Raw genomic sequence first — 72,089 nt, 5'->3', positions numbered from 1 at the left:
CTTTTGCGGAACATAATGCCCTTTCTGATAAATCTCCTAGCAAAGTAATCCATATGAAAACAAACATATGACCATCAGCAGCAGGTTTATCGTGGCCAATGCGTATAACGCATCACTGAGTCCCAGTAAGGCAATTAATAAGATGAGTGTCAGTATCGGTTCGGGCTTCCTGATGTAATGCGTTTTGGCAAACGTAAATCCTGCTATGGTATATGCAAGCCTACCATCGTCAAACACAAAATCCGAAATACATCGTCATGTAAATTAAGATATATCAGTATTTTATCCGATTCGTATGTATCACTCGTACAACATCTGACTTATCTTTGTTCATTTACTGTCGGAGCGTCCCATTAGCTGTATCAGACAGAAAAAGCTCCATCGAGTTACTGATTATGCTTAATATGTATTGGGTTGATCGGGTTGTCAAAAGTGTCTTAAGCGTTTTAATGGCGAGACTGAAGCAAGCATTTTTCGTATTATAAATTAATTATTAGTCGATGACCGTTCGCTATTTTTTTAGTAACAGCATAATTTCATCACAGTAGAACTTCTGTGATGCTTGAGCGGCAAATCTGTGACAACTGATTTCTGTATCCTTCTTTTAAGATTTAATTAAAAGCATTAGGGCAGTTTTACAGAGACCGAAATTGATATCTGCTGATGCAAGATCCATGCTATATGACAGATGTATTCAAGTTGCCTATCCAGGTAGGTGAAACGAGTTGATTTCATTGCGTTTTCCTATAGTTTGGCAGATAAAAATACAAATTTGCGTCAATCCGTGTAGCACCCAGACATTGAGCTTTTTTTGTAGCCAGCGTTTCCCATTTGGTTTAGAACGGTTTGGCGGTGTATGTTTAGTGTCTTGATGATATCAACTTTCGCAATAAGTTTACTAACTTTTTCCCTAGTTGGTCGGTCACTACGAGGAGCATCCTTTATATCGCAATTTCAGGAACGAAGGCGATAACCATCTCTGGACCGTTTCCTCTGATAACGCATCTTGACCGTAAACAGCACGCTTTTTGCATTGGCCTTGGCAGCATCTGTGCCCTTATCGACTTAAGATTGTAAAGTATAGTAAATTCTTGCAGAAACTTCATTCATATTCAGGGTGCCTTATCTATGAGTCGGAATAAAGAAATTCTAACAACTCCAGCACATGTACTACCGTCGAATCTCAGCTTTCAAATGATGCCAACGCCAACTCGATCCAATCCAATTCATATTATTATATCATATATAGCCTTAAAGCCATCTAGCTAGAAAAACGATCAATCCTTCTTCGATAACTAAATATTCATATTATGGAAAGATTTCTACACAGTTGTCTATAACGCTTAATGATTTGAGTACAAGCGGGCCAATCTGGCCTGACGCTACGCAGCAACCAAATTGAAGTTGTTAGAAATCGATGACCTTTAGTTAAGTGAAGAAGGAAAAAAAAAGAACACGTTGTTTCTTTTATGCTTTCCAAGCACTTTCCCATACCACATGAAGATAGCACGCATAATATTTCTCACCAGTTAAAGCCGTTCAACCTACTTGGTCCAATAGATGAACCGATCGATTTCTCAGTAGTTTCTTCTATTTCCAACAACTTTTCCCTACCCATACCATAAAATACATATCACCACGTCAATACCAGACATTGGTGAGAACAAACGCTAAATTCCAGTCGTGTTCACAGTTACTCAGATAAGGCAAAAAACAGAAGATGTTTCGTACCGTCCAACTCTTTAACCTTTGCTTCTGTCCTAGATATCTTTGGCCTTAGTCAATATACAAACTGTTTTTTCGACGTTTGATTATTTTCATTTTGGTCAGAGAGGTCGGCATATAGTTCGTCCCTGCGGAGGCAATGGCACAGAGGCCAGGTTGTAGGTGCAGATGTGATCTTCTTTGTTGTTGACTTTCACGAGCGTTTTGAGTAGAGCTGATTATTCAGTAAAGCGTACCTTTTGGCTAGATATTTCGCTTTCGTTGTAGTTCAAAGGTTCCATCAAGAATTGCTCGTTCTGACTAGAAAGAGGAGAAACGAAAGCTCTGTTCATTTTTTGCATTGTCTTCAAACTCACATGTTTATTCAGCAGCTTCTTGTTCTCAGCTCCTGCGTAGACAGCTGACATTTGTGGTACATCAGTTGACGCACGACGCCGCTACGGAAACGGTAAAAATACATGCCAAGCCCCCTACCTCAGGAACGCTTTTTGCATAGGAGAGTTGGCGAAGGCGCTGATCGAACGCTACTGTCGCTCAGCTAAGAATGACTGAAATCGCTGTTCGATGGCAGGCCCTTCAGTCCTTCATACTGTCCCTTGAGAACCCTGTGTTCTTCGCTGACAAGTACCTGTTTAGAATAGAAGCTGATAGAATTTCTTACACCGCTGCCCCGGTTGCACCAACGTATACTGGATATGGGCTGGGCTTGTGTGTGTATCAGCCTAAAGCTACTTTCACTTTGAAAAAAATATAGACAGGTGGAAGCGCGCGTTTATTGACTTCTTCGGAGACCTATTCATTGGCAAAGATATATTTCAATTCAAAATTAACTTGCATAAATCACGCTGGTTTACATTTACGTTTAAAATAAGATCCACGCGCCTACTTAGAAACGTATTTCTCTTTCTACATTTAAGCGGCTTTCCCGGGTCTACTAAAGTGGTGCAAACAGTTTGAATTTCTGAGGTAAACGTTCGTAAAGAACACAGCGACAACATCTGTAGCGCGGCGTATATTTGTCGTATAGTCAAATAAGGGCTTATTTAAGTGATAAAATTGTAATTTTCTCAGCGTTAAATAGCGTACGTGCCACAACGTTTCTGGGTTTTCGTCTTTGTGTTTAGTGTATGAGGCTTGTCTGCAAAGATTTATAAATGAGCTGGCGGCTTGTTGAAGCGAGTGCATTTGTTTGCAAGGCTCCTGAATAATCTCCTTGTGCTTTTCCAGCAATCCAACTTAGCTCGAACGTGAGCTGAATACATAGGTAATTCGAGGCGATTGCCAGACAACACAGCCTCAGACGCGCCCCACCTTAAGCCTGGCAGTCTCTTTAAAAAGTGGAGAACGCAGCGCCGAGACCCAGTTGGAGAGTAAAAACCTCGATGGACAAATCGGGTAGTAATGCATGGACATCGTGCACTATTGCTCCTTAGACTTAAGGCTCTTCGGGAAAATGCGAATGAATTCTGATTATTGAGCACTTGGTTAGGACTCGTAGATCAAATGTTCGGCAATGAAACTACGCTTTGCTGGTTGTGTTAAGAGATGAAGGAACATAACCTTGTCATTGTACGGTCCTTCTAGGATGTAATCGATTAAAAATAATTACTGAATCTAGACAGACCTAACTTAAGATGCTATTGAAGGTACGTAAACGTAGCGGGGATATCACACGGATACACCTACGTGGCTCACAATCACTATAAGCAAACATAAACTTGACAAAAGCCGGACTAACTGCTCAGGATGTATAACCTCTTGATCCACAAGGTTATAGCGAAACATTATAAAAATCTGTAACATAATCAGGTCGTAAGTCTGGCATCGGCAAATCAAGCGTGCATCGCGTTTTAAGGTAATGTAGATTAAAAAAATTACATTCCGACGGTGGTACATGCTATCAACGAAGGTGATCCGGACCAAAGAAAGCCGTGCAATTGAAAGAAAATTGCTCAGTTTTAGTTGGAAGCTGACAACAGTTGAAACTCGAGAAGGTCGATTATGTAACCATTCCATTGGGCCTACTTGTTAGGAATAAGGATCACGCTAGGAACGTTTGATTCTGCTACCGGACCAATTACGTCATACGATTAACATTCTCCAATGTATGTCTAATTTACACTCTCACACAACAATAACGAGCCAATACGATATCGTTTTCGATTAATTTAACCCATACCTATCTTCATTCAGAGTGTGGTATCATTTTAATGCAGTCCAGTGTCATACGGATAGAGCTCTTCAGGGTGTTTTTTCAGCGACGAAACATCGTAAAATCTGTAAGGCAGTTATGTCGTCCATCGAACTAAGCATTACTTTACTGCAAGAATCTCTTTTTCCATGCGTTCAGAAGGACTCTAGTGAAAGTGGCGCCATTTATTTTCAACAGAACTGCGCACCCGCGAGATACGGTCGTGTGGGGTGACAGTGTATCCTTGTGAAAATGCTTTGAAAATTCGACTGGGACGAAGATGTCGCATAAGATACCCCGCCTGTTAGACTTCCTCTTATAAGCATACCTTAACGATAAAGTCTACACCGGAAAATTAGGTAAGAATTTTTGGGGATCAATAGCCCACAATTATCAGCGCTGTATTGTATGAACATCTGCGGTATGAGGAAAAGCTGCATGTTTTATGTAGATCCATTTGAATCTTAAATAAATATATGTAAAAAAATTAATGTTATAATAATTCACTTGATCATATAATAATACATTTTTCAGAATATTCATATATATGCGAGTAGGAACACACATATATATATACAGCTTAAAAATAAATATCAGGCATAGTACAAATACTTAATATCTGCGATTGCTAGTATATAATTTGTCTGTATATGCTACTATGGCATGAAATGCGGAAATATGCGTGATTTATTTGAATCATGTTTTCCCGTCACCCAACTTTTTTTTGCGCCATTGTTATAGGACACCTTATATAACTATAAACTACAGCTGCAAATCTCGTTTCTTATTTATGGGAAAGGTCGGAGCAGTATAGAAACAGTGGTTCGATCGTAGGCACGCTTGTTGTTTTAAAAAGGGAAGTATGCTTCCGTTCGTGGCAACCTAGTGCTGTCAAGCAGTTTCGCAATTATTTAAGGGGAACAAAGCGTAAAACGCATTTGTATCTGGCCGTTTCTACGAAGCTTTGCAGCGTATGGACTCCGACCTGAATTGGGCCACACCCACTGGACACTATGTTCTGTAAGGATAGCAAGCGTAAAGCAGAGAAATCAACGTGGAAAGACAGCTTGATGATAAATATCAGGCATACCCCCTTAGCGATGGTAAATACATAATACCTGCAATGATAATCCTTTAGACACTGGGGACTCGTAAATGCGTATGATATTTTATTAAAATATGATAATAATAGTAGAAAGGGTTATTTGGGTCAACGGTTAGCTTCTTGCGTTATGGCAGCGAGTGGACAGATAAGTGACTAGCACTTTCAAGCTTTCAACGTGTTAAGCGTTTAGCTCAACTATTTATCATCGCCCTAAACAAATGAAGAATAGACAGCTTGGAAGCTGTCAGAAAGATGCCTGGCGCATGAGCGCAACAAAGGAAATACTAAATATAAAAGCCGCTTGGGTCCCGTGGTTAGTCTTAAGTAACACTGTCATAGTATTCTAGATGGAGAAGGGCTCTGCGGCAAAACAGAGCGCCAAACACAGCCGCTGGGGAACCACAAAGAGATGGCGCGGAAATGAAGCTGAAAGAAAGTGTTTCGTCGGACATTTTACCTATCAATAGCAGCATGCCACAGATGTATCGATGCGTATGGGCGTGCTCGCAGGTAAAGATGCTTCTGTGTGTTTACGTTCTTATGTTGGCGTTATTCTGTGTACCCAACGAATCGTAACAAACTAGCGTCAGTGTCGAGAAGAAACGTTTCTCGCGATGTTCCGACGCGTAATAATGCCCGTGATACAAAACTGAACAAACGTCAGCTTGGAATATCGGTAAATGACTCGTTATCTTCATGGCTTGGTTACATGTTTTTTCCACCCTATCGACAGACGTCTCTTACCCAACAAACCTGATCTAAAAACCGGCTGTAAATGTGCACATTTTGATTTGTTTACAAACGCAGTAAATCGTCTGTATTTGTGTTGCTTTGAATTAGTGTAAAAGGGTGTGTATTATGCCGTTTGATGCAACTTACACCCTTGGCAGACGTATTTAGTAATTAGGAAGCTATCGGACAGAACGAAATAGAGCAGGTCACAATTAAATAGTCGGCTAGCTAGGCCAACGCCGTTTGACGAAATTATGACTTTAACGTGTCAAGCACTCACATTATGTCCATTTCTGAGATTAAGATCAAGATGTTTGGAAGCTCACTGTAAAGAAACCTCTAGGTAATAAATACATATCCACAAAATGACAAGAGGGGCACGTTCTAGGCAGACGCGGAAGGTATTTTAGCCTCTCTAACATGTCATTAGAAGAAGAGAGTCGGGAAGACATTTCGAATCACCAGCTTATTATAAATAAGCTTAAATGGGTATATTATGAGTACGCGTTTGATTTCAGCAGGTATTATTAACAGAAACACAGGTTGCCGCCATTATTATTGCTATGATCGAGTTGCCAAGTGACACCTTGATCCATTAAGAGCGTTGCCTTTTTTTCACCTAAGGAGTTCGCCGTTGTTGACTAGTGCGTCTTCAGAATTCGTTCTAAAACTAGCGGGAATATTTCAGACTCAGGGTTATCGAACGAGCGGCAGCGCTGAGATTTCGGTATGTTAGATCCCGCGAGACTCAGCAATTTGCATAGTGTCTCTCTATGAAAGGTTGGCACGAGGCGCTTTTATGGACGCGTCTGTCCCTTGCTATCTTCGTTTTAGCATGCCAGACGACCGGTTAGATGATTTGCCTGCTAAGCTTAGAAAGACGTTGTGGTCTAGGTTTGAACCGAGGCATAGATCGACTTCGTCTCGTGATGGAAACCAGCCGTTTGATGGAATGCCTAACGACAGTACTGGACGTCCAACTCGAAGCATAGAGGCCTGACACCTCGGTAAGCTATAACTGAAACATTTGAGAGCTTAGCGGGATTTGGCGGTTCATGAATATTTACACACCCATGGGATCGTGCCAATGCACGACAAATATTTAGCATGTCAATGCATGATAATTAATTTTGAGAGATCCGTATTTTACAGACGCACATTTTGAGTTATTTCAACGTAAAAAACTTCCAGTTCAATGTGTAATATATTGAGTATATTGAATATGTATGTAAGGACAAAACACTAAAGCATTGCGCACCTTAACTTATCTTTCTCTGTGAAGAATCAACGAAAAAGTATAGAAAGACTGATGGAAGCCTTCGCAGGAGCCTTCGTGTGGCTTGTTGGCGTAGCCTTTCGCAAAGGCTGCCCTATGGAGCACAAGGCTGTTGACAATTGCAATAGAAAAGGCGTTACGATGAGATTACAAGAATTATATCAAGGGAGCCACGCCATAATGAATTTCCTTGAAAGGAAACGCGTGTCCGTTCAGCTTTCCGTCTATGTTCGGTTTATCGGCTACATCTCCACTGGGAAGCACATGTCTAAAAGGACTGGCAGTAGGACTGCGTTTTTCTCCTTCTTCGCAATTCACCATATGGCAGCACTCCTTTAAATATCACCTGTCACAGGCTAGACCTCTTCGTTAGTGGGACAATGATCTCGTTTAATAGTTAACAACGTAGAGAATATGGCACATTCATGGAGTAGGCCATTTTGATCATAAATGAGAGACAATGACCAGCGAAAGAGCTCAATGGCAAGAAAAGTTAACTCCGGATCGATAACAGCAAATATAACATTTAATTGTATTCGATTAATTAATTGTGCATGTAGATACCTGCAAACACTGCCTGACAGAAAAGCTTCTCTGCAGACCAGCAACAGCAGTACCAGCGGCGGTGGCTGCGTTTCGTCCACTATGAGGCGAAGTGAAAATGTTTGCAGTCAGTGAACAGGGTGGTGGTGCCTTATTAAATGAGAGCCCGCCTGTTTAGCAAGCCTTCGACTAGCGTTGTCCATTAACAAATTTATCGTCAGATCATACTGTCACCGTTACCACAAACAGAAGCGACCAGCTAGTCCCCGACCGCACGCAGTAACAACATATTTGGAAGGCTGGTGCGTGCCAGAATATCCTGGCAGGCCAATGGGCTAGCTGCGCATCACCCGATCAGTTATCGACCCCAATGGTAGCAGAAGCGGAACGATTCGTGCATGTTTATTGTAAATTCGAAGAAGTTACAACTACTGCTGCCGTTACTTCTAACCTATTATTACTGACCGATCGCTTGTCAGCTATGAGGTAACCTTGTGAAACAAACAAGTTCATCGTGACAGAAGCCCATTGCACTAGAAGACCTCGGGGACTAGTATCATCGCAATTGCCACGCAGCAGTGGCACTGTAGAGCATATACACTTAAAGATGCCTACCCGTCTCGCATTGACCGCAGAGACGATGGGAAAGGAAGAGGCACTATTTTCCACTAACCGTTTCACTTGGTTAAATGCGTGAAAAAGTAAACGCTCCGAGACAGCCGATGGTTGACTAGGACAGAGGAAGCCGAACTGCAAGACCCTCCTAAGGAGAACAGGAAAAAACTTCTTTTCCAGAAGGAGGAAGTGATGCGGAATGCTGCTGGACGAAAACAGAGGGACTGACCGCTACATAGCTGTAGGAACAGTCAAAATGAAACTGAATGGGGCTCAGTGAAAGTTACTTGAATAGTTTACGAGTCCGCCCTCCCCCCCCCCTTTTGCTTGCGGCTATTAATCACTACTGATGTTGGGAAATGGGCAGCAACTGAGAGTAACCGAACGACCGTTAAACACGCATTGGGTAATTTATATCAGTAAAGCACTGGGCGGCTGCGGGCTATCAAAAACAGAGCGATAGAGGTAATGCTTTTTTTCCCCTGCGCAATTGCAGTCGTGGCACGCGCTGATAATCAACCTGGCGATTATACAGTTTAGAGATCAAATCAGATCATGGGTAAGACTCGGCAGCGCAAGATGTTTATGGAGTCGATTACATCGTTTCCATCAGCTCTGGGGTGATCGCCACTACCGGCAAGGACGACAGCCGGTGCGCCAAGGCCTGATGAGGGCCTAACGCGAAGCCGGTGCTTCGGTTAGAAGCTAACGGGTAGTGGATTGGATAGAACATGAAAGTAAATACTGGCTGCTGGGGATGGTATTAGCGGCAATTGGAACGGCACCAGCGATCCAACGCAACAGATGTGCCAAAGTCTCTACGCGTGTTCGCGGAAGTGATGGACAGCGCCATTCCGTATCACCGGTCTTGCAGCTTCTATCCCTTGCTCTTAGTAGCCCATTACAATGTCCAACGTTCCATGAAATATACACCGGATGCCACGATAAAGCTTTGATACCCTCCAATCAGCCCAAAGCTCGCATAGAATGAGACTCAACATAGAAGATAACTGCTGCAGTTCAGTGAATTTTGGGACCGTCAGCGGTCTCCATTCACGCGTTAGTCCGCCCCCGGCGATAAGCGAAAACAAAGTAGAAAGATGATCACACACAAAGATCGAAAGAAGCGAGAAGAAGGGAAAGGCGACAATACGATGCATGCACGCACCATTTCCCATTGTTCCGTGCAGCCTTTTTGTGGTAAGAAAAAGCTGGACTGAGTTAAGAAAATTCGTTTGACTTCGATGCGATTAGAGGGCTCGGCCACGTCATAGAACACGCGTGTGCAATATAGCATAATGAAAGAATGATTTAATTTATTTTTCACCTAACTAATCCTACAGCTGTCTAGACCTGATGATGTGTAAATACTAAATTTTTTTCGGGCGAGGTTTTTTTTCCATCCAGTTAGAAATAGATTTTCACGATGTAATGATTTGTTAAGCGAAATCTTAGGATACGCAAGGAATCTTCGTTCGATAAAAAAAAAAAAAACCTTTGTTGGGTTGTACAAGGCATTTACTATGAACAAATGACTGGGGCTTACTAAGTCAGATATTTACCCTACATCAACGCACGATGAACTGGGCCACGACTGACGGAGAAATGACAGAAGGGCAACCGTGTGAATAATGGCATGTACTAATTTTATGAAGCTTTAGACTAGCTGTTATTTTTGACTGAGGACCTCAGTCTCTGTCAATGGCACACCCGAAGGTCAACAAAAACGCTTGCAGAAAGTCGAGAACGCAGATATAAAGTCGGTGGATGTTCAGTATAGATGAGCGGATAGTACAGAGCTTTCCGCAGCCAACACTGTCTATTGCCCAAGTGATTTAATCGGCTTTTTTCAAGTCCTATGCGTAAGTAACAACAAGTAGCTCAACTGTACGAACGACTGATTATTTCTTTATCTAGCTTAGCTTAATAAAAAACGTCTACTAAGTCGATTTACTAACAAGTTTTAAGGTCCATAGCCAATCTTCTTTTCAGTATCGGATTAATTGTGCCACATATAATAAAGTGAATGATTACATTACACTTAGGCACTATTTAGGCATTACTATAGCAATTGTTATACTCTAGTGAAAGAAAGACGAAAGTTTATCGCAGTAAAGCGAGATAACTTCATTTGCAGAAGCGTACCAGTAGTCGTGGAACTTTACGAATGGCTTTCGATAAAAGCTAAGTGCGACTATTACCGGTTTCTTTTTAACACTCGAATGTTTGGCATAAGGTTTCAAGCCTAACCCCTGTACATAGAACTTCCGAATTTCTCTTTAGTATTGCTTCAAAAACAATCAGGAGGCATTAAGCCGGCAAGGTAACTCTATGAAAAGCCCTAATGGCAATCGCTGATATTTGCATTAATGGTGGCAGAAAGACTTGCTGTTCATGGTTGTTGAGACGCATTAGCTACCCAGATCATACCAGCACCCAGAATTTTGTCGTAGTGATTTAACCAGCTTTGGCCAACTTCTTTTGAATGTGCGATAAGTAGCTTTCTCTTCATCATAAACTTCCTTATGGAAGGCACTATTTGTCTTTGGTTCTACGTTGTACCTACGTTACGCACATACAATGAGCTCCAATACTGGCGCACGTTTCATGGATTCCCATTACTCCTCTTCTGTCGCCTGCGGAGGTGTTCCACAGCGGCTGAACAGATAACTTAAGCGACGCGGTCGATTTTTGGTCGACCTGTCGCAATAAAAATAATCAAGTGGATTTAGTCAGTCGACAGTGAAACGAAATTAACTGTGTTCTTATAAACGTTTTTTCTGAAATTTTACCACTTACGCGTAAGCCACCAATAAGCGGAACTGTGGTGTTCTTTTTCAAGTCGATGTGAATAGTGAGAGCCTTCAATAAAAGCAACCCTATGCTGAAAGGGTTTTAATGAAAGAGAGTAAAGTACTCAATACGAACCAGTATTTTGACAAGAAAACTGATTCAAATAGCCAAGCCAATCCCTCTATTTTTCTTGTCGTCTCGCACACTATGAATCGTTGGTAAAAATCTGAGCTCAACTTAAGAGGATTAACTATAATTTTAGGAGTATGCCCCTATGCTTCGAGGGATCGTCCTTCCAAGAAGCACTGAACGTAGCATGAACTCGCCTCTGTCCTTGTCGCTGCCATTTAAAGTCGCTGCTATTGAATTGCTCTAGGGCTGTCCAGTCGAGGCAAGCAAATGTCTGTATCGACGCGACCATTCAGGCATTATGTGCAGCGGCTGCACGCTATTATGTCGTTCATTTCACAGTATTTTACTGTTATCTTGCGGTGACAGACGGCAAAACAAAATTTCTGTTATTTGGACCATGCTTTTTTGGCAGGCTTTTTTTAGACTATTGATGTCTGACGAACCGTGTTGAGAACGGACTCGTTTAAGAGACAGCCAGAAGGCAGATTGATATACGCATGTAACGACAGCAAAGATTAACTTCTGACAGAGTAAAGGGGCTTATTGATTGCGCTGAGATCTGTAAGTCACCAAATATATAAACAGGGTATAGCAAGCCTTGCATCAAAACCTTAGCTCTCGTATTAATTGTAGCTGACGTTGGGATAGGTACCGCAAAAGGCTACTGCGACGAGTCACCATTTTGCTAACCGAATATTACTGTTACCTAATAGCTACTTGAAATCAAGTGTCATTATATAGTTTGCGACGGGCGACGCACAGCTGCTCATTCTCTATGACCTTTCAGGACGTGATAAGAGCTGCGATCGAGGCAAAGGTTTAAGGCTTAAATGGATGCTTTCGCTTACGGTCACAATCCAGCTGGTAGCTGGGCAAAACGCAATGACGTTATATGGCGACGGTAGCTGAGTCCTACCACAGTGGCCACCGATCCTACTACGTATATGAAGCCGTCTTCGTGCCTCTGCTGTTGCACCTTCGTGAAGGACGATTCTTCGCTTAAAGCAGGTTATGTAGGAACGCACGTTTTCGGAAGGAGTCAAAAACAATACGGGTCCTATGGACTCTATTGGCGAATGCAAACAGCCAACTAATCAGAGGTAAGCTCCGTTACCACAAAACAAGTTCCACTTCAGTGCTCGCCGAAATGGCCTGTTCAAGTTGAAATCTAGCTTAATTATTCTCTTGCGAAGATCTCAAGTCGGTTCTGGGCAGTGCGCCATCCTGTTTACCTACACACTAAGCAGTGGCTGCCTGAAGCTGCACTGGCACAGTCGTATGCTGTGCACTATTTGACATAGGGAAGCTGTGCGGCGTAAATATATAATGAACCCAGACGTCTACAAGTGCCAATAAGATTCGTCGCGAAGTTGTCATCTGCACGAAAGATATTTCATACTGCATGTGGATGGTTCTAAACATCTTTAACACGGTTGGATCTCACTTTGCGTTGTGTGGCATAAACTGGATAAATGGTAATATATATAAATGACAGTAAGTGAAAGGTGTTCGTTATAAAGCACGAACGCGCAGTTGGAGCTTTTCTCTATTCAGCCTCGATATATATGTAGCCGTATGATGTATCTTTGTCGAATCTTTTTCTTGCCGAAAGTATAAGCTTATGCAGGCCTGAAGCCTTATGTGCTTGTTGCGTATCTGTCAGTCAGGCGGCGCTTAGAAATGGCATTCTTGTGATGAGAATTTCGGTGGCTATAACGTCAAACATATGGCGCATCTGTTTTTACAGCAGACGCACGTAAGCTGCATGCGAAAGGCTCTGCTACAGATAGAGCTGTTTCGGTATCATCATACATTTCTAACAAAATACTCAAATCGGCATAGATACACCACCAGTCTACACCATTGTATGTTTCCAGGCGTGTGTGCATGTGTTGGAGATGCCTATGTGCATATAATTGAATAACATTGCGCGTTGCTAGACAATTACACTAGATAATGGTAAATGAAAACCAAACAAATAACATGGTGATTTTTACTATGGTGCACATAGTTTGCCGCGTTTCATCAACGGCGAACGTGTTGACTGTGGAAACATATCGCAGTCATAAGATAACTGAAAATGGCGAGTGGGAGAAGCTGAAATTCTGTTATTCTATCTAAGGTAATAAAGATCTAAGAAACTATGTTAGACCACAATGATTATTTTGTGTTAATTTGTCATTGCGTTGTACCATATTGGTCGTAGCTTTGTCGAGGCCGAATTTGTTTGTGGAATACACTGGCTAAATCTATTCCAGTTGCTGCTATCAGGCCCTGCTCAGGTCCCATAGCCTGTAACAACTCGTCAACGTGGTGAAGCCTTAGAACTAGTTCCTAGAGCATGTCACGACAGAGTTGTGCTGTAGAAGGATCTCCAAATTATTAGTGAGCATCTGTGGGGACGCTGCGTTGCGAGGCTTTAACAAGAATATCCGAATGCACCATACATACGATGCCGATAGCGGCTAAACAGACTGATAAACATTCACAAATCTCTTCGAAAATCATTGTAACTTCCCTGGGCGACTGAACGCGGATACCGATATTCAGTTACGCTTCGTATAATCTAGCATTGGCCACTCATTGTCTTGTTCAACTGTGGATCAGCAGGCCATTTACAGCCGAGAAATTTGTCCATGTTAAACCAGCCCGAATGGCAATATATATTAGATGCATAAGAAAAATATATATATAGAAGAAATCTATAGATTAGATATGGGCTAGTGTTATATGGTATGACACAGAACTGTATTATGTCGCGAACGTGTTTCCTGAAAGGTACCCAAGTAAATGCAGATCGCGAAAGCGATTGCATCGTGACATGCTCCGAGAGTTTCAATTAGAAGTACATGAACGTGCGCCCCTGGCGTGATTTTCACCAGTAGGTCCAAGGAGGCCCACGTAATCGTTGACAACTGCCTATTTTTTTTTTTACACATTTTATATATCGAACCGAATTCTCTGCCTTTGTAAAACTGCCAGGACACTTCGAGCCGGAACCTAGCGCAAAAATTAGCTCTTTTGTTTTTCAATTATTCGAAGATTTCGTTCTGGCTCATCAGCCAGCTGCACGGTTTTCTTTGATCCGGATAATTTTCATTGACCTTCGAAAGGTCATTTTTCTAAAACACCATGGTTCGCCTATGTCAAGTCTATATATTTGGCTAGAGCTTTCTCGATGGTGTTCTTGCAAGAAACTTCCTAAACAATTCTACTCGTATCATAGTCACTATCTATCAAATCTATTGTAAGTAGCGCAGGCGGATCTGTCTAAGAGTTTTAAAAATATCTTCATAATCTATTCAAAATTCATCATGCAATTAGCAATATATCAATAAATCTTTTCCGTCGATTACTAAGAATCTTTAAAAACTGCTAATACGACAGTTTTGTCTGTACAATATAACGCTGTTATGCGGTAGGGCAATAAACTTTTGTACAAAATTTATAATAGTCAACTTTTGAGCTCTAAATATTTTTACACGATTTGTGTACAGGTCATAATTCATGCTGTTCAATAAGCAGGCTACCTTCGGCTTTGTGTAAGTAAATGCGTTTAGTATGTCATAACGCCATGCCGGACGGCTTTGTCTAACGAGTATCTTCGTTCCGTACTGTTTTTAGTCCATTGGGTTTTCCTTATCCCAAACGGCAAAGACGACTTAACCGACGTCGCGGTGCGGGGGTCACGACAAAAACGAATCTGTTAGCAACAAGACAAAGCGCCTTTCGTGACGCGACATACAAGATCCCATTTACAAACTTTAAATAGCCACTGGCTGTATACCTACGCAGTATTTGCAGACTTCAAAGCTGTTTTAAGGAGTTTGGTTAGCAAAGAAGCATTCTCGCCGACGTCAGCGTTCCAACGAATACGTTTAATTTAATAGCAACAATACCTCAGGAGAACAGGATTACAGTCGATCATGGGGTCTTCGAGCTGCTAGCGCAGGACAATAACTTGGGCATTCTTCTTTTCTCAGTCCCACCCAAAGATTTTCGGACAAGGTACGTAGGCCAAACAGGTTTTCGTTTATGCAACCGACTTAGTTATTTGCAGAGACAGTTGCTTCCAAATGCAGCAGGCCCTAACCAGGCCCCGTTGGAACCATCAACCTAACTAAAATCGACATTCAGAAGAAGTGGCACGGCTGGCCCGGTATCTCGGCCCGATCGCCGATATTTGTTAATCAATTCACCTATTCAAGGTTGCTGATTTCGTATAACAGCTGAAGTTTCTCTCAACATATTAGAAAGGGACGCAGGGAGGTCTCGATAGCTTCGTCCTCAATGCTAAGCCCCCCACTGATTGTGCGCTTCGACCGCTCTGCGACTTTTCGATCTCAAAGTTGCGCTAGTTGCCACTTACGGACTGAACCTGATTTGGAATGATCTCACAGTGGAGAGTGTTCTAAATGAGCCTTAGGATTGCATCAGACAACACGTAGTAGGCCTGTCCATTTCCTGGCGACACCGATATCCGCCGAGGACCCCCGTCGCCGTTTCAACCTTAGCACTCAAGAAGGTTTAGCAAAATGAGATCGAAAATTGGCGGAGGTCGACCCCGAATTCTATTAAACGCGGCCATGACGGACGAGATCTGGAGAGTATTTGAGCGGTTGAACAGATATGTACTAACGTACTATATATTAAAGGATTTACGCCATTGGCTACGCAAAATACAGGAGTTCCAAGAACTCGAGGAATATTTTGCTTGTACTAGGTGTGGGTAACCTTGTAATTTATATCATACTTTTCCTTGCCTAGTCGCCGGGTGATCTTGCTTGACAATAAACCGAAGAATGGCGGCATAAATGATGCAAAATGTATAGCGCAGCTATTAGTAGGTCCCAAATAACCCCTGAGTCCTAGGCCGACGATTCCAGGAGCCGTAGCATGACATTAGCATTAACCGGGTTTGTGAAGCCATCATATGTGTGGCATAGGATAGCTTATGAAGTTTAGTATGTGCACAGAATATTTGGAACGCTACCTGACAAAAGTAAATACATACGTTTGACTGCTTGTGGATTTTCAGAAAGCATAGAGCTTGTCGGAAGGCACGTATTAGCTGTAGACCTACCGACAAACGTACGCGGTGGCGGCTTTAATGCAAAAAACGTCACGGTCTGCTTTATTGATCGGCTATCAATAAATCAAACGATATCGGTGCTCAAATTTCCACTGTTAGCCGTCATCCGAATCTAACGAAGTTGAAAATTCTAACTAATTTAAAGAAAAAACGAAAATAAAATACATATACTATACATATTAATTGATCTTATTTTAAAATATTACGTGGATTGCTAATCAGGTTTAGAAGTAAACGAGCTTAAATAGAGTGACGCTTATTTGAGGTCTGCTCGGAAGATGAAGCCGCTGTAATAGGGCTGCTTTACCGTTCCGCAGTGTTTGTTGCTACGTGGTCCTGATCGAGCGACAGGATTCATTGGCCTCACCATTTGTAAGGCCATCCAATTAATACAGATGACTAAAGCACTCAGGGTACTCACCTGTAACACAAAGTCCATAGTTATGAAAACTATAAATTATACGAAATTAATTCATTTTAAAAATACGTAACCTCTCGTTTTGTACGTTTTTAATTATTCGTGTAAGTTTTACAATATATTGCGTGTGTCGTCCGTTTCAACTGAAAGCTCAACCATTCAAGCCTCTTGCGTAGTAACAACATATTCAAAGGTTTTATTACAACAATGTACGCACACGTAGAATACACATAAATTGTTTCATGATTGCAGATGCGGCGCACGGTATAATAAGTCATTTTTACACTACTTTTTAATAGTAAGTTCTGATAAAACGTTGGCGTCCTTAAACTTGAGAAGTGGCTGTTGATACATTCGAAAGTCAATTTCTCAAAGTCGCTGTATCCATCGAGAATTAGTAAGATTTCAAGTTCTTATTTCTCACTCTGACATTAGAAAGGGGTGCGGTACGTTCCATCTTTACGACTTTCCCAATCGTTTAATGTCGTTTCAAAATTGGACAACATACGAATGTTGCGTATGTTATGAGTAGCTTGACATAGGTCTTGTATAGCCTAATATAAAAAGTTGGGTCTTTTAGAACAAGATCCAGTTCAAAGTAACTGTTATAGCAATCCCTAAATCATGAATAGTTCTTAGCTAAATTTATTACGTAAGTCCGTCAATCGCATGTACATTTTTGGTTTACATTCTACACTTCCGTGCCCCAACATGCAGGACGGCAAATTTATCAACCGGTAATTTTTACCTAAATTGTTTTGTCCAGCTTAAAACTAGCCCTGGGGCGTCATTACAAGCGCAACCATTCAGCATCTCTATCGACTCTTACATCGTCTGCATAGATTTCCACGGGTACTGAGAGGGTTTAAATATACAGCATTGAATTCATATACAACGTATGCATAAGAGGTACCAATACTATACCCTGAGAATAACTTAGAGTGGCCCTGGCGGCATCTAAGTGTTTCCCATCCACTCTAATTTGTGAAAGACGGTCGTTGAGAGATCTTCAAATCTAGTTTACCAATTTTGGACCGCTGACGCCGACGCGAGAAAGCAACTTCAGGAGCTTGAAGTGGGCAGCTTGATGGAGCGCTGGTTTGAGGTCGAAGTACAGCTCATCGAAGCACTGCGATTTGTTGATAAATTAGCCTGTTCGGACTGTGTTTTCAATAGTTGCATATCGGCGGTTCGTTCTCGTGTGCGGATGAACTGGGCATTAAATAAAAATTTTGCGCATTTGGGCATTAAAAAAAAACTGGATATAACTGCCTGCGTACTACTACGGTAAGTGATATCGACCTTTCTTGTCAGCTGAACCTTCAACTTATTTCTACGTGGTGGATACACCATTCGATTGTTTAAACTATATCAGGTACTTGAGTATTTTCGATAGATCCCTTGAAAATTCGCGAGAAAAACATACTCGTTGACATTTCGAGTCCTTTAAATAAATACGGCATAAGTCTGTTCGGGGATTCACGGGCCCTCGGCCGAAGTTTTTACACATGCTTAAGTATTTCTACTTGGCTGACAGGCACATCATGGACAGTAACTTGCAAGGGACATTGACAAAGCAGTATAAGATGTTAATAAACGTTTTGCTACACCGATTTGTGGTAGATTTAAAGAAAGCGCTGAATATCTGTACTTCTCAGTAATCACTCATCCCTAATGTTCCGCCCTATAGAGCTCAGTACGTCCTGCACAGTTACTCTTACGAATACGGTTGTATGTCGCCTCTGGGTCACTACTTCGCTGAATGCTCTATTCTTTAATCAGTCGTTATCTTCTGAGCGCTTTATTACGTTCTTTCTATATTGAATTAGATCTAAAAAAAGCGGGATCGTATACTGATCATATTCAAAGAAAAAAAGAAGCTAAGATATATGTTTGGTAATTGGATTATTATCATGATGGAATTCAACTGCTTCATAGCTATATGCTGTACAAATCATGGATGATTTTTTACTGCACAATATTATTGCTTAGCTAAAGTGACGGCGACCTAGAGCTTTTTGTAATACTCAAATTGCTCTTTTTTTAGCTATCGTGATGTTCGGGGATGAAGTCATCATGTAATGGCTTATTTTGTTAAAATCCGGGGTCCAGCCTAAACCTAAACAGAGTTCTTGTTTTCCAGCGTTTCCATCGCTGTTATTACATGTTTTTGAGTTCTGCACAAGTAAATCTATCCGACGCAACGGGCCCACTGCGCCTGCCCAGAGTCGTTTGCAGATTTCCGTCTTATGCCAAAAAAAAGATTAATGAATATTGAGTATCTTAGAGCTACGGACGATTAGCGACTAGGGAGGGATGATAGGGTATCAGCAATAGATAGAAATGCTTACCATTTTAACGAGTGAATTTCCTGTCGATCTAACAGCGTCGACACGAATCAGCGACTAGTAACCCAACGCTAAGATAACGAAAGTATTTTTCAATTTGAAGGACACAGCTTTTCGTTAATTATAACTAGTCTTCGATCATTTGTCATAGGTCATTGTTCTATTCACCAATATGGAAGAAGACTGGCCTCCGACAAAGGAAAGTCAAATTAATCATATACTAGAATTTCGTATTGCTACAAAGGCTAATGTGACAGTATTAGCTAGATTCGAGATAAAACTAAATACCTCGTTGCTTGATCGTAAAGATCAATAGTATCATTGCCCGTCACTTAGACATTGAATATTAGTTCTCTTTGGCGGCCTCTCGTTGGAGGCGTGATATGTGCCGACACGCGTAAACAAAGCAATCGAATAGGCCTAAAACGATGAAGCTATAATTACCTAGTCAAACAGATAGACTTTTATTTATGTATCTATCAGTACAATTCTATCAAGACATTTAGCACTGTATATGCTAGTATTATTTGAACGAACAAGCCGAAAACGTATGCATGTTTCTTTTATATAGAAAGAACGTACCCGTACACGTTTGATAGAGTCTACATACAGAGGTAAACATCAATTTCGAAGAGCTGGTCCTTAGCTGAGTTTAGTATAAAGTGCTAATTACTTGCTTTGACGTGGTACTGACAGCTGCTAGAGCGTAAATATCGTTTCGTTATCAAGGAATCGACAAACACGACAAAAGCTGTCATGGCCAGGGACGATGAAGGCCTTTAGGACCTCTATCAGAAATTGCCGCTGGTCGCCGTTGAAGAAAGGCGGGAAAACTGAGTGTTTGACGTACGGGCGTGCTCGACTAGGGTAACAGTGATAAAATCGGTTACCGAGATAAACGTTGTGTTCCCCGAGGATTAAAGTCACAACGTCTTTAGTCTTTAGTCGCCGAGGAAGTGACTCCAAATGTCATAACGCGATTGTTCACAGGATCATTCTACGGGGTCTGTCTAATTGATCCTTTAGCTTCGGTAGACGGGAGCCAGCTGGTACCGGCGAAGCTAGTGCTTGCCATGATCCCCGTCGCACGGTTGATACCGAACGAAATGTATTGCTTTCAGCTGCTACCTAGTGAATGTTTGTCATTCACCTATGTAACACTAAGAGCTACGTATCGGAAAAGCTAATTTACAGATGTGCGATAGGCTTGCAGATCTTTTTTAACTTGCACTTCATTTTCTGAGGTGTTGCTATGCTAAGAACATTTCTATAAGTTAACGTCTTAAAAGGTCATCTCCGTTTGTTTTCCTTTCGCCCATTTTTTACCCTCCCTGTCATCGATCTACGGTGCTGCTAAGCATTCAGCTGTTTTGTCGGCAAACGACAACGATACAGATGGCGGACGATGTCCTCTTTCGCTAGCGTATCAAGTAACGCTAAGCCGTCGGGATTTCGTCATGTAATCAGAAATTGGGGATTTGTGCACCTAGTAGTTAGGCACGTAGCCAGCCAATGACGATTGGTAAACGTACTTACTACTACCTAAAAGTTGCATTTATCCCAGTCATAGTTGATTTGCTGGCCGAAGTCCTACGCAGGAACGCAGGCGCACAGGCAGTGAAGGTGAAGGCTGGACGCTCCCAGTCTGGCTGCAGATAATCGATGCAGAGGGTATTGACAGTGAGAGGCTGTCGGGTTGTTGAGATCCAAGGTCCGTTTTGCAGCGTTCGCTGCAAGCAAAGCCGCTAGTCTACAGGGTATGTTAATCACCGAGGGCTGCGGCGGAGGTGTTTACCCCAGCGCTAATGTTGCTACTACTCCCATTTCTGCGTATGTCCCTGTTTTTTGGCACTTTTTTTAGGAAAATCTCACTATCATAGGACAGAAAATCATCAGAGCCGAAGCCGGCTCAAATAGGAATCCTAGCTCGCTTCGTACTGCTAGCATAGACCCGTTGCACGATGTGTTTATCGGTGTTAAGTTACTGCCGGGTAGTTCTGGCCTTCCCTTCTGAATATTAGTATTGGCTTCCCTGCTGCTCTCCATGACAACAGGTCTACCTCGCAATGTGAATATCGCTAATTTCAATTAACTCTGATTGAAGGCTGCTACGGCCCTGCTACCTCCCCGCTTGTCTCTCGCGTACCTGCTTTCCCCCTCCCTGCCCTTCACTGTCACAGTTGACCCTCTTTTGGGCCACCGACGAGACGGTATTGCCATCGTATGTACCCCCTCCCTTAAATTTATACTTTTTGCTGTATATCTGCTTAAATTCCAAACCCACTTTCCTGTCAGCCTTTCTTTTCGCCCTGGTCATTGCCAAATACGGGCTCCTTTCCCTATGCAATCGTTAGAAGGGCAGACGAGCCTCGTTACGCTACTCTGCGCTCCGTTTTTCTTTGCTACACGTCGTGCTCTGAAACGTGTGATCACAGAAAAATCAGCAAGCCTCTTCCGTTCATGGTCGGATTGTTTGATGAGTATTCATTGCCCTTATTTAAACGAGACAATAGTATCTGCAACGCAAGCGTTCAAAGCGGAAATCTTCAGAGCTCTCTTGACAGACAGAATCGCAGGTTTTGGTCTGAAGCTGAATCTCTTCTTATGATCATTTGACCCTCGAGCATTTGTTTTTTTTTGTTATGAGATAACCAGAGATAAGACGAGCTGTACCGCAACCTGCATGTGCAACAACAGCCCCTGCCGTTTAACGCTATGCTCAGCATCCGTGAGGTAGGGCTCCCATTTGCCTTGAAGCCGCGTGCCGAAGACGTCTTTACTTGCCAAACTTTGGCCTGTTTTAGCGAGCTAAACACGACCAGTCTATTGCTGAAACACCGTATTAAAGACAGCGGTTCCATGCAGCTTTAGCGTTGCGTCTGCGCCAATGTTTTCAGAAGGAGACATCGACTTGAAGCAGGCAGTGTGCTTTTCTCACGCGAGGAAAGCGACGCCATACCGTGTATATTTGGCTTTTGCTCTACAAATAGACTACTTGCTATTTGATGGGGTCACTGCAATGATATGATACAGGAAGTTATGGCCCAGAAGAGTTCCTTCTTTGTCCGAAAGAAAGCACTGAAAAAAGAAGTCTCATCACTGTGTAAATGGGAGCTAAAATAGGCCTTGGCGAATGTCTTGCAAAATTTGCACGTAGTTCACAGGCGTTGAACCGTATTGCAACAGCGTATTATATTTTCAAGCTACCTGCATTGATTTGCCCACATAATGCATGCGGCTGTGTCAGAATACTGCTCTGATGTACATTTTCTTAACAAAACTACATTCGTACGGCTCTGCTTGTGCAGTATAGAGTCCGATCAAAGTTTATGACACTTTTAAAAGCTTTAGCCTACAGCCGAAAAATGAAAACGGATCAAATGCATCGGTCAGAGCATCGTGGACGACTTCTTAAGTTTACTGCATTGCAGTCTTATTATTGCAGAATTATTTTTCACTAGTGATACGGTGACTCGCACCACCTCAGACACAAAATGTATGTTGAGGTTATGTTATTCATTGAATCTAAATGATGTCATTGAACTTTTACTGAACAAGGAGACTGGACTTCAAAGAACATGTGTCAGATGTAGTTTAATACCATAAAATAAGTTTTCCTTACGCACATTCATAGTCGCCGTCTACTTATTAATAAGGTTCGGTGGAGGACAGATTAGTAGATATTCCTATACATGAATAACGTACGTTTCCGCTTATTTATCCCTTTAAGACTTTTATGACCGGCTTGTCTATAAAAACCAAGCATTTCAAAAGTAAGCATAAGGCTGCAAGAAGGGGAACATTTTAGGGCGCCCGAAAAAATCCCTGATAAGGGATAATTGAACGAAGTGAACAACATACAAGTAAATGCACAACTGGACCCTCTTTTTGTGCCTGAGTCCTGTTCTTCTATTATTTGTATAAGGACAGATCAATGAGCACAGAGAATAATTTGATAAAAATAAAATCGCGCAAAAAAAACGGATGATCCCGGACCGTCTGAGTTTTTTCTCTCATCAGATTCTTATTTCAGCTAGGTTATGCCAGTGGTGACAGCCAAAGCGCAAAAAGCAGTTATAGCTACCTACAATTACACCGTCCTGATGTTATATCGAACCTAACGCTTTGTGCTTATACACAGTGGTATAAAAATATCCCAGAAGAAGGCAATTTTTGTACTGTATGGTACTACCAATTTAGGGGAACTATTTACAAACTAAACTAACATACGACAAAGAAATATCGTTATTTATTATATCTACATATTGCATCTCAATCGTTTGCCGGTAACATCCATACAGTCAGACAGTCGTTCGATTAGAATAAAAGGCCCTAAGCATAGCTGTTTCGATAAAACCAAGGTAACCAGATCAATTTCCTAGAACATAACTCCATGACAACTTGTCGATCCAAGTAAATTCAACATCGCTTGGTTACGAACAATCACTGCTTTATACAAGCAGTACAATTGGTTCTTTATTAGATCGTAATAGGTTACAGTCTGTCAGCATCATTGGCCTCAAGTAGACGATGTGTTTCTGCTGCATATGCGCAACGAACACCAATGATATCAACATCATAATAGGCATATCCTGAAGAAGTTGAAGTGCTTAGTACACTTCGCAGTTAAACAATCAGTAACTACCGTGGAGACATTTAGTGAAGCGTAAGTATCAGCTAATATAGCCTAGAAGGGAAGCCTCTCGGAATTACAGCAATAGGAGTCGCTAGCAGCTAGCCAATGGGCAATTTACTTTCTCTAACCATCGACGAGGCCATAGCACTATTATATATATACAACGACGATCTATAGAGCTGCGTAACCCTGTCGAAGGTAGAGCGTTTCCAATCATATTCTGACAAGATCCGGATTCACGAACGCCCTTTAAACTAGGCTGCCAGTTCGGAGTCGGATATGATTGTTTTATGTTTTGATAAAATCACGGAGCTCGCAAAGTTGCTAATTTCTCAACAAGACGATACGAGCGTGTTTATTTGTGGTGTATTGTCACATATATATTAACGCATGTATATGTTCCTATGCTTGTTCAGAGACTTAAAGCGTGCGTGCTACATTAGACCCTGATCGGCCAACATGTCGGGAACTCGGTGAAGTTAACAGTGTCTATAATATGTATGTGCCTTACAGGATAATAGCATATATAGAAAATCATTTGTGGACAGAATGAATTATCGACTGCCCTATCCGACATACCTAAGGCGACCTCATACATAAGCTGGCTCTGATGTACTAAGCGCACTGTTCTGCACTGCATGGGCGCAGATACAATCCAAGTCCCATCCGGGCGTTATGGAACGACCGACTAGCGCTTGGGTATAAAATGCCGTTTCTCTGCATTGTGAACTGTCCTAGGTGTCCGATCGTTTTAAGTATAATCCTGCGCAAATGTGAGTGTATGTCATTGGAAAAGGACTCACCACCAAATGAATGGCTTTTTTTAAACAAAACATGGCAAAGACGTAATACAGAGAGAAAGAGACTGAAGGCCCTCAAAGTGTCCTAAAGAATAGTGAGTTCATACCCATAAGCTCGCATATTGAACGAATAGAGAAGTACCATTTCTACTACACAGTTGTAATCGGCTATGCTAACTAACACATTTTGCTTCGTTCGATATACGGTCTGTCGCATACAATTAACTAAACAGATGAACCCTTCGAAAAAATACGGTGGGTGAATAAATCAATGAGGGAAAAAATGCGAACTTGTTAAGTGCAGAATTCGCAAAGACGTTCAGTTAATGATTATGCTGAAAGCAGATAAATGACTCTGTCACTGATGAGCGAACGTTATTTAACAGAAAATGAAATAGTTATAAATTCGATTGCGGTAGGGTCCGAGCTGACTACAGGGTATGGGTGGCGTATGCTAAAATGCCGTTATATTGAACATATTGAAGGAATAAGTTGAGGCTGGGTGTAAGCGAACGTCGGAGCCACCCCCGTTGGTCAAGGATCCTTAGATACGTTCTCTGGGAGATAGTCCTTTCGACGATCCATTTTCAGCATCGTCGAAGCCTAGCCCAGAGTCTTTTCGGCGACGGAGACCATCGTCCCGATCGTCGTAGACCTTACGCCCTTTCGGGTCCGCTCGGGTTCGCGTTCTACTTCGCATTGACAGGCAATCCAAGAATAAACCCTGTTTATGCTTATCGCATTATGATGGGCTAACTAAGAAGCCTCTAGTGAATGAGAGGTCGAGCAAGCTAGCTGGCTACCGGATTCCTCAGACCCTATATCTTCCATCGCTTTCCCGTTTTCTGGGCTGCCCACCCTATTGCCTGTCTCGAAAGCGCGTCCGTAGCGACCAAGGATGAGGGTCGGGTAAAACGTCCTCGACGTTCTATAAGCCATTGCTCTTTATTTTGCCAGATTGCTTCGGCTTGCATAGTTTCGATTTGGCCTCGAGACCCTTTCGTATTACGTACAGTATAAAAAGCCGTGTTCCATAGCTGTCAACATGATTTGCCCCGGCCCTAGGCTGCTCTGCCGTTATAGCTGCTACGTCTGGAAGTTTTGCTAAGGCTTCATAAATTTCCTTAGAATTTATTGGCTGATGAAGACGAGTACTTAACTCTGGTAATAGTTGTAACAACGGAGAACACAGTCTACAACTTGCAGTAAATCCAGTCCCAGTTCGATATAGGCCGGGATAGATCAGCCCAGTTCTGCCCCTCTTCACTGCCAGATGGTCACGACTCTTATATCTCAAAATGTGACGTCAAGAACAGCGGCGTAGTTTTCTTCGTCACCTTGTCGACTTAACTTCCATTATCGCCATTCGCTACGTCCTCGAAATCGTCCTGTGGTCACAAATAGCAGTATGTCGGACTGCTGTTGCCATCGGTCTTAGTCATGACAGCGCTTGTGACGTTCGTGGTGCTGGTGGTAATATTCAGGGGCCGGCTGGCAACAGAGGCCAATTGATAACGAAGTGACCACCATACGTAAAGCCGAACTAAAATCAATCGAACCCATTGGCTAGCCACTAAATGATGGCGCAACTGGAATGCCGGTTACCTAGACATTGATTTATGTTGTCGCAGTTCGTAGATATAATTTATTATCAGTGCTGCAACAGTATTGGCCGGCATCGGCGCCCTGCGTAGTTAGCCCACTTCCGTTTTTGCTGCAGCTCCTGTTAATGCTGACGAACGCCTTGAATGGTGACGCTCTACTCAACCATTCCCAGTGTCAGATGGAGTGAAAGTCGGTCGCATATATTCGTCGGCTATCTGTCTTCCACAGTAGTAATATATACACTGCAGTATATACATTTGCACTAAAGTCTCGGATATCCGATCGCCCTTATCCTTATTGGGGGTGCTACTGAGATACATACACATCTATTCCCCTGCTCCATCTTCGCAGTCTCTAACATACAGCTGTCTAGCAAATGCAAGCAAAATCAGATTCCTATCGTGTAAATGTTTCTCTGTTTTACTTTTCCTTTGCCCCATGTAGACGGGAAAGTCATTGGGCCTGCATGTAACACGCAAGCCATTCAAGATCTAGAAAAGCATCTTCCCAGATAGGCATCTTTGGGAGGGAAGTTTGGCAATTGGAATGGTCTGTTGGTTATACTGAGCCGTAAAAAAGGTTTACGCTAATGCGTTTGGGTGCCCGATCGACGTTAGTCTGAATTGTAATAGCTAAAAGAGAAAATTGCAATCGATCTAATTTGGGTTTGTACTTTTAAGTCACGTTGATATAAATTACTAGCGTTCTTCTTACGGCTTGTGTTATAGATGCAAGAGATACTTTGTCTAATTGACTAATTTTATGATAAAGGAAATTTCTCCAAATAACAGATAGAAGTATAATATGTTTAGAAGAGCTTCTTGGAAGCTCCAGCCCTAAACGCGCTAATATATTTACGTATTTATTTTGGATTGTTTCGCCCCATGATGATATGATCGACACATTTTAATTTGTCCTATAATGGCAAAACATGAGGTCCTTGCTTAAGTGTATGTTCGGACCATTTTGGGTATGTCCAAATCTTTATCACTTACGAAGATCATTTGTGATCAGCTAACAAATAAACACGTTACTATATTTAATAGGGCCTGCAATTTGTGAAGGGTACTGAGATGAATCGATACCGTTGCATCTAGTTAGTGTAATTTATCGCTGCTGGATTCTATTCATTTTAAGTTGAGCTCAAACGTAAACTTCATCGCATCGTATAGCTACAACGCTGGGTCCTACTTAAGCAGTATTTATATTGACTTTACTTATTTACCGTGTAAAACATGAAATTTTGTATAGCAGCTTTCATATGGCTGTTATATGTTTGTTTTGAAAGTTTACTACCCAGTGTGGTAGTAGCTAAACTATTGCGTTCTATTCCCATTGGAGTCGAACTTGTCCGATACCTTTGAAGCGGTATAGCCTTTTCCGTTTTGCTACAGCAATGGCTTTGTGTTCTTGCCCTAGCTTCTGGAGATTGTGATACACACTGCCAGCCTATGATACATCGCTATAGCCCTGCTAGTTCCATCCCTCAGAAAAGCAGTGGAGCTTTGTCTTCTCATTGACTCCTCGAATTCTGATTCTATTGGTCAACTGGCCGAAAACAATGTCATTGTTAACAATGCGTAAAGTCACCTACTGCCATTCTACGTTCTTATGATATACATACAGGGTTCAAAAAAGGTTGTACTGCATTGAAGTTACTTGTTTGAAACTAAGATTTCTTGCTGTTTATACAGCGCATGATAACTTTTCAACTATCCTGTAGGAGAAAACATTTCACTATCAAATCTGATGAAACTAAGCAGATATAGATGCTGTACACTGACATCAAACCTGTATCTGTAAAACTATTTGGCAGAAATTCTTCATGCAGTTATTAATAATTGTAAATTTTAAGCTTCAGCCATGCGTGGCACGTACATCCTACGGCATCAAGGTTCGCATATCAACCATTACAAATGAAGTTTAATTATAGAACAGAACTCGGTAGCTTAATGGTCTATCTTCTGCTTATGTTTAGAGCGGAAGGGATATCTTAAAAGAATGGACAAACCTTTTTAATATTCAAGTAAACCAAATAGACCTTTGCATTGGCCATTTATAGTAGGACAGCGGTCTCGGTATGTTATTAGACACAGTGTAGGTTTGTTGCATTACCAAAAAACGGCAATGCCAACCGTTTCAGATCAATAGATCACTCCACATCTATTCGCGGCTTCGTCCAAATGGGTTTCCAATTCTGCAGCACCTGTAAATACTGGGCAATTTTCACTCTGTTATCGTTAGTGCGTGGGCAATTAAATGCATGGGAGTATGCATTAGGCCTGAGGGAACGAATCGAGTACGATCGATCCACAGCAACGCGCAGTGGGACTCTAGCACTGGTGTGCTTTAAAGAGCAGTTTTTGCTTTCTTGGAGTTCGGGTTTTGCTTTTGCATCGGCCTATATCTCGCTGCCAGCCTGTGGACAACAAACCATCGCATCGACGTATTGCTGGGCCTATGTATGTACAACCCAGCTCGGCTCCGTTTATTTCCTTTTCTCACAACAATTTTTCTGATTATAGCTGTAAGGACAGGCAACAGGAAAATTACACAATACCGGAGTGTTTAAAACGTCGAATGCAGTTGTATTTTTGTGAGAACACATAATGCGCCTTTTAAATTCAAGCTATATACAGAAGAGATGTATTACCACTATTATGGTTCCCATCGGAAAGTAGTTTATTACTTATTGTGGAACTTACTCATAGCTATAGTATTAAAAAAAGATTCACTCGCTGGGAGGCGCGTGGTTCTTGCATGGTGGAGGACGTCAGAGTCAGCCGCCAGCTAAGATCTGAAGCCCGCAGACTTCTAGACTAGAAACGAAAGTCGTCGTCGCATCTCTTCGAGCGAAGGCATACTCTACTACTTTGTGTGCGACCTATGCCCTTTCTCGTCTCCCTCGATTTCTTGCTGTCTTAAAAGAAAGGAGATTAATGTTTTTGAATATAGAGCGAAAGATGGAGAGAGTGAAAGACGTTTGGAAAAACACAGACAAAGGAAGATCCCACTACTGGAATAGTTGTTATCGAGATGGATTTAGTGTTTGAGGAACGTGCCATCGATGGTTTCTTGCTTGATCTGCGCTCTTCGAGTCGGGCATGTACAAATGTTACGTGCTAGGCCTGGGGGCGCCTATCTAGAGGTAAGTAGGTAAGTAGGCGAACACATCAGTGACTCCTTGGCCGCCCCACGTTATTAACGGCGATGAACACTGCGAGGATTAACAACGTATTACACATCGGTAGTAGGCGGGCACGGAGAGGTACCAATAGACGGAAAGTTGCTGTCTGGTATGTAAGGCTAGCGAGTTTGCTAGATAGGAGCAACACCAAATAGGCCAGAGAGGGAAGAGCGGATCTCAGCTAGACGCCAGTTAGCAAATACCGGACTACCCAGCTTCCTGTTGTAGAACAGACCAAATAGAACATACTAAGCAAAGGTTAGATTGCACTCTAGCGACACTTGAAGGAGACCGTTTTATCGTTAATCAGATCTGAGTCCAGGGTCGCCGGCGCTGGAGAGAAAGTCGCAATGTCAAAATGAATAATCAGACAGAACTCTTTCTAATGAGTCTCAGAAATGCCTTACCCTTCTCAGCCAAAAGAGAAAAGCATTCTCCCAGTTGCGCTTTAATTAATTACCGATATATAGTAGCTGAAAAACTCATATATATAGTAGCTGATATCTCATCAGGTGTTGCAAGCTCAGTGATAGACAGACCATTGATAGTATCATATTAAAATATCTGATACAAAGCAGAAGAAGATGCACACATGTACACAGGCGGCGGCGGCGGCGGCTCAACGTAATACCAAATTTTTAAAGATTTATGGCTAATTATGATTCCGTCGAAGCTATTGGAAACTGGCAAAGTCATGCGGAAAATTAGTGTATATTAGGTTCTGGCTGAACGTTATTTCGAAGCGTGGATATTTATTCGTGATTGTTGTTTTCGCATAGTTTGGCCAGAAACCTTACGTACCGTCTACTGGTAAACTTTGCAAGTAGTCAACCATAGTTATTGCCTTGACCACACACCTCACAGGTTTCTATAATATTAAATTAAACTTCAGCTTAATATCCTGTTACGATATTTCTTCCCGGATCCAGTGTGGCGTAACTTCTTTTAAATGTTACTACCATCAGAAGCAACTAGACGTCCCTTGCAGAAGGCCTATGCATACTGACAAGGGGCGATCTGCAGGTACTGGAAGCCTACGTTGTTTCGACAACTTAAGCATTGCTGCGCTTCAGCTCGGCCATAATTAGTCGAACACGGGACTTTAATCACATTATAATTGCCGTTTCCGGCTAGATTCGAGGTCGATGCCTAATTAATAATTACGTTCCAGCCACCTATATTATTAATCATTTAAATCCACTATTTTATCAAGGAGTAAGGTTAAGTAGAAAACCAATGGGTCTACTACTAAATTCGAAGAGCAGTTGAGCAAACGCCACCATTATCCTGAATCCATCCTGCAAAAGGAATCTGTAACCATCAAGACACGACCTTCCAAGCTCACCTTTTAGGTTCAATCAGTTATCGAAAAATGCATACCGTATCAGCCAACTTTCTGTTTCAGTTGAACAGGCATACTTTCACATTGGCCGTAACTGCAACGGTTTTTGCTTTGCATTGCTCTAGTTCGTATTACGGAAGCTTCATGTGGAACCGTCAATCAGCAAATTCAGTTGTTTTTTGAAAAGTCAATAGAGAATACACTACCATTACTAGTCAATGTTGCTGAAAGACATGCTGAGCATCAACAAAAAATACCGAACGAAAAATGTGACGTTAAACACGGTTATAATAACAAAAAAACCTATGCGTTTGGCATATGTTGGTAACGTTTCATCATTATATTCCTTCTACTGAAAAAAATTAACTCGTATTAACAGCCGCTAGATGGCTTTTATATAAGTCAATCGTTTGATATTATTCTTGTTTCCCCGATAGAATGTTCTCATTTCTCTCTTCCTGAAAGACATTGGTCGAACGAATGTGCCAGTCGCAAATATGTCAGGGGTTGTAGCAGTCTAGAAAAATCATCGGAGAAAAACGATCTGGCTTTTCACAGACCCGTGTTTAGATTTAAACAAGAAGTTCAGCAATGCCAAACACTTATATACACACCGTATATTGAAAGACCAGGTGTGGCGTATGGGCGTATGCGAGCTCAACAGGGAACAAAGACAGAATCGTTATTGATAGGATTTCTGTTGAGCTCAAAAACGCCATGACACTCACGTGTCATGCATAGATCAGCAGGATCCTCAAGGAAGTTATACAAAAGTTACATCGTTATTAGCCTTAGTTAACTCTTACCCAATTGACCAGCTAGCAGATAAGAAAAGTTTTACCACTTCCAAAATTTCGACTCGACTATGCTAATCATAGACATTCAAGTTTTTTTGCACGCCTCATAGGCTTTTAAGTACTACTCACGACCATCCGTTGTGGTACAGCTAGATAATCGGTTAGTTGTTTGTCTGTATCTGGCCTTGAAAGCAAGCAGCGGAAGTTACAGGAAAGGAAATTAAGGCTCGTCAGCAGCTAAAGAGAGGGATAGACACTACCCAATTTGTCTAAGATATTCGATGGATGACTTGAGATAGCAGTCTTCGTCCGTGAAAAAAATATTGGCAGATCCATCGAAGGCTAGGTCGCGTTACGTATGCAGAAGGTCACCCGCTCGATTGATCAACCATTGTGTCGCTGGCGTGGGCATATACGTCAGAGGACCGACTAGACAAATAGGATAAGTGGTTAACTTCTTGATCAAGAGCCAACTACAGCCCGGCACGAGTCAGCCCCGTCAACACGTTTTACGAGCGGTAACGCTGGCGCCGTAGTTGTCATAAAAGCGCGACGACGATTAACCGTGCGATCTCAGACGCTTCCATACCAAATTCTCTCGTCCCTCTATCATTAACTAAACACGGCCAGTGGTTGTAATAATAAAGAAATAATAGAAATAGATGTCACCATCAACAGGCACAATTATGACAAGTAGAGTTCAATCTCGGAGCTAAGACATTTGAGGCGAACTGGTAGTTACCTGCCTAGCGCAATAATTTTACGACTGAAGTCTTATCTATGCCTTTACTACGTACGTGATCTTCACGTTAATTGAGGTTGAAATACAGCGTAATACTTTTCTAGTCGGCTTGAGATACAGTGAGCGATATGGATGAAAAATAAAAATGTTTATATTTCTATCACCATTTTACAAATAGCATGTAAATTAGACATATTTGTTTTTTTTTGAGGTACTTATACACGGACTCGGTGAAAACGTTCAAATGATGCCGGCCATTTGGTATTTCGTGTCTTCCATTAAAGCTGCATTAACGTTTTCTTATGTTATGCAACGGTTCAGCACTTTCAACCTGATACAAATTCATTGGTCTATATACGCAGCAACGATTTTTAGCATTCGAAGATAGTTAATCGTATAAACCATACTCACAAACGAACGAGCGTTAGCTTAAACGAGGTAGTCCAAAGGCACGATAAAATCTGTCGTATTCTTCGTCGGCTTCTTACGAAAATGGAGTTACGCGATCATTTGCAAAGAAAAAGGGGCTCTTCTGGAATAACTTAGATGCGATTATTAATTTACAACGAAGTCAACAATTCAATAGACATATTTATAGTATCCTTGATTAATAGGATAATTTTATAACTTAGTTCCCCCATGACTCAATACAAATGACATTTTCATATACAGACGCCATATTTTTACCTCAACTAGCACTCTCATTTCTTATATCACGACCCGAGTACAAAGACGCCATACCCCGGAGAAAAAATAAACAAGCGCATTATGTAATGCACTGACCTCATCAGAATCCTCATCACGCTTTTCAATAGTCTGTATGATATCTGAACTTACTTGACCTTAGGTAGATAGAGACTAACTCTGAGTTAAGGTCACTTTGACTCAATTTCTCGTCGTCGATAACAGACCCGTAAGAAAAACTAATTAAGTTAATTACTATGACAAATAAACAGAGAACCGATCACCATTTATTCTTACACTACAACGAGGCCCAAAACAAATGCCATTGAACTCGATAACCATTACGAAGGCCAAAGAAAGGCCTGGCTGGGGACATAGCAACTATTTTTCGATCTCTAAAGACTCCTCTTGACGTTGGGTCTCAGTTAGTATTTTGGTCCTTATCACCGCTTTTTCCTTTCCCTACTCCCACTCCACTCAGTTTCCCAATTGTTGCTACTGTTGCTGGTAGCAGTAGCTAAAATGCTAGCGACTTCGTGAACGAAGTGTCCGGGCGGTGCAGAGATCTCTTTCTGCGTGGGTTCGCAAAATGACCTGCCATTATTCAGCGATGGCGATCGGTCGGGTCGATCAGTAAGCTGTATGGTTTAAGTGTCTGGTAGACTAAGCGCCTTAAGGGTGATAGAAGCACGCGTCGCCTGCCTATACATGGCTGCGTTAATACACTAATACAATGTATGGCCACGGCCACACCTAGCAGCCTGCCACTCTCACCTCCAGCACGGTGAAGCCTATCATCAGTAAGTCCTTTTCCCGTTCATAGAGCATCTTTGTGACCGTTAGCGAGGTCTAGCGGTTAAAGAGTGGCAAGCAAAAGAGTCGATACCTGGCTATCTAACCCGCTGGCTAGCTGGTTCACCAGGCAAACGATAGAAAAGCCCACCAAACCACTGCTGTGTTGTCTCGTTTCTTTTCTGTTTCATACCTTTTACATACGTAGTTACGCACTGGACAGAGGGAGTTCGGTGGGTGGCTCTCTTCGGCTGCCTGCTGTTGCCGGACCTTAGGACAGACCTGGCCTGCGCAGCGGCGAGCGACCATCCAAGACTCATTAGGGAGCCTTCCCTGTCTAAGGGTATCAAACAGAAATTACAACAATGCCAAACAATGACTCTACTCAGGCCCGTTTTTTTCATCTCTGCAGTCCACAGACCATCTAGTCCATTCACCGGCTGCATCTATCTATTTGCCCTGATACGCAATAATGAAACAAAAATTCTGCGAGGCCATAACAATGTGATATATTTAATAGTACTTAGCGTAATTTCACTTGCTTGCCCTCAAGCGAAGGTGAAGTGGGATAATTAAGATCTCACCTTGAAGTACCGCATATGTTATCATCATCTTTAGAGTTTCAAAAAAAGAACAACAGCTATTTGCCCAACCACTGCATAGAATAGTTTCTAAGGCAAAAAAAAAAACATGGAGGGCGTGTCTCAGCGAACGCCACTATGGCCATGTAAAATGCTTACTTGCAGCACGAAATAACATCCTTTATATTAACCCCGGGCCTAGCCAGGATTTGCATAGTTTGTAAGAAATACTCTACCGAAAACACTGATATTAAAAGAATTCTGTTTTTTGGGAATATTTTATCTCGGCTGATGTGTGCGTCACGAATATACGCATACATAGATAGCGAGAAAAGAGCTGCAAAAGACGAAAAAGAAAATCCTACCATGTTGTCCGCGACGCATATGCCGTGCGTACTACTCTAAAATATGGCTGCCTTATAACTGAGGTATTTGCGTATGACTCAGTTAACAATGGAGTTTTAGAGATAGTTAGCTTGGCCTGTTATAACTTGATCTCGTTTTAAGCATATTCATTACAAATGATAGCCATGGGCTATCTACAACCTGATTTCTCTAACGAGAAATTCTCAGGAACTGGTAATGAGCTCTGCAGTATATAGGTTTCTGTCGCTCGAGTACAAGCGCTCAGCAACATCGTATCCGTGCGTCGCTTGTTCACATCAGGGATAGTAGAAGTCGTGTGACATTTTGTCTCATAATCCTCGAACGCATGCGGCCTAATCTCAGGTAAATCGCGCCTTATATATGACAGACATGCTAGCAGGTATATAAGGTGTATATGTATACAATTATATATATAATCGACTTCATCTCTCAACCTTGAGCTTAATGCTGTCAAAACGACGCCACAATAATTAATATGTGGGAAAAAGAGGTTGGGAAATAGTTAAATGACAAGGTATCAGCATTTGCCAAGTTACGGAATTGCCTCGACTACCTGGAATCTTCGCTTTGTTTATCAAGTGCACAACGCTTTCATTTAGACCAGTTGGAAGAACATCTGCCTTTGCGATTCGCGTATCCACGTTGTGCCTATTTTTTTATTGTCCTTTATGTAGAAGGCATGCTGGTGATGGCTGGGTGATCAATGGCAGCAACGTTATGGATGACCAATCAGTGCGGAAATTCTACAGACAGGGGTGTACAGACAGCCATGCTGCGTGGGGATAGCGTTCGCTTGCATTGTTCGAGTGTAATGAGCTTTATGCACGGTGGCCAATGTCGAGAGAGCCCGATTTGAACAAAAAATTTCTGCCTTGCATCGGCTTGAAACGACGACCGTTAGCTATAGTAGATAGCAGTATTCTAATGCACATAATCCAACGATACTCCGGTGGGCACATCAATAGCAGCGTAATTAGCACATGTTTTTCTTCTGACGCCATTATCATGACGCCCGTCGTTGTTCTCTCAGCGATGCATGCGTACGTGAATGTAGACCTCGGTACACAGCGGTTCGACCAGAACGAAACGAATGGAGAAAAAAAGCGACAGGTAGATTTGATAGAAACGTAGAAAATTCCGCCCTCGCTGCTGGCGTCCAGTGGGGTCTTTCGAATGCCGAATGTCAGTAGAGTTCCACCGTTGACGTACATGCCGTGCATATATGCAATATACATAAAGGGTATCTTCTCTTATTAGGGCGTCTCTTTTGTTGTTCGGGCAGGAGTATCCTGTGACACCTTTCATTCAATGCTTTTTATGCTTGTCCCGCGTCCAACATAGTTATCCAGAGGCTCGAATTTCTGTCTGGCTTTCTGTACACTTTATCCGCTTGCCAAGTCGCACAGTCGAGATGGCACCAGCAGTAGCGTCAACGGTGACTCTGGTTCGACTGTTGGTTGCATCGATGAACAGAGAAACCGACCGAAGAACAGCAAATCCCAATTCGCCCCCGCCGTCTCCATGGTCCAGCTATCCAATATGCAAATAGCGTTGTGGGAAATGTTAGAGCGGAGAACTCGAATGGGAAGGGGGGCGGTGAGACTCTGTATTCCTAGCACGAGATAGAAGTCTCCTGAATCTCAAACGGTATAGCTGTATTTATTATGTACTTGTATATTAGCGGTAGCAGATGTGGTACAATCGTTTGAATTCCTTCATTTGTACCTAAATTGAACGTCTCGGAGGTAAGTGAAACTTCCGCGAAAATTCGAAATATCTGACAATCTTGTGGCAAAGGTTGTCAGGCTTGTAAGAAAAATTGAGCTATTTATGTATAAGATGCGTTATCGAAGACGGCTAATAATGTTTCTGTTGCCTTCATTTTGGAAATTTCGATGTCAAGAATGCTCCTCGTAGTCGACCAATGATGGAAAAATTCAGTTAAATTATTGCAAAACTTAAATGAGACCAACACGGTGAATAGCCATAATATCGCCTAGAAATGGTTCGAAGAAAGCTGGCTAAAAAGAAAAACTCGAGCTTGTTTGGGTGCTGAGTTTGGTGGGACTAAGAGAGTAGTAGCGCACAATGAATTGCTATCGATGCTGCTTGGTTCGAGCTGATACTGTCAACAACCAACAAACTAGAATAAGCCATTAAAAAACGGACCGGAACTAATGACTAGGAAAGGCGTCCATTTTTCCTCATGATAATGCCAGGCCGTATACATCTTAGCTTAACCGGCAATAATTGAAATAACTAAAATTTCAATGCATTCGTCATATAGCTCTGACTTTTTAGCATCAGACCATCTTCTGTTTCGACTTCTGCAGAACTCTCGTAATACTGTTTATTTAGCTTGAACAAAGGGTTGCAAAAATCCCATATCGCATAATTTTTTTTCCCGGAAGAAGATTATGATGTCATCAGAACAATTGCAAAAGACCATTAATATACTGCATGCTAAGTTTAATAGCCTTTAATAGTATTCTGAACTATAGAAATATTTACTTCAGTTTTAGCATAAAAAAATCAAGACTTTTTCGACGATTCAATCGAGATCTATATACATGTATAAAAAATTTTCATTGGATGGTCACAGGCGATTAGGTTAAATCGGAGCAATGGTCGGCATACTGGCTCACGGTAACACACTGTCCGATATCCGTACACAGCGTAACAAACCACGAAATGTTAATTTGCCCTATTTCGTCTATATATTCGTAATAGGGCTTCGTAAAAAAGCGGGTCCGATTTGAGTTAGCGTTTTTACATGTTCATGGATGAACTGCTTATAGACCGCAATTTCATTGCATCAGTCTTACAAAGGTCTGCCTTATGGCCTAAATTATCCACGTAAATGCGAGAAGTAGTCATAGTCTGTAGAAGGTCAAAGCAGCTTTGGCTACACGTTAGAACGTCAACTTTGCCATATCCGAATACGCTTATAACCCGATATGTAATGGCAGTAAGAAACCATTATGCTCAATTTATTACATCTAATGGGCTAAAGCTGATCAATGAAGAATAAACAATGAGAAAAGACAAAATCGAAATTCAAAGGCAAAACTCAAACAATTCATTAACCGTTTCAGTGCACATTTCACACACTAATTCTACCTATAAACACTAAGTAATTATACAAAATAGGATAGATTTGAATTGTTTTAAATTTCATAAGAAGATCACTAGTCTAGCGGAATAAGGCAACGATAGAAATATAGAGGCCAGAAACATTTCGAACATTTTTTTTTCCTTTATCGTCCTTTCGAAATAGGTCACCTGCCTTTTCCTGTCCGGGTAAAAAATATCGTCATGAAGGCGAGGCTAGCATTGACGGCGTTGCTGCCTGCTATCCGTTTTCACAAATGCGCTCTGCGGCAAGTCGTTTGTATACCGGGATATCAAAGGTAGTCCGCAATGCCTATCTGTTTTGTTTTCTCTTTCCTTGGATTAAGCAGGGGTTCCGTTTGTCCCTATCGCTCTAAACCTGCGTCAATAGAAAAAGTCGTTCAAAAAATCCCCTTTAGCCAAACCAGTTGCCACTAATGAAATCTTGCTTGACTTTGGTTCTTCGGGGTGGACGAGGCGCATAGTTATACCCCATGCTTGCGACGTGTCTTGGTCATCAAAGCGAACATATTATAGCGGTTTTACATTCACCGGTGTGTAGTCGCTGGCCTGTTTTGGTACACTAGCAGAAGACAAACCAATAATAAAACGAATTGTGTTCGCTACTATCGTTTTGCTATCGTTGGAAGCCTTCGTTGCACCCCCAGACGGTAGTGGCTCCGACCAGTTCTCATTGCTGCTAGTCAGAGGCGGTTTCGAGCAAAGGCGGGAAGTTTTGTGGAAACGGAAATGTCAATAACGATATAATACGCAATACACACAAATGAGATAAAATAAATAAAGAAAAATAGGAAGATGTATTGCAATCTCTTTGTTTTTATCGAATTTTGGCACGTTCCGTTCTCCATTTTGCCGATTTGTCAGTGTTTCTTTTTTATCCTTACCATCACCACTGAGAAAAGTACCTCTTCAAGTTCTATCAGATAGCTCATTTTGGGTATCGTTAATTAACTACGCAGCTATGAAAAACTGGCTTTCGTCAGACTTTTTTTAGTTGCACACCACTCAACTTATTGCCTGTTTGAGCCGTTGCATCTTACGACGACGAGCAACGCTGCCGAAGCTGTGTCAACCTATTCACGCTGCTCAGGCACACGCCTACGCAGGTACGTACCATACTCACTTTCTCTTTCTCGTTTAAGGTCATGACTATTCCTTTACAGGCCCTAAAACCCTACCATCCAAATCTAGAAAGGACATACGTTGAATGACTCGTTTGTTATTATGAAACTGCCGTTAGCCTGTACTCGGCAGCAGTTTCGGCTACATTGTCACTGCTACCGCGGACGTCCAGCCGCTAGTAGCTTCCAACTGTAAACTTCCAGCGGAATCTAGCAGTCGGGCCATTTACACGCTTTTGCCTGCCAAAGCCTGGAACACCCATGCATACAGATAGCAGGTTGTTTCTGCTGTTACTACCTCGTTTTGACCGCGAACGATACGTCGCAATGCTCGCTCACGACACGGCCTGAATCAGCTCTGATGTATCGAAGCGTGGCGCTGGCTTATTTTGCCTGCACGACTACCATCCTCGATCGGAAAGGGTCGTATGCAGGTGAATTTTGCTGCCAGCCTCAAGTATTCAGGATATCGGTTGCGATTTCCAAACGATTAAAAGCGTCGGAAGTCCTCACGTCAGCAACAGTGGCCTCATCAGCATTGGCATCACAGCCTCGACTACCACCGCGATCTCCGGTGCCTGCGCAAACAAACGACACAGCAGTGACTGTATTCGGCGACACGTTTACGATAGACTCTTGACCAGCCAATCGCTATCTCTGCCATGGCTTCGAATACAGCCTTTTATTAAAGCCATATGCGGGAATTCAATAAAAAGTTTACTCCGTATGTCATCGTTTGCACCTGGCCTGCGTGTACCGATCTGTTATATGTACACATATTAGTTATTTATGTACAGGGAATTAAATGAAATGTTCAGTTGTACACCAGCGAGCGGGTACCCATAATGCGATGTATTCTATGCGCGAGTCTTGCAAGCGCTTCTAAGCTTCCCCAAGTAATATGTTGGCAGTAGTGTTACTCCAGACATGCCGATCATATATAGGTGTATTTAAACAGCATGTAGTTGTGTAAACATGTGCAATTGTATCAACTACTTGTGCATCATATACCTACCGAACAACGTCATACATCAACCCTTTGTATTTTACTCGTCCACTGTATGGACAATTTCCATCTGGATGGTATCTGTGGTTAACGCTTACTTCTATAGATTATTTAACCGTAAACAGCGAAGGGCGAAATTCGCGCAAGGCTTTCATGTAGGACGCCAGCAGACTGCTACATGATACAAACAACAAGGACGAAATATAAGGGCGGAAAAATATTAGCCTTTGTGCAGCAACAAATATTGCTACGTCTGTCAACACCATATACACTATCGATGCACGCAAAGCCTATATATATGTATAGCATGATAACATATATAGAAATGAAGCAATAAACAGTTACGTACATACACACTTTAGACGATATCATAACAGGCACTTATTTGAGAGGCGTCTTTACATATTAGCCCGACGTCACCGTACGTATCAATAATACCACTGCAATACTTATGTTCTCGATTGATATTCAATGACACCATGCCCCTTATTCCTTTCTACGCCATATGGATACTTGCTTGGGTTGATATATACATATATTAGCGTAAATATTGGCTGCATGGTCGGTCGAATCGCCTCATCGCTTATGCTTTACAACGACTCTGACCTGGTTGCACCTGATGGCGACCTACGGACATGCGCCATTTGGACAGATCTTACAGTAGAAAGTTTTAAACAAGTGAATTGCGTCAAAGCCTTCTTTCTCACGAAGGCGTTGGGATTACATATAGTGACCTAAAATCGCCATGGCCTAGCTGGTTTGCCGCTGTTGTCCGAAGACGTCTGTCGACCCTTCGAGCTCCTAGCAACAAAAGCGTTCAGGATCAATCTTAGGAACTGAAAGCAAAAATTCGCGGAGACTGAGTGGGGGTCATTTATTCCGTATGCGATAAGTAACAATGGTGGTCAATGAGATGAACTGGGTAAACAAGCACGCTGTCATTTCCTTTGTTGTGCATGGGTTACATCACCACCACCTTTCGATGAGTTTGACGATACAAATAAGAGATCCAGATCCGTGGGAAATTTTCACATATATGGTGCCGCTCGTTGCCCCTTGCTAGCATCTGGCAAACCTCTCAAGCTAGTTTTACAAACTTAACAAGACTGTATAACCTATACGACGCAAAATGTTCTATGTACCCATTCTGGTACAGGGATATGCTGTCTGACCTGTATCTGCAAGCGTATCCTACTGGTGTTTCAATGTCATAAAGCAGACGTTGACTAAGCTATGGTGATACTCTTGTCGCGCATAGTACAACTTCTATGTTGTTATCTGGTTGCTTCTCAGGCATCGGACATTTCCTCACTCGTGCCTCGCCTCTACCGCGACCATCACAATGCCATGAAGTCCGTGCATCCGTGAAGCCATTAAGATGATGCTGTATCCACCGTCATTTATTCCGTTGTTGGGACCGATGCCGGCAACAGTTGATGGGTACACATTCTCGCATTCACAAAGGGATGGACACTCCTGGGAATACGGCGCTAAACACTACAGTAGCATTTAGGAACAGCATCTGTCCCGTCCCGACCGACAAATAGTCAAATGTACCCTAGGTCTTTTGTGAACTATTGGCCACATCTTAATTGTCGACACCGCAACGGCAATAGCAGCGGTAGTGAAAACACAGCAGTTTGTATCATTACTGCTAACATGGCACCGCAGGCCGCGAATGATCCCACAAAAACCGTTTCTAAACCATGAATGAATTTAACTATTCAATAAAACTTCCCGTATCAAATAAGCCCTCTCCGATATTTTCGTATCTGCCTTCTCATTAATATAACCAAAGTAGATAATTTTTTTTTGTCGTTTCATACGTACATTCGAAATACAGCTCTTATGTTGGACCCGTTGAAACGGTTATTTGTACTCGTTTGAAGGAAGTGGGATCACAGCCTTACTGAGGATCGCAATCATAAAAAGCACAACATTTATGAAACAGAAATATAGTGGCGTAACACATATATACGCGCAGTTGTACGTGTAATAGTAATTGAAATAGTATGGTACGATAGCGCGATCTCGACGACGCAGTCGTCTGCTTTCGTATTGTATGTTTCGTGCGAGAATCACATCCTTGCATCCCTCTCATAAATGGAGAAACTTGTCGCGAAGGAGGAACACCGATATGAGGGGCTTCGATTGGGCTAGTGTCCTATCAGGCTTGGTCTGTCCACAAAACGAAACTGTTCGACAGGCCAGACTAGAGTGACGTGCCGTTCAATTGCCGGAACATAAATCAATCACGCATAAACACTTTATACATAGGCTTAGAAGAACTACTGTCTATGGCATAGACTGGCCAGGAAAAAGAAATTAAATCGTTTGCGCGCCATACTGCAATCAGGTTGTGCCCACCATAAATGAATCCTAGACGAATCTGCGATACAGCGAGGTATACACAAACTACTGACTGGAACGGAACTGAAGGAACAACAACATACTTGCATAGATAAATATAGGCAAAGTAATCCTAACCTATGATAGTTGTGGCGTGAGAAGAGACCTTCCATGAGGACATGGCAACAGTTTGGTGGGTTTGATATTTATGTTGGTGAACAGCATGCACCTTTACGTACGGAAATCGGCATATAAAAGAATATACGATTGCTAAACTGAATTACCTAGTAAGCATCATATATCATGCGGCCGGTATTACCAGACAACATCAATGTAACGTTAAGGATACGGTTATTGAACGGTAAATCACTAAACTGTTATCCGGTCAAGCCCTGTCAAATCTAGACGGATAGGTTGGATACGTACTGCTCCCAGCGAGAACTTCCCGAAAATCGTGAATATCACCAGCTAGGCTGCCGTTCTAACCTTTATTTTTTTTTTAAAGATAAAAAAGCTGAACTAACAAGCTACAATCATCGAAGACATCTCGTCGAATGTAGTTCCGGCAGCCAATAGAAAAGAGGGTAAAATTTGCCAGGAAAGTTTGTGCTGCTATTGCTAAGATGAACGCAATTGAAAATACCTTTTAGCGATGCGACAGGTCGTGCATTATATAGATAAGGTGGGCAATAGCAGGTCCTTGTTATTGCCATAAGGCGAAAAAGGTTTCCGATATTTCTGACACCCGCTCCTTAAAGAGGCAAGTTAATTTTCGAGTCAGACGGGGTCAGGAGAAATTCAAGACAAAGGGCGAACTTATTACCTTTGACAGTCCAACACTTTGGTTAAAGTCAAGTTGTAATCCTTTTTATTTGACAAAAAAGCGTATATTCAAGTTAGTCATACTTCAAACTATGTAAGACTATTTTTGAACGTATGTATTAGAGAATTCCATGCACTCACTTTTGTATGCTGTCAATTTTTGTTAGTAAAGTACCTCTTGTTGCACGCCCTACTATGAGCCGTTCGCTATTGTTAAGTTATTCTCATTTTATATATTATAATAACATTTCAAGGAAATACCTAGTCCAACTCAATGTTGTCCCGTTCTGACAAACTTTGTTCGAACGAGGCGCTATAGTTATTCAATGTCATCCTGTCTGCGTTGGCGTCCACAAGGCGCAAAAAAAAGGAGTCGACGAAGCAGACTTGGCCTGGCAAAGTAGCCTTTGTGTTGCCCCCGGCGGCCTACAATAGTGAGCTCCAGCGGTTCCAGCAGTAGCTGGGTACTTACAGTTCGGTTATGGCAGTTCGCGCTACTCAGTGGGCAAATAGGCGGACACCGTGGCAAGTGCGTTGGATATGAACGACTGAACGAATGTAAACACCGCAAGCTCTATCCATAGTTCCGATTCAGCCAACACCTCATTTATCCCGCATGGTTTTTCTTGGTTTGGTAAGCTCTACCACAGACACTTTCTTCTACAGCTTTGACAAAACCATATTCTACCAACGACATAAGACTTGCCGTGCTCTAAATGAGCTTAGGCGTCTATTTTATTCCCGCTTTTCCGTAACTAACATGCAAAGGTTTGTTACGTCAATCAGTGCCATAAATGTACATGCATGTACACTGTCATATACTGGAACACCTGATGTATCCTTCTGCTAGAACCGCGGAAGGTTACAACCAAAGAGATTTGGTATTAATACCGATAGTAGGGTATATGCAGAGACAGATACCTGAACTTCCTATTATGTATTAAGTATTATTAATTCAAGCAAAAGGGCTTAAATCATAAATCTTCAAGAGTGTTTTTCACTCTACCGGAGTATCACTGTCGTGAGCGAAAATAGATATTTCTCGTTTGAAATTCGTTCGATCCATTTTACTTTCACCAAATGGTGAGCCCTAACGATTGCTGATGACAACAATTGAGCCCTTCTCAATAGAACTCTTAAGCAACCAGACACAGATATGCGTCCACGTAGGCCAAGTCCCGGTACCTTCACATCTAATCTTTGGCGAGTTCGACGTAGCATACGCTGGCGTGTTTACTGTAACGGAAAAAGCACATGTTTGCTTAGTACCAGTTCGATCGGCTTAGACCTTTTGCTTTTTATTGTCACTCATCAAGCCGAATGGTCCTGGTTGTTGGCTTATGAAGTATCAAGACTTTTCGGTACCAGTGTTTAACCATTTCTGCCGCTTGTTCAGGCTACTGTTTCTTATTCAACCGAAACTGCGTCTTTTGTTTATTCGTTACTCCTATCCCATAGCCTTAAACTCATTTAAACACTGAGATCCGCTCACCTCTTTGATCTTCTTATCGATCAGGACTAGCTTACAAACGAGTGACTGTTGCACTGTATAATGATAGTTTGGTCGAAATCTGTTGTATGATTTTGCCTTATCAGAAATTGAGTATTAACTAGCGTACGCTTTATGGCGTATAGATTATGCAATTACCAAGCAGATAGAAGAAGGATTGCACACCTGAAGACAGAGATATTGGTGACGCCATAGCGGTAACAACCTGTGATGATCATTCGTCACAAGTTTTCGCCGTAGGCCGATTTCGATAACCGCCATATTCCTTGCAGACATGCTGCCAATTGTCATTTTATCCATGTTTTTCTGCTATGTCTATTCGAACAAAGTAACGCTCTTTCGCCACAAACTGCGGCTTTCCAATCCTAGCCGTTTATCTTAAATGCAGCACGGGGGACGAGAACTATTGCGACTGGATTGATATTCAACCGGATCATATTATTCGAAGAGTGAACATTGTTTCTCTTGGAGGGCTGCGCTGTCCGCTAATACGAACCGAGCAAGGGTCCTTGATTCCTGCTATTAGTCAGGTATAAAACGGGCTCAGCGGCCCAGAGCCCAATGCTGTATGGGATCTGACCAACTGACCAACCAATGAAGAAAACCGAACATAATAGTATTATTGGCAACAAATCATGGTTTGTCTCTCCTGCTAAGATCAACTTATGAGGGCATCAGGCAAAACAAAAGCACTGACCGGTCCTTTTTGGCCTTCACATGAGAAAACAACGAAACGAGCTTTGAGAGGAGCTGCTCTTCCTAAACTAGCCCATTTTCTTTTTCTTGGTGCTAAGCCTATATCAGGTCCACAGAAAAAGGACAGCGAGCAAGTCGATCTTCTTTATCTGTCAAGGACAAACTGGTTGGCAGTATCTACACGGGGGTTCCCTATCTCAGGTACTTGTTATTGCCCTTGGCTTTATTACGACGATGTCGACCACTCCGGGTAACCGCGATTTGATTTCTGTAACCTCCGGTAACGGTTGAGATGAGATCGGAAAGCCGTGGCAATTTCCAATCAGGGAGTCGATTTTTTCTTGCAGGCCTATATTTCAATAATATATAAAATTCAAATGAACAAAAAAATCGATAGCATTAGTAAGCGCGCTGCATCGTTTTGATAAGGATTACTGCCCCGTTAGCGACGGTAGCTACTACTACTGCTGCTGTTTCTGTCGGTGCTGCCTACTTTGGCGATACAACTTTGATCTCCTTCGTAGAAAAAATACGTTCCCGAACAGGTGAAACCAATTAAAGCCTGTTAAGTGTAGCAAAGAATTTAGATGTAATAGCAGGGTAGGTACATTAGTATGGACGGATATAATGTAAAAAGTAATTGCTATCGTTAAATGTGTTTGCGGCCTCTAGGAGGAAGATCGATGGGTTGATTAACTTACCTTTTTTAGTTAACTGAACGGTCACCCATCCCAAAAAATCAGCTAGCGGTAACTTGCCAGCCATTGACTATGTTATTCAGGTAGTTATTGTTGGCCTCTATTTTAATTAAATAATGGGGCACGAAGAAAGAATGTCTCTTTGTATGTATATGCCGTTGACGTGCACTATAGAATTGACCCATTAAAGAAAGACTTCGTGCTTTGATAAGAGTGACGAGCTGATGAGGCTGACGAAGCCAACATAGACCATTTTCAGTTTAATTAGGGCCACAGCCGCACTTTTGTTATCGCCCATTCTCTGTATATGACCCCATTCGACGTTATGTGAGAAAACCACATTAAGCATTACCGGGCCATGAGAATACCTTTTGTTAGATGTATATTGTAAAATATACCATAGAACCTTCAAAGTGACGGAGTTACACCCCAGTTGACACCCCCTGAGTCCTTGTTCTCCTCAAGAGGCGGAGGTAAACGAAGGAGTAATAAAAATCTAGTTTATTACTGAGTAATCGAAACGGCGTTTATTTTCATGTTAAAAAAAAAAAAAGCTATCAGATGTGCTTTTTCTCCAAGGGGATCCAGAGAATTCAAGGACAAAATCAGAGGGACAAGCTACAGGTTCAACGTTTACGGCCTGATTTAGCTTTGCTTCCCGTATCTATTTAATGGTATGGGTGACAGAAGGAGCATTTTCGTAAACCCTCTTATTACAGACCATTAATCATTTACGCTAGACACCGATTATAAAAAGTCTATATATTAGTTAATTTAATACCAGTGCTACACTAAACATTAAGGACCCAGAAGAACAACTGTTTCCGATCCGATCTTATCTTTCGCACCTCATCTAATTCGGCACGTTCGTTTTTGGGTAGTTTTTTGAACATTACTAAATATTCATGGAATTACGAAATGTGATGAGGAGATGATATTTTTGCTTCTTCCTGTATTATGCAAATGCTTCATGCACGTACAAACTAGCTAAGTGTTTTTTTCCTTTTTTGAGGTTAAACAGAAAGCACATGATTAGCTAGCGTACCCGTCTGTCCAGCCGCACCCCCGTCACATCCTTCTCATCTCCGTCGGTCAAGGCGATTACAACGAAGTAGAGATGAGCACGAGTCACGCTACGTGATAGCTAAGAGAGTATACGCGCTAGGCACTTAGTACGTTAACGAAGCTGGCGTTTTCACATGGTTATAACAACAATCATCGTCACGCCTCAGGACTGAATGTACGAACGACAATACTATAGGGACTGCTTGTTAGCCAGCCATTCGTACAGCTTGGCCTCATAGCGAATATACATGCCACTTATAGAATAACAGTAAACTATAATAGAGATATTAAAATATCTAGCGCCCTTGACTTTGTTGTGGTAAATACCTATTTGTCTAACTATGTGATACGCTAACAGGTTGGAGGCCTTTAAATGACCATGCCCAAAATGTATTTGTCATTACTTACGATTCAACACAGAGTCAGCAATACGAGTTGCATCAGAGTGGCCGATGACAATTAAGGAAACATCATGGGCATAGTTACTCTTATGGCTGTTGTTCAGCTTCGAATCGCGATTTAAGAAACTGAGCTAACGGATAATGTTTGTTAACTTAAATCATATCTTTAGCTATATATTAACATATAAAGGGTGGGCCAAAAGTGCACTTGGCCAAAAATGACGTACGCTTAAAAATAACTTAATATTTAATTAAGGTAAAAGTTGCTTTACAGCTAAGCCGAGTAACGTTTAAGCTCAGCCTTTTTCCTTACCACAAATCTGAGTCTCCTAAGTTTAGACTCTAATTGTTCCTTGTGATAAGTCCATTTTTGCTCCAGCCTGTACAAACGGAAAATAACATGTAGCGTAAACGAGCGGAATCAAATAAAATTTATCGCCGCTTCTCTAGCTAGCCACTGTAGCCTTTGTCATCTCATTCTCACTTAGCGTTTGCAAATTTGGCGATTGCCCAAACGTTCTCTGGACTCCGTTGAAAAGAGCTTGTCAGGCTAGCCAACGAAGTTCCGAGAGACTAAAAACGTGACCGAGTTCTTAACCCTACACCTCCCCTCGAACTTCCCAGATCATTAATAGCCTCTCAACCGATTAAATGATCATTTGGATGGCGTATAAATTAATATTAGACACTTATGTTGCCGTCATTTGGTGCTATTATTCTTGTTGTCCTTAAGTTTAGATAGAACGTACGTGTTAAGGTCCTCTCCAATGGTAATCTTTGCACAATATGGCCCGAACACCATGAATGTGCTTTAAAACAGCAGCCGTTGGCGCTGATCATCCTCAAAAAATGAGTGGAACACTTCAGCACATCGAAGAACTGAAGAAGAGAGGTCGAGCTAGTGAAAGACAAATGCTCTCACAGTCTGTTTGCCCGCTGTAGGTCCGCCTGCTTGCCCATTCCATTGTCCGTTCGAAGTAAAAAAAAAAAGGATGTCGAAACAAAACCGAGTTCGAATTAGAACCGGTTTCGTTTCAAAGTGTGAGTGAATTCCTAGCTGACGACAGGATGAGGCATCGGCGAGCGATGAGTGGGCATGAACGGATTGACGCTAGGAAAGGAACGGGGCAGACAAGGGAACAGGCAGGTTAGCGATACGGATGCGATCTTCCTACAACCTGGCGCCAGCAGTAGACACAACCTAGAACTCCAAAAGCGACTAACAGGAAAGGACTGCGGTTCGGGTGACGCGACAGAGAATAAAAGCTATAGAGAAAGACAATGACGACAAAATGCAAACCTCTTGAGTTGAGGGCCTCTGAAATTGCTCTGTTCTCTTACGTTTTCCTTAGCAAAGCGCACTATTGGGTCTCCTATTTAGCCAGGTCTCCTAGCTCTTTGCCGCTAGCCGATTGCCAGTTTTTCCGGTTTTAGTAGGAATGCCATGGGCAAATTTTTATCTCATTAGTCGGTGGCGGGTCGATAGAACGACCGAAGGTGAGAGGAATGCCTAGACAGAAGATTTACCATTTTCTTGTGTTGCAAGTTTAGGGAAGTTCATTCGCTACTCAATGCGACGAACGGACAAGACTGTAAGCCATCACAAACTAGTTTTGCTCTTTATCGTTTTAGTTATCGGCGGCCGAAGCCATTATTGTGGCCACTTCGATGTTCGTACGTCGCGTTACCGCCATTAGCATAGCAACTACCATTGCAACTATTACTGGCGTGGGTTTCAAGTTTTGCAGTGTATCGCTGCTAAGACTTTATTTTTTTTCCATATTAATAATGGTGATGATGAATGTTGGTTAAGCATGCGACTGGTCGATGTTATACTCACAAAAACACTTGATTGTAGCACACAGATACTATCATCTACTTTAGTAGCAAGCTTCTCATCTTTTAAGAGTCTGCTATCCACGTTTGGAAGAAGGATAACGCGTCGACAAAATGCAAATTTCCTTTGTTTGCCAAATGCCACCAAAAAGAGAGGGATACATGCCCAGACTGAACATACGTTGTCATGCGCGTACAAACACACTCGACCATATGGACCCCGGCATACACCAAGATATCTGAACATATTTACGTTGCCTCCTCTTTCCCACCCACTGCCGTTTAATTGAAACGTGTCGCAAAACCTTTGATGAACAGAGTGGGCGCGAGAAGAGGTAGAAGTGATGATGGGTGCAGAAATAAAGCCAAAAGTGCCCCCAACCCAATAACGGCATCTCCCCCTATCCCCGGTAAGAAGAGCTATGGTCGGCATTGGATCGACGGACGGTCCCTGTATCCTTCCTGGGCGCGGACAGCGGGAGAAGAAAAACAGAAATGGCAGCAAATTTTAGCTCCGGCAGGGCGGCGGGAGACGCTTGAACAGTCTAGTAGCGGTCTAAACAAGTAGTACAGGCGTGCATAACACGCTATCGGAGTTTCATATGTAACTCCGAGCGAGCGGCGACTGCCATCGAGGAGATCAAAACAAAATATTCTGATAGACGCCTCTGCTTATGCCTGCAATCCTCAGACCGCTTTGTTTGTTTGAAGTGTTTAACACACCATATAGGCATTACCTACATAAGGATATGGCTAACATTTATGTGTTATAGCGATTGGGAGAAAGTAGAGTATTGCGAATGGAAAAGATAAGGGCGATAAAAGAAAAAAGTACGTGAATTCCGTTCGTTGTGATGTCTAGGCCTAGGTCGAAGTCCTCGACACTCCACCCCTCGAGCCCAAAGCAAGCCAGCTGAAGCTTCACCTAGAGCTCCAGACTGGTTGGTAACCTACACAGTTACAGCCACACCAATTTTATGAGCCGCTCAGCAAATGGTGTCAGCGCCTCTTAGACAAAACAAAGTGCTTTGAACGGGTACTCGGTAGGAAGCAAAGAAAAGAGGAAATATGAAGACAACAGAATAGAAAACTGTAATAATATAGAGAAAATCTGGAGACTGTCGATAGTTAGAAAACTAGAAGTATATACAACGGATAAAGTTTTATCTATTTGACAAAACACACGTGTCTAAAGTAACGATGGTGGTTGAATAAGCAATACGAATGTAAATCATCGAAAACGGTGGTAGCTAGATGAAATACTGACTACATGAAGCAGGCAAGAAACCAGTATTCCCGTGCTGATTGTTACGACTTTTAAGTTACACGCCTGCTCATAAATATATGCATCTGGCACAATACCACAGATTGAGCCTAAGTGGAAAACAACTAAAAGAAGGCTTCAAGTGAACAATTCAAGCGATATACGATATAAATTTTTTATTAGAACATTTTATCTACTTCTAGAACCTTTGTCTTCTAACATGATAACGTATAACTAACACAAATGGTCTGGCAAGCTAACGTCGTCATGACGTAATAAAAACCAGACGGCTAAAAGAGTAGTGTCATTTAGCGAAGGTTATAAAGGCATTATTTGGTTAGCCAGTAAATCTCTTGGGCAGTATCGTAAGTCGAATATCCGGTACGTTCGGTAACGATAGGAGTAATACTCTTCCTTAGACGACATATATTTCTGGCTGTATATTTCGCCCCCCTTTGCCCTTCTTTGTACAGCAACTACGAAGACTACAGCAAACCTAGAGTAGCATTCTGAAGCATAATACGTGATACGATTTGTAGCCCCTGCTGAAAAGGTCTGATCATCGTTTAGCCCTGTGGATCAAATAGTCAATCGCGCTATATAAACATGTACTCTTAAGCACTATATGTGCGATATATTTTTGAATTATTGGTTTCCCACAGAGGTGACAGCAGAATTAGGTGCAGCTGGATAAATGGTTCGGTCTGTTTGTGTTCCTTTGGATGAACTCATTTTCACGTGTTCAGGCAAAACGTCAAAAAAATCAAGGTCGAGCTAGGTCCGACAGGGTAAATTGTTCCTGTCAAATGTCATTATTAGACAGTATAGATGTAACCTGTTCCTCCAACGACTAATACGGAGACACGAAGCTTGGCTGTGGCAGTACGCCGACGGAACCGCTGTTGCCGTTATCATTAAGAAGGCAAGTAAGAAAGTCAGGTATTACGTGCTCTCACTTGCAGCAAAATGCATCGGACGAAGCTTACTAGTAAAATCAGTATTGCTTCTGCCTCTGCCACCGCTACAGTTAGTAGCTATTGTGTGGACAAACCATAGCTAAAAGGGACCTCGAACCTTGGCCCTTTTGCAGCTGCCGTTCGTCTCCTGTGTTGTCCATCTAGTCCTCTCGCAGATATACGCAGACAGCACGCGAGCTAATAGCCCTTGCTAATTAAGTATTGGGCTTTAGCGTTCCGTGTCGAATGAATATAAAAACGACAATGTTCCCGATACTGGACACGGCCCAGTAGGCGTGAAAACTATGACGGCAGTTCTGGGCTGAACTGAAGAGCGGTCAGCTACCTCTGCTGCGATATAAGGCTAATGGTGACGGTATCTAGCATTTGTAACGCATGGGACGTGCAACACGCTCACAGCCGTGTTCTCCTGATTCACCCTTGTGCCTGCGATCCTTACCCACGGTTTCGAGCATCCCTGCGCTGTTTTACCATCAAGTGAGCTCAGCATCATAAAATGCTGCACATTTAATCTGAATAGTCCAAATGGGTGAGGTTTATTTGTCAGCAATAGCAGCAATATCGTAGCATTGCCGGTTAAAAATTGGCCTTACCTGCCAGTCGCCAAAGGAAGGCAGGGCGCACTTACACCTCGTTTCCGTTATCCGACGTACACTCCCAAATGGAAAAAGGTTCTCAGCGACAGGCTGAATATGTATCCAGACAAATGCACTCACTGGTTGAATAACACGGAATAGCACTAAAGCTTTACGGGTATGAAATTATGTGTGCGTATTGGGGTTCGCGCTATTTGGCGAAGGCTTCAATGTAAGTTTAAGCTAAGTACCAATAATTGTCCTTCTTTCCTAACCCCGACTATGCAAGAATGGGCGGGGGCTTAGTGGATTGTTACCGTGATAGCCGTACGGTATTTGCCTGCTAATCTAAGGAACACGTTGTGGTCTAGGTTCGAGCCCCCAACAGAGGCAGATTTCTTAAAGCCAGGCATCCGATGGAGTGCCTAAAAGCGGTATCAGACGTAGGCCAAATAGATTACAGCAGAAAGGAGGTAGCGCTCACGAAGGAATTGTGCTAATACGCAAACTGGCACACACAGAAGGTGTCTTCGGCGGAAGTGAACGACTGAAGGTTAGGCAAGGTGATACCGTGATAAGTGAGCGTATCGTATAATGACTTCTCAGAAAACATTTTACGACAATAGCGGACCATGATATGTAAGGGAAAGCAGGACAGCATAACCAACGCCTTTTTTTGCCAGTCCATGCTAAATGACCGGCTCAAAGACCTTGCTCGTCAGACAACAACAGCGCAAAAATCAGTTCGCCCCTATTATTACCCACTAATAGCCATGTGACCTTTACTTGCTTTAAGAACTGCTTAAATAAAAGCTAAGGTTCGACGGAGCATGTATTGATTTTATTGCGGAGTATTCAGTACAATAAGATTCTGTGTGTCCTGATCGCTTGCGTGCATATGCACCAAGCGATATGTCAGACCATATACCGACGAGTCTATATAAATAAAATAAAGCTTTAATGGTCGGCGATTTTCTGCATATTGTTAGGATTTGAAAATAATTAGACATACATAGGTTTATAGAAACAAGCCATTGTAATGTATATTAACTGATACCTTGCCTCGTATTCTACGCGAGATATAACAATAATGACTTGCGCAAATGAATACCAAGTGGTATGCCAACCGTAGGCCAAGCGCGAAGCTATTGAGTGGCGACGCCGATCTGGAAATTAGAAAAACGTATAAAATATTTAGTTGGCCATCAGATTTTTTTAGAAAAATCTTTAAGCTGAGCAGAGATATTTCTTCACCGTTTGGCCTACATCGTTTGCACTCTTCCGGACGCAGTAAGTCTAGGCTATAAAAGCAAAAGGCGCAAGCACACTCACACGGTAAACGAATATGCCTCTATTTGTTAGTTAAGGTACAAAAAATTCGTTATTTCTAGATCGCAGGGTCCCGTTGATTTCGTGTAGAGTATTGTGCGTTAGTATAGGCACAGGAAGGTTCTCGAACGTGGTAGGTCTATAATCAACACGTACTAATTTTGAAATTCATCGTTAGTTGTCTATGATCCGGGGTTGTTTGGCTTTCGAACGGATCGATTCGAACCCCACCGGCTATCATATCAATAATTGATCGCTTTATGGTAAGGACTCAGCTGATTTCAGGTAGAATTTGCTATTCATTTCAGCGATATGAAATTTCACGATCGAATAATTAAGGCTTTGCCATGTATATTTCCCACATAACCTGGAACAGAAAGGATCACGCTTTAAAATTGTCAACAATGCAGATGGAGTGCCAGCTTCAAAAGTGACAATTTTCCAGGATATTTTTTACTGAAACATATAAAACACAGCAAAGATGTTTATGGAGACCGATGCACATCAATTTGCATGTACGGGCTACCGTTACACGGGAAACCGACCACGAAATTCGGCCACATTTTGAACAGTGTACAACTTCCTTGCAAATTAGGCACGATGATTACCCCTTAAACGAGGAGCTTTAAGGGGACGAAAAAGTTCGTCGACAGTTTGAGAATTCTCACTTTGTCTGCTTAAGTAGCAATAATGTAACATGTTCTAGAATTAGAAGAGAAAAGTTAGATGAAACCTGTTCAAGCAGCAAGCGGCTCTTTCTTCAATATCTACTCCGTTGCGATTGGAATTATTGCTTACACTTTATATTTCAAACGGTATCTAGACAAGGAGAGGTCCTTCAACAAACATTTTCACATGTGCGTCTATGAGCGTCATTCCTGTTGGTCGTCTTAATTCAAATTGATCGTCATTCACCACGGTGACAGCTCCGATTCAACTGCAAACTACTCGTATGTCATTATTAAGATAGTAATTTTTCAACGTATAAATATCTTTTCGATACTAAATGCGCGTCAGGTTAGAAATGACAAAAGCAAAAAGTCAGCGGAATCAAATTTTCGACTAGTAGGAGGCCAAAAAGACCCAAAAAATGCAGGGACTTTAAACGGCAGCAAGGCTCATCGGGATGACCCGATCGACAACTATTATGTTCCCCTTTAATTTCTGAATCAAAAATAAACATTGGCGTTTTTTTCAGCCGTTTAGATGTTAAACCTAAACTATTAAAGATCTTCCAGTTTGTCTCATATGAATCTTCGCCGTATTTTTCAAAAACCGCGTGAATACACAGCAGTGACGTAGACTGTCGATACACAAAAAAGAAAGTTTTTGATGGTGGAAAATATTCGACATTAGCTAATTTTCACTAAAATTGCTGTGACAAATTTACTGTTTTTTTCTAGAAAGGAGAGAATTTCTTCTAATAGCAGGAGTGGCGGACGAACGCATGCTGCGCCAGCCCGGACACCAGTCGAGTCGGAGCGGACGACGATTCTCAATTGAAGTTACCTAGATGACGATTGTCTCGTAGAAGCTAGCAAATAGACAAGGTAAACTATAGTAAGTACAGAAAATGTACTTGATATATGCGTGTTTAACGAAGCAGACACGCAACAGGCTGTAGATGAATAATAGTAAGCTAAGTGAACCCTTCTGATTCCGAACATCAAGCACTATTACTTCGTTTTGGATAAATTACAAAAAAAAAAAACAAACGTTTTTATCGTAATTCCATTTGCGGAAAGCCTCTATGTTTCAAGCTTCATGTCCGGTATCACCGCCAAGCATTCCGCTATATGGCCTTACGGCCAACGGCGATAAGTATCTCGCATGAAGTGCTGGCGATCACATTGCGCTACATATCGTAAAGCATAAAGTTATTCTAAGAATATATTGAAAAGGTTGTTATACACTGTTTGCATTTTACACATAGTATACATCACACGTTGAAATGTGCGGGCTGAAAAAAGCCTGTGCCTTTTACCTAAATCGTAACATTAGTCAGGAGATTAGTTACAGTCCTCTTTTCTGGTCGGCCTACATCCCAAAGATGACCTAAACCAAATTAGTGCCCGAACTCAAAGGTCAACATGAGCGTTCTGCAAGTTAAACAGATGTCTTCGAATCCCCTATGAAAACTACTTTAGAAAAGAGAAAGAACAGGTACTTTTGTCGCCGACGTTAAATCTAGTTCTGATTGAGATCACATAACTTGAGCAGTTTTTTGCGTATTATCATTACATTTATAATAATTTCAAGCTGTACCAAGGTGTCATAAGTAATCCTGTGGCAAATTTAATTTTTCGTTTCTTATATATATAGATATATAATACAGGACTCCAAGAAGTAAACAATAGAAGTTGCGTTGTCGATAGTAAAACACGAAAAGGGTGTACATCTTGACACCACCTTAACGTATAACTGAGGAATCTTACACCGTGCTTTTACCGAGCGGCCACACAAGCAGTCAGGGGCTTCAGGGAAAAAGTCCCCCTTCACCCACGTGTCTTCCTTGCCGCCATTTTGTAGTGAGTTGAGTCACTGCTGCCGTACCAGTCGGTATTACTTGTAAAATAATGTATCTATAATCGAGAAGCCGTTAGGGAGACCCTTTCCACGGTGATAGTGAATGCAGTAGGAGTAGTCGGCAATGCTATCGAAGTATAGAGCTATTTTTCACGACGGCCTTGGGCTGCAGTTTGTTCAAATGGCAGGCAAGACCGAGTCAAACAAAACGTGTCATGCGCGGCCCACACAGCGCCGAAGTGTAGAGCTAACGTTGAATGCGACGAGGCGGCAGTTGGATGTACTGTCCTCTACGGAAGCAGTGCAGCAAAAGCAAGAGACATCGTCCATTTTGTTAACGCTGTGAAGCGACTAGCAAGACAACAGATGCAGTCGGGATATCGGTCGTAGTCAACCCACAACGGCCTTGGGAGTCACTGCCCTTGGCTGCTTCATGGCCATCTGTTAGGAATAGCAGCCCTGCCGATGTCCCATAAAAAGTCTGTCCAAAAGTCTGAGAGATAAAGTTCCTTTATCTCTCAGACTTTTGCCATTATGCTAACAAAAAAACCTGTTGCATTTTTCATCCAAGTTTAGCCTTTTGAGCTGAGCAGTCCTCAAGATAGTTTTTCCTAACACTACCCGTATGGATGCACATAGACATATAATTACATATATAGTGCTTATGTGCATTTACATATTATATCCTAAGCAGTCGATATGTCAGTAATCGTGTATCGTTGATTGTTGTCTGGCTAACTAAATATAAAACTAAATAATATATTGACGAATGGATGGGCAGTATCAGTAAGCAGGACAGAGTTACTTCCCTCGAACTCGATTGTCTGTTAGTAATATGGCTTCGCAGGAAATTCACAGGGCAGATTTTTTCAAATTCGTTTACGGTATAGCGACGTCAGATACATGGCGCCCTTCAGCGAATGTAATCTGTAGAGAACAGTTAATAATCACACCAATCTTAATACGTCCGCAGATACTCTTTCAGTTGTGAGTTTCTATAAATTATGATTGATAGTACAAGAAGAATGAAAGAAAAATGCAGCTTTCAACGACGCCCAGAGCGTCACCGGAAACGTTAGTCACGACGCAGCAGAAAAATCAATTACTGGCCACCACAGATGATACAGCTTTAACGTGTATTCAATAGTAGAGCAGAAGCGATCGATATCCCTATTTAAGACAAGGCTTGGTGTCGATCTGATTGAGAGTTAAATTTTCTACCAGCAGACAGTCATCTCACTAAAGAAAGTCAACTTAGGGATATGTATGAAGTTATTAATATGTCTGAAAATATTAAAAGATGTATTACGACCATAGTTTACGAAAGATGTGAAAGTGGAGCGCTTGCTTTGCAGACGGATGGAGGCTTAATAGAAGTATTTACAGAAGTTTAATTAATAATATTAATATATATTACTTCCTGGTGCACACAATTTTTCGTATGTCGGAAAATCCACATTTCGGCACATTCGCATGCACATTTCACCGATTAACATAAAAAAAAAACAAGTTTTCCTCAATTTTTATCATTCTTTCGTCCTCTGAAAGATATATGCACTATATTTCGATAACAGTCCGGTAGCAATAGACCGTTGCTGCCGTTACCGTCAGTGTTAAGCCAGAATGACTTTTCATAATTAACGACAAACCGCTGATAGAGAGCGAGCTAGAGCTGGCTAGTGCATAAAACGAGAATGTGCCGACCGGACCTTAACTATTTGTAGGGATCTCGTAAAAAGTTCCAATGGCCAAGCGCCTTTGAAGGAAATCTTTTTTGCTTTTCGCTTCAAATGCAGATGATCCCAGATACTACAAGACTAGCCAACTAGGCTAGAACGGACTAGACCAACCAGCTCAGACTCAGATCTCAAAGGAAAATCAAGAAGAAAAGCCAGCACGGCAAAACAGGGTAAGCGAAAGGCTTGGCCAAGATCCTCGCCCTCTAATAAAAGAATCTCCAAGGATTTCGAGGTGTCTGTCGGCGGGACCGACGTGTGTCAGATGATCGGCGGACGGATCTACGATAAGGGAAAAAGAACGCTACTGAACCAATCCGCTGATAAACCACGAAATACAGTGACTGTACAAAACACAATGGCTGATACCGAACAAAGGCAAATACAGCAGCTGAGAAAATCGGGCGAGAACGGCAGAAAGGATTGTCCCAGAAAAAACCTCCGAACGGTCAAAAATCGGTGGTCGTATGAAGTTACGCTGCTATTTCCTCTGCTAAGCAAAGGTTGGAGGGATAGCGGTAGGCTGAGCTAAGCCAAGAAAATTGGTATATCCGAATCAGCGACTGGCTGACCAATGTCTGGTGTTTCCTGAAAGCGAACCCACAGCCAAGATCCTGTACTAAATAGCGTCAGTTTAGAAGTGCGAAAAACGTCTACACATTGTGGTACGATGTCTGCATGATGGCTTTTAACACACTAATATTATTTTTTCAATGATAAACCTGCAAGGAGAAGACAACCAAAGAAAAAGCAACAAAATGGTTCAAGGGTACTTCACGAAGGAAAAGTTATGGTAATACGAATAAACTCTATAAATTCCAATTATTTTTTTTTGTAATGCTTAAATAGATGTAAACGATTCCCGAGGTATGTCTCTCTGTAAGATTGTGGCCAGGTAAATTCCGTTTCCTTCTATACCCAATCTTATTATACATATTGAACAATAGCAGAGTAGATATACTTTATTCCAATGTTAATCCGCAATAGCTGAACTTATCATGCCATCGTCTATAAAGGATACGATGCTCATCTCAGTTGTTCAATGACAAAAATTTAGTGCATCAGGCCTATATTCTCGTTTGCATATATTTAGCCTCTTATATTATTTCAATCGTATTTTCTATTCGTTATGGATTATGTAGCTAATCGAACAGGTTTACACGAGTCTACACTGAACATAGAGCACCAGGCGTAAACGTAATCTTTCGAAAACACGAATCTAGATTGTTTGCCTCTAGCTGCTATTAGTCGACAAGAAGAATACAAGAGGCTCATATCACCTGGCGAATTTCCCGGGCTAACCAACATGCACAACGAGGGCCACCCGAGATTATGAAATCCAGCGGTCTCTGCCGCATATCGTATGGTGTATAACCAAGCATCATCCAACGAATCCATCCCCACGACAGCCGGCCAGGTGTAAACGGGTGAACTGAAGAGGGAAAAGCTAAAATAAGCAAAATTCGTCGTATAAGTAAAACGAAATTTACTAAATACGGCCAAATCGTTTAACTCAGAATTCCGACTCTGACGTTGTTCAAGGATTGATTTACAGTGGGTCGATGTGAGGTGGGAAGTGTCTTAGGATTAGCCGAAATAATAGTAGAAATTATACCAAAGGACACCGACAAAGAATATCGAATTGAAGGACTCCTGTGCTTGCTACATGTCACATCTGATTCTTCCTTGGAGGACTGCGGGAATACAAACTGAGACTGGGTGTTGGATAGTATGGTCTATGTATTTAGTCCGTTGTGACTCTGCACGGCAGGTAATTTACCTACCGGCTAAATGTACTTGCTTGCAAATTTTTTTCTGCATCATAATGTCAAAAAAAAAAGATAAGATTACGTTATCTGGAGTATTTTATCCGTGCTTCAAACGATAACCTCTCTACCACTTTCTGCTGCAAACTGTATCGAAACTTTGTGTTATCCGAATAAAAGACACTATATGGCCACCGCTATAGGCCATGGAGGAGGGCCTAAGTTTAGGATGGTTTCAGCTATTTTCGAAACCTTCGCAAGGTGCCAGGCGAATATCTGTTTGGCAACCCACAGCATAAGCACTCGAAAGTAACAAACGTCGCGAAGTGTACAGCTTTCTATGCGGAAATGCCAAAGTGAGTCTAAATTCCGCTATAGTTAAAGCTTTTAATTTTTCTTATACATAAACGTCGACTCATTTGATTTGAGTTGAAATCGGTAAGCCTTTCTACGCTAAAACCATTCACGCATATACATACATAATAGGTAACATCTCGCAATGACTTCGTTGTTGTCGAATCGCACATCCTTGCCTCATTAACATCTGTCCTGCCGTGAATTCCGCAAGAGTTTTCTCGGTCAGGCCAGACTCAATGCATGTGTATGGTGGGAATAACCAGCATGGGTTACAGCACGGACCGTCGACGTGGCTCATAGGCAAAAATAAGACTCCACTCACGTTCCGTCACCTTCAAGACCTTCAATTCCTAGCTCGAATTCAATCCGTCGCTCTAGTGACCGGACCTGCCTTACGAAGCGACAGAAGCGCTTTATGTCGACACTGCGGCATCGATGCTGATGGATGCAATGGCTCTGACGGTGCCGGGTGCCAGGCTACTGGAGCCAGGCAATATCAAGCGCCATGGTGTTAGAAATGGTCACGAAAGTTGGTGGCAGCAGTGGCAACCAAACGAACGACTAGAGCGACTGTCTACAACAAAGGCCGTCTACCGAACAGTTCGATTTGGACCAGCAGACATCGCGTTATGGTGAAAGAAGGAAGTCTTAACGACTTTACACGTTTACTAGCTGCACTGTATAGCAAGTAAATGGACGAGGGGATGTTCATCAACAGGGAGGTTGCCGACAAATGGCCAAACCACCGTTCATAACCGTCACAAAAGTCTGTTTGCCTTCTTGGTATCTCACACGGCCTATGATTTGGATTGGAACACAAAGACTTACATTAGAATAGACGTGATTGTCGTTCTGTTCGACAAACGAACAATGTGCTTCATGGATCGTGATGGGCATCATCGGATAGACTGTCAAATAAGCATGAATACTAACGAGAGTAGCCGTAACAATGACAACTAATACCTGTTGCTGCCTCCTCAAAAGCTCTATCCTGTCGCCGTAGTTGGAGCGTTCTGAAGACGAATGGGAAGCTCGTCTTTGTTGATACGGCAACGACGTCGTATTCCTATTGCTAACAAAATTTTCTATTTCCGAGTTATGTCAGTGTATTGTCGGTTAGCTGGACGTAATTTTTGTTTCAATGAACTGAGACAGCCAGTGATCTCTATTGTTCTTTCGAGCTGTTCGTTTTTTCTTCATTTGTGCCAACGCTGTTTAGCCCTACACCGGTGCAATCCTCAGCAAAGGCCGTTTCGTCTAAATCTATAGACATCGGCGGATGACGGACTGACTGACGCTTAGCTCTTGAATGCCAAATAGAACGCGCGTGTCGCTCCTTGCTTATTGCAACTTAGCGTCGTCGCCTACTGCTGTTGTCAGTCCTAATCGTCAAAAACTAGGATACTTTTGACGAGTTGTAGACAGTACGCGGTCTAGCTATCTGCAGGACCGACAGCGTGACGGCGCAGCGGCACAAGGCAGTTACCACACGGACCGGTGAAAGAGTGCCAAGGCGGTAGGTGAACTAGCCTATAGAGGGCGCGTACATTTACACGATGTAAACGCAACGTGTACGTAGGCTGTCTGATTGAACGTCTATGCGATGACGCCGAACTGGCAAGTGACAAAAGTAGGGCTTTTTCGCGTAACGTAACCTATCATAACAGGCCAAATAATAACAATTGACCGATATGATATATATTAGAAAATCATGTGAAATAAACATTTCGAGCAGTGGGTGGCAGCAAAAGCAGTCAGAGACCCAATGCAGTTGCTTCGAATATACTACTCGATGAAAATTGCTGCGCTTGGATAATTAGAAGCTCTATGTATGTATTTGATTTCGAAAAAAAACAAACTTACCGGCCAAATCGATCGTAAACCTTTCTCGACCAGATAATAACTAGCTAGCGTTCGCGCTGGTCTCAGGGAAACAAATCTGCCTCTTATGCCAGTAAGCGATTCCTACGGTTATCATTTAATTGCTATCATCATCTTCACTACTCACCTAAAACGCTTGAGAAGTGCGGGATGAATCTTGCAGTCGTCACTGAATAGAGCCACAATAAGTTTGTAAAGGCACAGTGAAATTAGCAGCAGCATGAAGCTCCCGCACAGAACGATAATCCAGAGTCGCTCGCACATAGAGCGCACATTGGCATCCAGTCCCCCCGGAATACCCGCCGCCTCACACACCGTTGGAAACACCATTCATCCTACGGGGGTCGGGCCACACCAGCTCTAGGATCCTGCCGTCGTTGTTGCTTCACGTTAGTAGAAATCCTTCGATTTTACTTTTCTTTTTCACCGTTGCGACGTCTCGTTTTCCATCTATCGCTTTGTGTTCGTATTTAGCACTTTGATCGAGTTTGTTTAATTGAAGCACGCTAACCAACGAAGTAACGGAAATTTCTGATTCTGTATTATCGAGAAGGACAACGCTTGCCTCACGCGGAGTTAGTGCAAACTGATAACTAAACCATCGACTATATAAGTATATGTATATACGACGGAAAAACACCGAAAACAGCAACTTACGTGACGCCGAGACTCGCTTGATCTTTTTTTTATTTTCGATTCGTCAACCTTTCTCTAAAGAGCTTAACAGCACACCCATCGACTGACACACGCTCCCGAAATAGAAATAACATTGGACACGCCTCGTATTACTTATGAGTTATTAATATGGTTACGAATTTTATACAGGATTCTAGGGCGAACAAAACGCGAACTAGCGGTAGCAAGTGACTCTTTAGCAAACTTGCTTTGTACGAGATAGAATAGTGTATTACATGTATATATCATAAATATCGGAACGTGTAGGGAATGGCACGCACGCATCATATGCAATCACATTGTGTCAAGTAAAAGGGACAAAGGCCTGCGCAACTATATTTACTAGTAGTAGTACTAATGAGAAGAAATGGTGCACGATCCGATTATTACCGCCGAGCTACTTTTCTAAACGCTAAATTAACGTTGTGCTGGATGTTGCTTTTGACTTCCGCGCTCGTACAAGCACTACGACATACTCCGAGCGGACACACACCACTTTGACTTGGGATACCGGCGCAACTCTCGAATTGGTGTTGTCGTCGATCGGATCGTCGACGAACAAGACACAATGATGATTTGCTATCCGTTCTGATCGTCCCGGCTACCCGCCGCCGTTCGGTTGAGCTCGAGGTGCACAGGTTACACAAAAGCTCTCGCTTGGTGCGGTCCGACGAATGATCCGCGAGCACCGTTTCCTTTCTGCATGGTACTCTCCTAAACGGATCGGCGTGCGTACGTCCGCAGTGTTTACGTAATTCCCTCCCTTTTTGACACCCTTCCCGTTGCCCTTTCCGACATGTTCTCTTTCCACTTGACGGTGGCGGCAGAGGTGGGCGTCCTAATGGTGATGGCCATGGGGGGTTGTGGCCACTCGTCGTGTCCGTTGATCGTTGACGACTTAGATGAATTAAAGATGTCGACGACGTAGCTGTTTAAAAGCAGGACCACAACCGGGGCCTACCAAGCAGGCTCCTGTCTTTCATATCATCTACGAGGTACAAACAGCTCTATAGGCAGCCGACACGCCTGCGGTCGAAACTAGAGAGATCGAAGGTTTGAGTAGATCTCCAGGTCAACACGCGGTCATCCTCAATATAGTAGAAGGCTAGGAAGTCGTAAGATCATCAGCAAGTCAGATGAGAACGTGAAGGACACGAACAATCGCGCCACACCATAAACAAACAGGTCAGAAACATAAACACATGACTGATCCGATAAGGCATACTAGCAGACATAGATTACATGTAATCTAACGCGTCTACTTCTTTACGAGTCCTACATCCAGCAGGCGAACGGTACAATCGGTAGTCTTGTTGCCACGGCAACCGCATTACCACTTATTGATGGTGCTTCTTATAAGCAGGCTGTTGGCCATCATTCGGCTGTTGGTGTAGTTACTGGCCTCAACAACCGAATATCTCCTTGATATGATCATTGCTATAAACTCTAGCAACAACTGCAATGTTACTTGCAAGGTGCCCGTCATCATCACTGTTTTAAAAGTATTTGTATACGTAGTCGATCCCTCGTACCCTTTTGCTTTTGCCTTCGACGAAATTTAACAAGGCCGTCTGTGCATGCTAAAGGGCAAGGTCTCGTTCAACCGTTTCTCCGGGTAGCCTAGCTGCCTCGGGCCGTCGGATACTATCAGCCAGCTAGTGTAAGGAGGTATTTATTATACAATAATTAACAGTGCCTGGGTACACACTGAGTTCAGGCCATAATCCGCCCCCTTCACCACTACGTCTGCAAATCGACAGCAGCTACTCGTTGCTGACCATGCCAACGAAAATTTGCCGAATTGCGCCAACATTGTATCACAGGAGAAACGACAGCTGCAGCAGCGATTGCTCGAAAAGAGCTTCACTTCCTACCAACTTCTCCTAGGCAATAACCGAGGTCGTCAAACAAAGCAGCTACAACGATAATAGCAACGAGGACGATCGAAGTACCAGACGACATCGCCGCCGCAGCATTTGTGGCATCAGTAAGTAGTTGGTGATGCGAATTGTTCAATTAGCAGGCATTTTGACAATAATAAAATCATTATTATTATTATATCTGTGCAGATTACGGTAGTGGACATGCGAAGCTCTGAGCAGCGGAACAGGATTCAGAAGCGGGCACGAATCTCCGATAGATGGCAGTTTCAGTTGTTCTTTGCTTGTCCTTTCACGCCCACATCTCGTTCAGAATCTTAGCAGGAAGATTATACCAGGATCCAGGCAAAGTGGTTCGTTTATCTATACGTGAACGAAGTTATTGGAAATCGATACATTCAGTGCTTCGCAAATGCACATCTATGCCCGCTTTTATATAGGTAGATGTAGAGCATCTACCTATAAGCATCACATATCCTTGATAACTTATTTTAGTCCACAAACTCCGAAAACATGCTATAGTTACATGGTAATTATTTAAGGTCAGCAGAAAATGCTTCCAATAGACTTATTGAGAGCTAGGGTAGACGACGCTTGTTACAGCATGTATTAGCTAGGACACATTAAGCCTAAACAGGGCATAGCTCAGACACGGATCTGTGCAAAATGTTCCATGCTAAATACATATGTGACTAAAAAACCGTAATACTAACTACTTCCTATATATGTTAGTGAGGTGACTCGAATCGGTAACTGTTAACTCGTACGAATCTCACCATACGCCTACGATGCCCTGATATGCGCGCTAAACAAAAATAGGACTTTTCATTTTTCCTTTACTGCAGTTATTGTTCGTACCAGATGAACGTTACGTACTTTTAACAAAAGGAGATCCGCAAAGAAAGTGTTGGCAGCGTGTAGCCATATAGAAATGGCTATCCAGACATTCCGGAATAGTCAATAACACTTAGCAGTTATTCGAAAAAAAAAATAGTCTTGACGAAGTAAAGTCAATTCAAGCAACGTTTATCGATTAGAACGAATGTGCTGGTTCCTTGCACCCTATAGTCGATCTATAAACTTCAATGTAATTAAGCACACATGAGCTCGCTCTCGTAATTACATGCCAATCTATGATACAAATAATTACTACTCGAATAATGTACGGCTAAAATTTTTTCATTGGACATCCGTTTTCAAAGCACGTTGAAATTGGGCCTGTTTCGTAAAGAGAAAAGTCTACATTGAAGTTTGGTGTTCCAGTCGGAAAAGCCTGACAGCCACTTTCCCTTGCCAGAGGTACATTGTGAAGTTAACTGGATATAACTTTGCTAAAAATATCCCTAAGATACGATTGGGTACTTTATGAGAAAGTACTTACTGTTCGCGTGATACTTTTACGTCTATCCAGTTTATTGGGACAACACTAGTTCAATAAATGTTTAGGAAATAAGTTACAGGTCTTTCTATAAGGCAGCGTAAGACGCCTCCGAATTCTCGATTCACCTTTACGCAAGTATGTCCTTGTACTATCGAAGACGAACCGTAGATTGTGGGCGCCTCATAAATATGTATTATGCCAATGAACTTCCTGGTTCACCGTCAACGGTAAAACTAAGATCTCGAAATATCGTTACTGGCTGTTCAACGTTTATACTTAGACGGAACATGCAACAACTTAAATATTCTTTAAGTGGTATTAAATAAACAAATAAAAACAACAGTGGATCATATATTATACAGTATTGGGTTGTGTAAAAAGTATTGACTTTTTCTCTATCTAATGGCATAGATTTGGGGTGAAAGGAGTCGGTCGGGGTCGTATTGGTGTCGTTTAGAAGTTAAACTTATTGTGCTGTTCGTATGCAAGTTTACGATAGAGTCCTTTGAAGATAAATGAGACAAATCTGCTCTACCTTGCTATTTGATTACGAAGACGCATGAAAAAAACCGAACTATTTATAGTCAAGATGCCTTACAAAAAGAAGTTCGATGCGAAACAGCTTATTTAATCGTAGTGAAGTTGAAGCGCAATGAACTTGGTCGCTTCTAGAACGGCTGATTGGGAATGTCGAGACCTACACCGTATACCGAAAATGCCCTTAACAACCTCTGCCAAAGCCGTGTGATGCTACAATTTTAATGGGGTAACGAAAGAAGTCGAGCATCATGAGCTGTTGATGCCTAGTAAAACAATTGATATAAATCTTTACTACAGAATGCCGTCGAAAAGATCAGACGACGGGTAAACAGGAGGGGCGTCTTTTCTCAGCGTAACAAGGCTAGACCACAGTTCTAGTTGCTCGGCAAAAATTGAGGAACTTGAGTGTGAAATTTGAATACGTATTCGCATATAGCGCGGATCGCTCTCAGTCTCCGCAGAACTTTTTTGAGGATGTTAATTTTATCTATTAAGAACATAGAGCACTTGTAAGCATTTTTTTTCCTAGAAACGTCAGAACTTCTACGTTGACGCGACTATGATGTTAGCAGAGAAACAGCAGAAAACAGGCTGTCCTTCAAACGTTCTAAAATATAAAATACTTGCTTTAACTTTAGCCCAGAAAGGATCAATACTTTTTCGACGACCTACTGCAATAGGTGTGATACTAATTTCTGCATGTGCTACCGGCTGTTATAAATCTGTCGCGGCATTTTTTAGCTATTTACCATCATAATGCATGGCTAAAATGTTTACATAATTTATAGATCAGAAAATCCAGCTTCAATCAGCTTCACTTTAGCCATCGGCACGAGTTAATTATATCAATTTCCCAGATGTGTCATCATTTCCTTTCTGAAGATGGAGGCAAAAGCGACCGGAATCGTTGGTGTTTTTGTTTCCGTACAATATTTACCAAGACGTTTGTGTGTCAACAGGAATGCAAGCCGTGAGCGGCGAACGCTTACGCGATTACGATAACTAGCATGTAGTCATAGTACGTGAGTAACAAACCGGTCAGGATAGCGCATTATAAAGGAAATCTGCGTAAAAAAAAACGTGGACTTACTGGAAGACGCAGGAGAGAGCGTTACCAAAATAGCCCTATCAATAGGTACATCGAGTTCTGCAAAAAAAAGTCCTCCCCTAATACCACAATATAATGAATGCTGCTTTGACTGTAAATGGATGGTACGTGCCGGTCAACGGCTATAGAATAACCTGACGTAATAACCCTTGCGAAGTTTATGCTCAGACTTAGTCGCATACCGGTAGTTTTAAATAATAAATGTATTCAGCTTTTTCTTCAATTGGACACCACCCGACTTCCTGATTTCCGCCTAAAATTTTGTCACATTTACTTGAGAATGAGCAGTCGAGCTCGGCAGTCAGCAAGATTAGTCTGTTGGACTCGTAGCACTTGTACCAGTGTATCTGACTCTGGATTTCTCAGTTGCATGCAACAAGGTTGCGACTTCCATTATAGTCATTAGTCAGAAACAGGACCGATGGTGACCACTGGCATAAGAGGCCAGCTTCAAGTACTTACTATATACATATATCAACAACCATGTCGTTGCCAGCCAAGCTATACCATTGATTCGTACTATGCTGCACGATTTTCGGAACGAACTGTGTACCGTTTCTCTTCTGCCGCGACGCGTTCCCCTGAAGCACTGTGGATGGCAGTAGCTTGGCGGCCCTACCGACTTGCAGGCGGCACGCGTATACGGCAACGCTGGTTAAATTTCGCTAAACTGACGATAGTCACGAACGTGGCCGTAGCGTAGGTAGAATCAGAGGAGGTCGTCGTTTGTGGTATACCCCTCTGTGTGCGATTGTCTACATGCCAGTACAACAATGGAGGATGTGAACAAACAATACAAAGACACTGCGGTCATATATACTTGGCCCTTCATGCAACAACTAATGAACCTCAGCTCCTTCGAAGAGTCCACCGAGCACCAAAACAATTACGGCTTCACACTGACAAACAAACGCTGTCGGCGAGTACTTTTTTTGCTGTTACTCGCACTTCTGCCGATGTCGCAACTACAACAAAATGGTACAGTTGACATCCTGCTTTATTCGACTACCCACTATAAATCCAAGTCTATTGTTTGTCGTTCCTATGCGCCACTAACATTGAGAAAGACTCACAACAGTGAGTCATGCATCGAGCGTATCGGCCAATGGGAACGTCAGTCGTGCGTTGTTGACACGTATATAGAATTCAAATACCGAAAAAGGCGGACGGACGGACGGACGGCGTCTGCCTACATGGATTCTTATTCCTTTGTTTCACACTTTATAGTGTCGTTGAGCAAATCGAAAGTTAATCTACAATCTAGTACCGATGATGAACAGTATAAGGCATATATTGCAAATGTAAAAAAAATATAATACCGCAATTAATATTCATTTGATTTAGGCTAGCTTGACATGCTTTTTTTTTGTACTTATGATGTATAAGATCACTCTGGACCGATAAGTCATTTCAGCCGAAAAGGACGCAGTGCCGTTCACCGTGATGTAACGCCGATCTGCTTCTTGATTCTGTGACGACGCGAACGAGAGTACAACTCAAATGAGAAGTTTGTGGAGCGCTGAGGGATAGCTCTTTCATAAAACACAAAGTGTGTTCGTTGAATAGGAAACGTTACGCCACACTAATTTTTTATTGGTACTATAAATGCGTAACATTTATTGATAGCAGTAGTTTATTGTTTGCTTGATTTCCACTATCAGCACAGAATCGGTCGATTTCTGCCTGCTCGTCTTTACTGTTTCACGATTTGGCTCCCCCTAATTACTGTGCACTTTCGATAGATATAAATTTTATGTTGAGATCTGATACCGGTTAATAAGGTTACGGTTGAATGCTGAGTGTATCTATGCTAGATACTCGAAGCATGCTACATAACTGTATGGAGCTACGTGTGGTGAAAGAATAGGGGCTTCTGGTAATCAAGCTTTGATAGCCTCGATATTCTCAACCTCATGCAAAAGTGATCGATAGGTTAGGTCGATGGAAGTGAAGCGCCTTAGAAAAAAAAAACAGTTTGCAACGTGAACGGTTACGATCACCAACACAGCACAGCCCCCACCCAACGGATCCGCACATGGCAACCTAAACCAGCTCAACATAAACATATGCACACCAGTATATACATACATTCTACCTAAGTGATTGACTTTTCCTTTACGTTACTAAACTGAGGCAATATATAGGTCGCTAGTAATAGTAGATCGCTCACTTAAGCCGTCATCAACAACACAAACCAGTTTGTCCACGATCCGCCATTCGACAACAGTCTAACGAGGTGTTAGATGTAGCTATTGCTAATGATGGCGTGCCTATTGCTATTGTCACCTCAGAGCCAAGTTTACTGAGGCGAAATTAAAGGACACGCCGAATGTATTCAGCAAGTAGCTCTCTGCTGGTCCTGATGGAACATGACAGCGGTAGCAACACGGGCGGATGGAAAGCAACGGCCTGATCTGTACAACAACGCCGTCAAAGGCTACAGTTGTGTATAGAAAAAAAAACTGTGCCTATTGAGAGAGTTTGAACGGTAAGCTATTTACCCTTCGATGTGGAGCAGAATCGGGAAGACAGCAACGTCTATTTGTTGCTAGGCTGGTAGTGCAAGTAACGCTTGAATTCGCCGTTCGGGCAGCTAAAGCAATCATCGATTTTTTTCAAAACAAGCAGGCCGCTTTTCTATTTTATTGGAGTATTGTGAGAAATTTCATTTACACTGCTAGATCGTGATTGTCGCACAGCCACTTCTAGAGTAAATTCGCACGTGACAGCACAACGGTAGTTTTTGGCGATAGTTGGGTAGGGCACCTCTCTAGAACTTTTTTATAACGCCAGGAATGGTTGTTGTCACAAGTTCATGCGTGTACCTGTTCTCTTGATATCGGATGTATTAAACTTTTTGCATGGATCGAAAAAAATGTCCTTGTACCTTTGTCATTCGTGCGTATATGGTGGCTTCAAACGTAGGTTTCCTAGCAAGGACACAAAACAAGGTTTGAACAGTTGCTTGCCTCGTTCCAATGGTCCGTCTTATCGCTATACAAGTTTCTGTCGGTCCTCTGCTGTACATTAATTTCTTTCGTCGTCGTTCATGTCACACCGTCCGCCACAAGTCTCTGGCATCGCTTACCCATCGGCAGATCATGCCTTTCGTGCTGTGCGTCCGTATCCCGGCCTTTCGAACACTGAGTTTCTTGAAGGTTTACATACGTATGATGAATAGAAGTGGTGACCGCAGCCGCGCCGCTTACAACTGACGCTCCGAAGAGGGACGCTGGAGGATTCAAAAGATGTAGAGTAGTCTTGCCGTCATCCGTGTCCGCAGAGTTAGTCCCTCTACATCACCGCCTGTGCGACGTCCATTTGGAATAGAGAATTAGCCTGTTTGGTTGATTTCCTTTTCTCTACGTTCCGCCCAGTCTAGCCTACGGCCATAGGGCCACAATTGCTGCTCGTATGTGTTTTCACCATTCTATTTTACTATCTCCGTTTACCGACTGGCCTGACGGTCTTTTTACGTACGTAGAAGTGATTGTAAGTTATTCCACAGTACCCTGCCTATGCATATGCGCAATATGCGCTTCTGTTGGAGGGATGAAGACGGGAGGGACAAAGACTGTTTTGCCGTATCGTTCTGTCACTGCCAGACTCAAACCGCCTGCAGCAGCCTGAGTGCATCCTGCAGACTTAATTTGTACCACATGCGTCTATGGCTGCTTGGTGGTGTTTGTCCTGATGGGGGTTGACTGGCTAAGCGAATGTCTGCCTCCTGCCTGCCCCCGGGGTCCGCCTCCGTTTTGATTCTATGTGCAGTTAGTGTGTCGTCTTATGGTGTAATATGGTGTCACAGCAACGCAAAGAACTATGCTATTTGGCGCGATTACGTGGGTACTGCTACAAAAATGTGGCTCGCCACAAGCAGGTTAGTGGCAGTAATGGTGCCGGCGGCGGCGACGGCAACGCCGCTGCTACTCCTGGGTCTGGTGCTCCTCTTATAATTCGTTTTCTGTTTGCCAGAATGATTTGCTTTCTTACTACTACCTGTACGGTTGCCACCTGCACTGCTGGAACCGCTTCTGCTGTTCGTTTTTCTACCACTACCGCTGCTGCTGTTGCTGCCATGACGACTGTTTCCCGTTGCGTGTGAGCTCAGTTTAGTTAAGCGAGCTATCGGCCGAAACTACGCGACCATCGCCAGCGCACGCCCTATAGGAGCGCGGTATGATAGGTGAACGGCGGGCTTCTTGCCCTCGGACAGCCTGTTGGTCGGGCTGGACTGCCTTAGTGTTTCTGCTGCTGTTGTTGTTAGAAATGTCAGGCCTAGCCAAACGATGCCGCCGTAACATGCGTCTGATAAAGGAGTCTTAGGTCTGTGGGGATGGAGGTGCTACATTGAGAGCAGGAGAAGACACGTAAAACGAGCTGGCAAGCGGGGTATTCAGTTGGAAAGGCCTATGAGTACAAAGGGTGTGAGTCGCGCAAAGGAAAGCTGCAGCTCCCACAGGGTGAGGTAAAACGAATCGACACAAGCGGCAAGGAAAGCACCTATGCATCGGATTGCCTTGTGCCGACTGGATGTTATCCCGCAACATAACGAAATTGCTTTTCCATAAAGCCACCACTCCCGCTAGTTCTGATCATAATGAACGTGTATGCACCATAAAAAAGCCAATGGTGATAAGGTCAGCTCTCCTTCAAATTCGATCATTGCTGATGATCAAAGATAAGAAATAGACGAAGCTCACTTGTCACAAGGCCTATCCCGTCCCATACAGGGCAGGAGACTTGGTCTTTGTCTCGTGCGCGATGTAGCCTGTTGTATGTATGTTCCTTAGTGAAATGAGTATCCAGCCAAGCGTGCAGAGTGACCGGATTTGGTAGGACAATGGGAATCACTGGGGACAATAGAGAAGCAACTATATTATAGGGTCTGCAACACCTGAGTGATGTGCCTTGAAAAAACGATATAAGGCGATA

General features: G+C 42.5%; 1 protein-coding gene and 1 long non-coding RNA gene across 6 annotated transcripts; both read right to left on the bottom strand.

The window, feature by feature from the left end:
• Positions 1–15,686: 15,686 nt before the first annotated feature.
• Positions 15,687–19,602, bottom strand: LOC111266994 (uncharacterized). Its single transcript, XR_002684364.2, has 4 exons — positions 19,553–19,602; positions 18,974–19,041; positions 17,547–17,834; positions 15,687–16,625 (listed from the first exon to the last, which is right to left on the bottom strand). It is a non-coding gene; the product is annotated as an uncharacterized LOC111266994 (long non-coding RNA).
• A 33,210-nt stretch (positions 19,603–52,812) lies between these two features.
• LOC111266993 (uncharacterized) lies at positions 52,813–62,973 on the bottom strand. Of its 5 annotated transcripts, XM_022844911.2 has the most exons (5): positions 62,739–62,973; positions 62,228–62,309; positions 61,698–61,938; positions 58,847–59,013; positions 52,813–53,141 (listed from the first exon to the last, which is right to left on the bottom strand). In XM_022844911.2, exons 3-5 carry the CDS (start codon positions 61,898–61,900, stop codon positions 52,978–52,980), a joined length of 534 nt encoding a protein of 177 aa, XP_022700646.1. In that variant the 5' UTR covers positions 61,901–61,938; positions 62,228–62,309; positions 62,739–62,973; the 3' UTR covers positions 52,813–52,977. The 5 variants fall into 5 exon arrangements, 4 of the variants coding, with proteins under 4 accessions (XP_022700646.1, XP_022700645.1, XP_022700644.1 ...); XM_022844910.2 differs by having other exon boundaries at positions 61,698–62,076; positions 62,228–62,973; XM_022844909.2 differs by having other exon boundaries at positions 62,228–62,973.
• Between the last annotated feature and the right edge of the window lie 9,116 nt (positions 62,974–72,089).

Source organism: Varroa jacobsoni, unplaced genomic scaffold (genome assembly GCF_002532875.2).
Source record: "Varroa jacobsoni isolate VJ856 unplaced genomic scaffold, vjacob_1.0 scaffold_1138, whole genome shotgun sequence".
In the NCBI taxonomy this organism is placed as follows: Eukaryota; Metazoa; Arthropoda; class Arachnida; order Mesostigmata; family Varroidae; genus Varroa; species Varroa jacobsoni.
The sequence above is the reverse complement of the archived record's forward strand: the minus strand, read 5'-3'. Positions and strand labels throughout refer to the sequence as shown.

Bases quoted from the DNA above. Each gene is read 5' to 3' on its own strand.
- LOC111266993 (XM_022844910.2), bottom strand. From the start codon at position 61,900: ATGGTGTTTCCAACGGTGTGTGAGGCGGCGGGTATTCCGGGGGGACTG. The intron at 59,014-61,697 runs GTGAGTAGTGAA...TGCTTATTTTAG, and splicing joins GCACTTCTCAAGCGTTTTAG to CTTTTCCCTCTTCAGTTCAC. The intron at 53,142-58,846 runs GTGATATGAGCC...TCTAATTTCCAG, and splicing joins TAGCCCGGGAAATTCGCCAG to ATCGGCGTCGCCACTCAATA.